The sequence below is a fragment of the Symsagittifera roscoffensis genome, chromosome 1 (genome assembly GCF_963678635.1).
Source record: "Symsagittifera roscoffensis chromosome 1, txSymRosc1.1, whole genome shotgun sequence".
Classification (NCBI taxonomy): Eukaryota; Metazoa; Xenacoelomorpha; order Acoela; family Convolutidae; genus Symsagittifera; species Symsagittifera roscoffensis.
The window spans coordinates 88,907,596-88,979,684 of NC_087062.1; the positions used below are offsets into that span (position 1 = coordinate 88,907,596).

Below are 72,089 nucleotides of genomic sequence, written 5' to 3' on the forward strand. Positions count from 1 at the left end.
TGGCAATCGGAATACAATTTCCAGACCTTACTATAGCGAAAAAGTTTTTATCAAATCAGGAGAGTACACTTTTATAGAACAATTGATTAATGAGATAAAAACAAAACTCAAAGACAAAATTCATTTTGATGCGAGTCCTCAAGAAATTACGAATAGCATGAGCATTTGGATGAACGCAAATGAAGGAATCTCATTCCCAAGTCCCCAAATACCCAGTCTGTTAGGCTACAATGCAAAGCTTGATGAGAACGATGAATATCACATTGGTTACAAAATGATACCCTCCTTCGATGCATCTTATGAGGGAAACGAACTGTACGAATCTCATTTCCCATATGACTTATCAAGTGGGACAAGTCTAATTTTTGTCTATATTGACATTATTTAATACCAAACTGTTGGTGATGCAAAGGCCCCATTGTTACGTGTCATTGATTCAAATAGACGCATCAAAAACGGTAGTGCCTGCAGCATTGAACCTAATCATCGAAAAAACTTCACTAATTTAGACTACAAAAAATTATTCACTTCATCTGTACAATCAATATCGGTACAGTTGCGCACAGAAACTGGAAGACTAGTGCCCTTTGCAGGAACTGGTAAAGTTGTGTTGACTCTAAAATTCAAGCGCTTTGATTGAAAACCAATGGAACAATATTATGCAAAGCAAGCTTCACTTCCTCATTTCTCTGGACACTACCGACAACGCGGCAGTGGATTTGGCGTTTTGGCTGCTGGTATTGGTCGTGTTGCTATACCGTTTGCACGACGGGTTATTCTACCGGCTGCGAAAAAACTGGGCAGAGAACTTTTGATGAGTGCAGCGCCAGAACTGATTGATGTCGCTATGAAAAAGAAGTCTCCTAAACAAGCATGGAAAAACACTGTCACAAAAACTGCAAGAAAACAACTCGGCAGTGGTAGACGTCGTCGAAAGACACCAATGAATGGATTACGAAGAAGAAGGTCAGTAGGGACTCGAAAAAGAAAAACAACCATTCGAAGAAAAACCAGACCAGTGAGAAGTCGAGCAGATTTTTTCTCAAACATAAAAAATGATCGCTAATTTGTTACCCAATGAAGCTACCCATAGCTCTTTGGATTTGTTTGAAAAACAACCTCTTTTGATTACTTTTGAAAACGCTTTTGATCAAAAAATTGGACCTGTCTATTCACCTAATGGACCAATGCTTGAATTTGAAATCACCGGTGACCGTAATAATTTTGTTGACCTGCAAAAAATTTATTTGGAAATACGATGCAAAGTAACGCAATCAAATGGAGCTGATCTGCGATACGACAACACTGATCCTACTTTGTCTGATTCACCGTTCCTCGTAAACAACTCCCTTTATTCCCTTTTCTCTGATTGTACCCTCTCTGCTAATGGACTCAAAATCTCAAATGCCAATAGTAATTTTGCGCATAAAAGCTTTATTGGAACAGAATTTTCTAACAGCAAAGGAGCCAAGGACTCATGGCTTAAGTGTCAGGGATATCGTTTTGAAAACAATCCCGCTGCAATAGATGCAGCTGATTTCACATCTCAACGAGAACTGGTCCGTGAATCGAGGGAAATTTGGTTCTATGGACCCGCTGGAGTTGATTTTTTCACATGTGACAAGCATTTGTTGAGCGGTGTCACCCTCAGACTTTCCTACAGACGTTCGCATGAAGACTTTCTCATCATATCTGAAGATGCTGCCAAGCATTACAAGCTGCAAATACTCGAAGCGAACCTCTATGTTAGAAAAATGACTGTGACCGACCATGTTCTCTCTGCCATTGAATCAACTTTGCTCAAAACTCCTGCGAACTACCCATATCAAGAAGAAATTACAAAAACATTTCTTGGAGCAGCTGGTCAGCGCAGCTGGCAACAGGAAGATATTTTTGCTCGTTAACCGGTTAGACAAATTATAATAGCATTGAACACAAATAATGCATTTCTAGGAACAAACCGAACGAATCCTTTTCATTATCAAAAGTTTGGATTGGAGCAAGTTACCTTGAGACGGAACGGTTTACCAATAGCTAGTACACCAATCAGTACACAAGATCATAAACGTCTCTTCTTCAACACACTATCAGCGCTGGGTTTGTTGCACTGCGGGCTGGGAATCACTCTGGATTACTACCAACAGCACTTTATTATGTGTTTCGATCTCACTAGCACACAGCAGGCAGCTCATGACTTCTTGCATCCAGAACTTACTAACTGCTCAGTTTCACTCGATCTTCAATTCTCAAACGCTTTGACAGCAAACCTGGAAATTTTTGTTTGGGGTATACGCTCATCGAATGTATTTATTACATCTGACCGTAAAGTTACAAAGAACGTCCTTCCAATTTCGACTGTCTGAAAATGGATGATATCCAGTTACAGGATCTCATTCAGAACTGTAAACATCTGAAATATAAGTTTCTTGGAGTATTTGCAGCGGATAATTTTCCACCTCACATCCCAAACAACATCTTTATGATTGTGAACACTTCAAAATCAGATTCTCCGGGGACACATTGGATTGTGATTTGCAACAGAAGAAATATTTTATATTTTGCTGATCCTCTCGGTCTTCCTCTTTGGCAGTACACCAATCTATTTAAACGACTGAGCGAGAAATTTCATCAGGTCACTGAAGTAATGACAAATTATCCCATGCAAGACTCAAACTCTACCATGTGCGGTTCTTTTTGTATTTATATTGCACATTTGATTTATGATAAAAACTTTAATGGTGATGCTTCTGATTTTGTTTACATAAATGATCATGTTTTGAAACGTTTTCTAACTCACATGCTTTCTCATTAACTAACTATTTTATATGGCTGTTTTGTACACTTTTCAATTTCATTTTAAACATTACATTTTTTAGTAATTGACATTTTTACTCAATTGTTAAATTAATAGCAATAATCTGAGAAGTTAGCTTACTATCAAAAAAAATACAAAATCGATCTATGGGGGGATATCACCATACCAGCAACTGTTGCCTCCTTTCAGTACATTTTCCGGACGGGTTTCGAAACGCCGCCTTTCGGCTGAGAGTCGAGCGCCATGCGTTTTCCTCTACTCGGACCCCAGGAAATTTTGTTCCACTTCAATTTTATAGTAACAATTAGGTACAAGTTTAGACAATATTTCTACACAAAAACGGATCAAACATGCACAATACTCGAATCTTTCCTAACCCATATGCTTTTTCATTAATTATTATTTAGTTCTACATGACTGTTTTCGTATACATCTCAATCAACTTGTCAATGAAATTAAGCTTCTGATTTCCTTAACAATAATGATTTTATTTTGAAACGTTTCCTATTTCATATGCTTTCTCATTATTTAACAATTTTCTTTTTAACATTTGTATTTTTTATTCATTTACTTTAATTGATTTTTTTTTCCATTTTTTTTTGTTAATTAGAGTATTAATCAAGTATCGAATTACAATGTAGGCTCAAAACCATTTAGCCCACTTTGGATTTATCAAAACATTTTAGTTTGCTAAATAGAATACTTAAAAATATAGCACTATTCAAATTATTCGAATAAATTTCAAGCTGATTCTATACATATATTCCAAACATATTCGGTGCAGAAATCAAGCGTCTTTCATATACCATGCATGAAACTAATAGCTATAACCACTTTATATACCACTCCAATTTGGTGCATAAACAAAAGGAACGAAATACACCGTCTGGGCATTTGGACGATTTAGCTATCAACCTAACAAAAATTTACATTCAGGATCATTGGTTTAAAAAATTATACATTGGGATCAAACTTGTGGGATCATTATTTGGGATCATAACAAATTTTACATGGGATCAGTACTTTTACATGGGATCTCAAAAATTTACGTTGGGATCTCAATACCCAATGATCCCTGTAGGGATCACCCCCCCCCCCCCTCGATCCCAGTGTAAATTAGCTATACTACTCGTACTAGGTAAATGAGACGACTGGTCACTAAGATGAAAAGACGACGTTTTCTTTTCGACTTCTCGCTGTTAATTTTTTTGGGACACCCTTAGCTGTCATTCTTGTTTCTGCATGTTTGACGAAAGATAACTGAATTAGCTATGATAGTTATTTATCAATGATAACGATAACGATATAATTTGCCCTTTTCAGATAATATATAGCTCAGTAAGTGACTTCTGATCTATCTAATTGAAGAAGAAGCTGATATTCTATATTTAGTGGGATTATCCGATGCACCGCACCCGCGTCAATCGCAAACATCGTTACTTATCCGCTTCTTATTCTTCACCTTCACTTTTGACTTCAGTTTTCAGTTCTCATGATTTTAGCAGAGGTGACGACTTAGCAGTAAGCTCAGATAGAATAAAGAAGAAAATTTACAGACTGAGTTACTGATTTGCTGTGCGGTGAAGTAACTTAATTTAATTACAGCAAGTGCCGCACGAAGCAGTGTGTTTTGTTTAGTGGTCCTCCAGCACATCAAATTCAATAACAAACAGGTAAGGTTCATACTTTTTATGGTGGCAGGTCAATTACACAACAGGACATGGAACTACTATGTCCTGTCGTCTAGGTACAAGTGTGACAGGGGTCCCAAGACTGGGTACCTAATGTAAATACAGTGCCTCAAAGATGTTCAGTTTAGTGATTTGATGATGTCAATTAAAAATCGAATAAGTTTGCACAAATAAGACAGTTAATTACGTTCGAGAAAAAATTTGAAACGACCGACCGGTGCATATAGGTTTAGTTAATTGATATATTTGCTTTAAATTTGTGTGATTTTGGGACTCTGTATATTAACCGGGGGGCCCTCCATCACACTTGCAACCTATGATATATCTAATTTCTCTGTCTGAATTTTTCGAAGTTTTTTTCAGCCTCAGTTTTTTCAAAAAGCAATTAATTTGTCGAGGAAATAATTTTTTGTTATTATTTCTGTCCCGAAAAAGAATTCGTTTCTATTTTTTTAAAGCTCACGTTTTAAAAATGAAATTGATAGATTTCTGTTTAAAATAACTTGACACAGTGAAGACTCTGGGGGTTAGGAAATAAGACGATAAGCAAATTAGACGTGACCAACAAAATCGAATTTAGACGCGTAATTGTTTTTGCAAAGCTAGCATTTTAGGCGGAAAGCAAAGGGCTAACAAAACTTTTTGCTTAAAACAAGTTTTCATAATTACAAAAGTAGTATATGATCCCATTGCATATCAAAATATTTATCTCAATTGATTTATAAAAAGTTAATTTCAAGATTATAAAACATTTTTGATATGCATAAATTATACAATTGCGGCATGTGAAAAATGCGGAATGTGAAAATTGCGGCATGTGAAAAATTGATTTGCATTTAAGAAAGCTGAACAAAAGTTAAATGTAGTCGGTAAACAAATTTCAGACACGAACAATACAATTACGTCTAATTTCCCATATTAGTAATTTTGCATCGACGTCTAAATTCGTTTTTGATGGTCACGTCTAATTTGATTTTCGTCTAATTTCCTAGGCCCCGTGACTCTTATATACTGCAAAAAAACGCAAAATTAAAAACAAAAATTAAAAGAAAAGCCTCAGTGAACAAGCAATTAGTGGGTGAGTATTGTTTGTTTTGCACGTAGATTGCTACGTGCTATTTTTTTTCAAAAAAAATAGCTTGAACTCAAAAAAGAAGCTCATTGTATATAACTTCATTGGAAATTTTGTTGCAATTTTTTGGAAAATTTTTGAACAGCTTAAAGTGGTTTTAAATTGATACCTCTCGCAAATAGAAAAAATAATTAAGTAATAACTGGTACGTTTCACATCAAACATGAAAAAATTGGTTCCTGCAATAAAAAGGTCTCTATAGGGGCTAGGTCTTTAAATGACAACAGTCTTTGTTCCAATATTCAATTAAAACAATCGATTAAAACAATGTTATCTGGATTGGGAAACTATTAAAAACACAATCAGAACATAGTCCAGTATGCCCCCTCAAGTCCTTTCGTAAAGGGTGGAATAGTTCAACTGCAATGTTTCGAATAGTTCTGTTCTTACTTCATTGCAGATAATCAAAAGCACTCGTGGATAAGCATGTCGTCTAACTGACGACGAGTTGTCCGATTACCTGTGCTGTTTTCAATCACTTCCTCAACCAGTCCCGGTCTATTGTGAGGCTCCAGGCACCTGAGAGCACGGGGAACCTTACCTTGTGTGGACAACAGTGTAGTGGTTGCGTCCGACGACTCTGTCTGACTCACATGCTCCAAAGGCAAAACACCTGCCGTTGGGTTTTGTTGTTCGAAGAGATCTGGCTGATCAGGTTGCAGTGACGGCTCGCAGATGTCCAACGGATTCTTCTGTATACTCGGTTGAACCACTGATGATGGTTTGACCAAAGTTGTCAAAAGCTTTACCTGCGTCACCTGTGCCAAACTGACATCGGTTGGTCGAGGGTGCTCAGTTAGGCCTCTGTGGTCTCTGTGAACAACTGGAAGGAACTTACGCAGAAATTTCCTATTTCGCAGAGTTACACGACCTGAACCATCCACTCTAACTATGTACTGGTCGAACTGACGTACCTCAATAACAATACCTGTCTTATCCCAATTGGTCGGATTTGGACCGGTTTGGTTTTGTATCCGGACATTATCGCCTACCCGTAGCGGTGGCAGATGACTGGTATGTTCTTCAAGTCGTTCTGAAATCCGTGCCTGGCGGATACGAAGGGCATCTTCACGGGCAGCCAAGGTTTCTTGCCAAATTTTGTGTGGTTGGTTCTTACCAGGGTGAATGGGAAGGAAATCCCGAATTGTCCTGCCAAAAACGCACATCGACGGAGATAACTGCGTGGTTCGATCTGGCGTATTGCGATACTGAAGCATTGCTCGATTGAAGTTGTCAGTGCCCAGGCATCCGTTCCTATCGGTATTATCAGCTATGAGTCGTTTAATAGTTTTCACGCCAATTTCTGCACGCGAGTTGCTGTGCGGGAAAGCCACGGACGAAACGCGGTGCGAAACGCCCCGACTTTTGAGGAATGTTTGAGTTTCATGTGACATGAATTACGTTCCTCCGTCTGACGACAACTCGTCGCTTATACCGAATGTCACAAAAAGCTGCCTCAAACAAGTAATTAATCCTTTAGAACCATCTTTGGAACGCTCTACCACAGGCCAATTACTGTATCGGTCTACGACTACAAGGTAACGTTGCCCACCGTATCGGAAGTAATCCGCGACTACACATTGAAAGGGGTACAGCGGTTGGAAGGGTGGCGTTGGCGGTTGGCTCGGTTGGGATGGCGCATTTCTATTGCACGTGGCGCATCTCTCTCTCCACGCTGTAATTGCCGGAATCATTCCAGGCCAGAAGACGGAGGACTCAGCTCTTGATATCATCTGGGAAACACCTTGGTGCGCGGAATGCAAGACGGCGAGTGCTTTCTGCCGAAGCGATGGCGGTATTACCACACGATCTTTATAAAGGATAACTCCGTCGTAGGTAGAAAGATGTTCACGGTATTGAAAGAATCCTTGTATGGCAGTTGGCACCCGTTGTCGCGATTTCGCGAAACCCGCTTCAATATGTTGTAGAAGGAGTTGACACGATGAGTCGCTAGCTGTGCTAAGACGCACAGATTCCCAGGTAATCTTACTAAGGACATCTCTGCTTTTGTTATCGAAGGAAGAGCAAATCTCGGTTTCTTTATTGTCGTGTACACGAATAGAAGCCAGGCACATAGTTTCTGGTGCGCCGATTGACTCAGTGGGTTGGTCGTCAGGCAATTGCATTTCTTCGGAAACCCCCACAGGATTACGTGAAACACTGTCAGCAGCTGCATTTCTAGCTCCAGGAACGTGGACTATACGAAATCGGAACCGCAGTGTCTTCCCTTTGAGGTTTCGAAGGCGTGGGTTCTCTATATCATGTAGCGATCTGTCCCCGAACACCTTGACGAGAGGTTTATGATCCACAGCGATAATTAAGTTATCGCAACCAAGGACGAAGTGACGCGATTTTTCGAGTGCGTCGACCACGGCTAGCGCTTCACCTTCGATTGGAGCATATCTTGACTCTGCACTGCTCGTGAACCGGCTGCCAACGAGGGTCACACGCCATCCGCTTGCGCAACATAAGGATTTGATGGGCGGCAGTCACAATGTTTTTGCGTTAGCCAAAAACCAATTCCAGACTTGCTCCAGTCAGTCGCAAGACAAGCAGGTCTCCCCTTATCAAAAATTTCCACACCTGAGCGAATCTCTTTGATAATGACATTCTTAGACGCTTGAAACGCATGCTCAAGATGATCTGTCCATTGGAACGGTGTACCAGGTTTTAAAAGTCTCCGAAACGGACTCATTTGAGGCGCTGCAGCAAAGGAAAACGAGATTTGATTAACAAGACTGAACCAGCTTCGGATGTCCGTGATGTTCTTGGGCGATGGAAAACTTTCAATGACTTCTAAGTATTGGGCACATGGACCAACGGTGCTATTGCTGATCTCAAATCCTGCAAAATCGACAGTTTCTTTCGCAAAAACAAACTTTGAAGGGTTTAGAACAATGCCATTGCTGCCACTTAGGTGAAGCCATTCTGCGGCTTGTGAAAATGCCTCTGCGATGTCACTCGACCACAATAAAGTATCATCAATGCATTTTGTCTTGTTAGGTACCTGTGAAACAATTTCATCAAACCTGCGTGTATAGCCGTCTCCTGATGCGATGTACCCCTGAGGTGCAACACAGTACCAATACCTTCCCCGCGGTGTGATGAAAGTGGTGTAGTGACGATCATCTCTGTGAAGGCATCGAAAACCGTTTTGAGAGTGTTGCGTGGAACCGATCGCGCCTGATGGAAAGGCGACTGCGTATGATGCGTTTCGCGAGAGGCGTGCTGATTCAGTGGTTGCAAGTCAACGGTTCGTCTGGGCTTTCCAGATTTTTTGGCACATATCACCATCCTGTGACACCACCTTGTTGGTTCACCAACGGCAACTGGTTCAATTACTCCCAGACGAACATCTTCGTCGAGCGCTGCTTTCACTTGATCCTGCCAGTGTAGTGGAACTGGTATTGGTGTGTGGACGCACGATGGAGTCGCTTCCGGGTTGACGTGAAGGCGTAGGGGTGGACCAGACATGGTTGGAAGAAGTTGATGGGTGCACACGTTAAATGTACTACTACTATACCTGTCTTTCAGCCAGGTTTCTAGTTTTTGCCGGTTCGCTGCAACTGGCGCAAATGGGATCTCAGAAGGGACCGGTGGCGGTGGTTTGCGCGTTGGGCATTGGCATGCACGGTCACTGGTCACTTGACATACCGAGGAGTGGGTTTCACCTACTGTAGGAAAGTTCTTAGATATAAGCCCAAGGGCAATGCATGCCTGTTTAGACAAGAACAGTCTTTTAGTGTCATCGGTCAGGTATATGATCTGACGAGTTTCGGCACTGCCGGCTGCTGATTTTCCACCAACTCGCGCGACAATTGCACCGGATATCTTGATACCTTGGTTTGTGGCGGCCGACATCTGCATTGTCACAGGAATGAGATCAGATTGCTGCAAGCCTAGGAGGCGGAGGATGTTCGTACCGGCAAGACAAGATTGACAACCAGTGTATGCAAGAGCTTGCATCTCACAATGCTTGACTTTGTGATTCCTGTCAGAGAAACCGAGTGCTGCAGAATCGTCGGGATGCACCACTACTCTGACTTCGATTACCGGTTGAGGGTGTGATGACTTACGTTTCCAAGAATTGCACAACTCGTCGTAGATATGATGATCCAGAACAAGATGACTGATTTTACCTGATGTGCTGATGCTGTGGACGGCGTCGAGAACTCCCAGCATTCCAGAATTATCGACGGGTGCTGCGGTTGAGCGTTGAGTTGTTTGTCGACAGACTTCCGTGAGGTGATGATATTTTCCGCAGTTGACGCACTACTTGCCATATGCCGGACATTTGTTGATTCGGTCCTGTCTGTTCTGACTGTGACCAGGTTGCCCGCAATAACCGCATGTGACACCACTCCGTGGAGTGGTAACTCGAAGCTTGTCTTTTCGTTTGTAAGTTGATAACGCGGCCTGCACAGACGATCCGTTCAGCTGAAGGGCTGATCTCTTACCACTCTCCCTGGCCTCAATAAATTGCGGGGCCTCGTCAAGAGTAAGGTCTTGCTTTGCTTGACCGAGAATGTCTAGCCGTATTTCTTCGTCTTCTATGCCTCTGATGAGCGCATCTCGAACCATGTAGTCAGAGTAACTTACCACTGCGGGCGGGTTGCAACCACACTCAACCGTGAAAGCACACACGCTTGCTTGACCTCGTAGACGGGCAGCAAAGGCGCGCACTGGTTCATCTCTGTCTTGTCTGATCTGACCGAGTTGAACTCTTGCCACAAGTATGTTCTCTGCGCGAACGGCAAGTGACTTGATAGAGTTTAAAACTACCTGTTCGGTGCTGCTATTGAGCGTACCATACGTGCGTGTGAGGTCCTTCCTGAGAGACTTCGCAGCACTCGAGTAGTTGATAGATGACGTCAGGGCCGGATAATCGTGTTGCGGATTTGTACTCCGACCACCGCTGATTGAAATACTGCCAGTCCTCGTTGGTTCCCCCGGAGTCGATAGTGGGCCGCTTCACCTTCTCTAGCTTCGATGTGGATGTTGTGCCTGCATCAGCTGGGTGGGCAGTTCGTGCGTGCAATTGGATGAGGTTGGTGAGTACATCTGAAGCGAGTGTGGCGTCCCATGTGGTTGGGCACTCGGGTGCTGGGCATTCAATCACGTTCATTGTTGGATACTCCAATTAGGTAGATAACATAAATGACAACAGTCTTTGTTCCAATATTCAATTAAAACAATCGATTAAAACAATGTTATCTGAAATAGGAAACTATTATAAACACAATCAGAATATAGTCCAGTAGTCTTTCACCAGAGCGACCTTTTATCAGACCACAATGCAATAATTCAATTAAGATAAATTTAAAATAATGAATGATTCAAAAATGAAGCGGTTACAACAAACAAAACTTCGTTCAGAAACTGTGAAATTATACGGTGTCATTACATCTGTCAATCAAATTTGTTTATCGAGTCTGGTAAAAGGTCCGTTATAAATTTTCTGGTAAAAGGTCGGTCTGATAAAAGGTCGGTCCCCGTCTCTATAATAGTTTCAAATTTTTTGCTGTATTAATTGAGTCAGTAAAAAAATGCTCAAAACGTGTTGTTTTTACACGAAAAATTATGATCAAGGTCTTGTAGAGTTTTTGAAAATAATTTGGTTGCAGTACTTTTTCTGTAGTAAATATGTCGTGATGATTTTTCTGTTTTCTTAATAAAAAAGTCTTAAAGTCTGTACACAATCAAATTTGATTTTTTTCGGTTTGCATTTAGATTTATTTTTCATCAAACAGAAAAATTGTAACGATCACAAAAAACACGAGTGGCTTCTTTTTCGAAAGTGTTTTTTATTTTCAGATTTCCCAGTGGAACCAAAAGTTTGCTTCAGTTTTCTCAAATTGGGATAAATTTATCAAAAAAAGTGTCACTCATTAAATCTTCTGGAAACTGTAAAAGCGCTAAGGCCATGTAAGTTATTTTAGAAATTCGAAAGTTTGTTTTTTTTTTAAAAAAACAAGTCAGTATTTTTTTGTTTCCCTGCGGTGCTAGGGATTTTAGCAGACCAATCTTTTAGCAGATTGGCGATTAGCTACCGCTTGCTCCGCTGCGCTTTAATTCAACACGAGTGTTATTGTGCGAGCAAATCTTTGTTTGGCCGCTAATTTAGACTGCGGTGTTTTCAAAGGAGTGCGGTCTTTATTTAGACAACCGCGTATTCATATTCGTCACTAAGCAGACAAATACCATATTAACCAATCAGATTTGAGATGAGAAAGCAAATTTTCGAAATAAATAATTATTAATCATTTATTTCTTCCTTGTCTCGATTCTGATTGGTTAATACAATTAGTTTTCAAAAATTGCAAGTTCGGCTCTGCGAAACATTCGCATGCAATTAGACCCTGCCAATTGAATATTCATTTAACCGTTGGTTTCAGAAACCTATTTGCGTATTATGAAACAGAATTCGTTTCCGTTAAATGAAGTTCATGTTTGAAAAATTTAAATGGGTCCTTCTATTCATCAATTTTTCCTGCTTTGCTATTCTGCCTTATTAAAGCAAGCGATCAGCCTAGCTTAATGGAACTATTTTTAACTAAAGCTGGCTCTCAGGTTTTTATCTCAAAAGTGAAGATTTTCCGCAAATAACAAAATAGGCTGCAATAGTTGTTTAAGTGGCAATGAACGTGGTGGAGACTTATTTAGTCGTATTGATTTTCTGTCTTTTTTTCAGGAAAAATTTTTTAGTAACTATTTAAGCGCATTCATACATTTTAATGCACTTAAGAAATTGTTTATCTGTACCAGTATACCCCTTTTTTAAGTTCATTCAAATTCGTTTAGTTGAAAGAAGAAGGCAAATAGGAAACTACTTAAGTCTCCTTGAGTTCTTTGCCACCTTCTCCACGGTCTGTTGCCTATGCTCTAAACGTGCTTAAATGAAACAATTAAAACGAACAGTAAAATATGCCTTAAGACTAGTGTAAGCTCCAGGTGTAGCAAACAGCTAACTAGTAGTCCAGTCCATATTAGTTGTCACTGGAATCAACTATCCAGAAAAAAAATCTTAAAAAAGATTTCAGAGAAAAGTTAGTGCAGAAGGATGAAAAAATGCCCAACCTTTTGAAATGTTATTTTTTTCAAAAATGGTCTTCAACTTTGATCACTCAAGTTTAAACTTAATCAAATCAACTTCTAGTTACCACTGGAGCTCAGATTGCGATCTATGACAAAAAAGCAAGTAGGACAAAAAATTAATCGGTAAATTGCTCAAAATGGTTCAAGAACTGAATAGCGAGAGGTGAACTTAAATTTAGGCTCGGTTAAGTAATCTTGCCTCAAATTATGACCCTTCAAAAATATGTCTGTCATTGGCCTTGTTTTTAATTATGTCTATTTTGGTAATGTAATGGGTGCCGAATTTTAAGCCAACGAATGTTCAGGCCGAAAAGAAAAAAGATACTCAAAACTTGCCGAACAAGTGCAGAAGAGCGACTTGATTTTCACGTATGTACACGGTTAACACTGTGTTTAAACGCTGTATACTTTAGTGTTTAAATTAACTTCTCCTGTTCGGGTGATTTTCTTGTGTGCTTTGACTAACTGAGCAAGTCCTCCATTGGTTTCGTGAACGACGTATCGAGCGACGCGAATGGCTCTAAAGTGCCGAGAAGCAGTAAAATTATTTTATTTCGGATTTTTGGTTTGCTGCGTTTTTTGTGTCCGGCTTTTTCGAAGTCGGCCTTACTAAAAATAAATGAAAAGAGCACTCAACAGGTAAAAGTACTGCACACAGACTGCATATAATTTCGTCGTTTTTCTTGTCGTAAAGCTACATTGCATCGAGAATACGAGTGAACAATTTGAGACACGGCGTGTAGAGATGTGAACAAAATTCGAGATGCAATATAGGCTGTTGCTTATCTGGTATGAAACATGCGAATAGTTAGTTTGAACAAAATACCCACATTTGAGAAAAGTTTCACGCTCACGTTATTTCTACCTTCAAATTTGTTTTAGTTAATTGTTCTAGGGAAAATATAGCACTAATGTTTTACTTTTATATTTGAAAACTAGTGCTTTATTTGAAATACTAGTGCAATATTTCAATATTGCACAAGTATTTCAAAACTTGCAATAATTTTTCAGATATTGCACTAGTGGTTTAAATGTTGCACTAGTTCTTCAAGTACGGCACGGACACATGCTGAACACGTGCGTGTTTTTTTTTATTATTAAATTGAATTAAACGTTAAAATGTGCTTTTTTTAAACTCGAAACTTTTTTTTATAACAATCATATTTCAAAAATTATAAAGGCATTTTTGAAATTCGAAAGTTAGAGTTTTTCAAAAAAAACGAGTAGTTTTTTTTTCAGTTTTTTTCCTTGTTTCCTTACAATCATTAGTTCTTCTTGGCAATGTTTTTTTAACAATTTTACAACCTTCTGTTTGTTTTTGAAACTTTTTTTTGGAATTGTCCTTCCTCTGAAAATCTATCTTTATACACTTGTTTATATTTATCTAAGCCTAAGGTCAGTGCAAGATGGCGTGATTGTGATTGCCATGTGTTTCTTGATACTGTGCTGTACTGTATTTAAGATAAAACTTAGTGACGTGTAGATAAGTGTTGGTGGTTTTTTCCTGTGTCGTTCAACTTCAATGGCGGGTGCTTTGATCTATCGGTTCCTTCTAATAATAAGTTGATTTTGTTAGTCAAAGTGTCACGTGATATGATAGCTGATAAATGTTTGTTCAAACCATTTGAACATTTTGTGTGGTTGGTACTTACCAGGGTGAATGGGAAGGAAATCGACGGAGATAACTGCGTGGTTCGATCTGGCGTATTGCGATACTGAAGCATTGCTCGATTGAAGTTGTCAGTGTCCAGGCATCCGTTCCTATCGGTATTATCAGCTATGAGTCGTTTAATAGTTTTCACGCCAATTTCTGCACGCGAGTTGCTGTGCGGGAAAGCCACGGAAGAAACGCGGTGCGAAACGCCCCAACTTTTGAGGAATGTTTGAGTTTCATGTGACATGAATTCCGTTCCTCCGTCTGACGACAACTCGTCGCTTATACCGAATGTCACAAAAAGCTGCCTCAAACAAGTAATTAATCCTTTAGAACCATCTTTGGAACGCTCTACCACAGGCCAATTACTGTATCGGTCTACGACTACAAGGTAACGTTGCCCACCGTATCGGAAGTAATCCGCGACTACACATTGAAAGGGGTACAGCGGTTGGAAGGGTGGCGTTGGCGGTTGGCTCGGTTGGGATGGCGCATTTCTATTGCACGTGGCGCATCTCTCTCTCCACGCTGTAATTGCCGGAATCATTCCAGGCCAGAAGACGGAGGACTCAGCTCTTGATATCATCTGGGAAACACCTTGGTGCGCGGAATGCAAGACGGCGAGTGCTTTCTGCCGAAGCGATGGCAGTATTACCACACGATCTTTATAAAGGATAACTCCGTCGTAGGTAGAAAGATGTTCACGGTATTGAAAGAATCCTTGTATCGCAGTTGGCACCCGTTGTCGCGATTTCGCGAAACCCGCTTCAATATGTTGTAGAAGGAGTTGACACGATGAGTCGCTAGCTGTGCTAAGACGCACAGATTCCCAGGTAATCTTACTAAGGACATCTCTGCTTTTGTTATCGAAGGAAGAGCAAATCTCGGTTTCTTTATTGTCGTGTACACGAATAGAAGCCAGGCACATAGTTTCTGGTGCGCCGATTGACTCAGTGGGTTGGTCGTCAGGCAATTGCATTTCTTCGGAAACCCCCACAGGATTACGTGAAACACTGTCAGCAGCTGCGTTTCTAGCTCCAGGAACGTGGACTATAGCTGCGTTTCTAGCTCCAGGAACGTGGACTATACGAAATCGGAACCGCAGTGTCTTCCCTTTGAGGTTTCGAAGGCGTGGGTTCTCTATATCATGTAGCGATCTGTCCCCGAACACCTTGACGAGAGGTTTATGATCCACAGCGATAATTAGGTTATCGCAACCAAGGACGAAGTGACGCCATTTTTCGAGTGCGTCGACCACGGCTAGCGCTTCACCTTCGATTGGAGCATATCTTGACTCTGCACTGCTCGTGAACCGGCTGCCAACGAGGGTCACACGCCATCCGCTTGCGCAACATAAGGATTTGATGGGCGGCAGTCACAATGTTTTTGCGTTAGCCAAAAACCAATTCCAGACTTGCTCCAGTCAGTCGCAAGACAAGTAGGTCTCCCCTTATCAAAAATTTCCACACCTGAGCGAATCTCGTTGATAATGACATTCTTAGACGCTTGAAACGCATGCTCAAGATGATCTGTCCATTGGAACGGTGTACCAGGTTTTAAAAGGCTCCGAAACGGACTCATTTGAGGCGCTGCAGCAAAGGAATACGAGATTTGATTAACAAGACCGAACCAGCTTCGGATGTCCGTGATGTTCTTGGGCGATGGAAAACTTTCAATGGCTTCTAAGTATTGGGCACATGGACCAACGGTGCTATTGCTGATCTCAAATCCTGCAAAATCGACAGTTTCTTTCGCAAAAACAAACTTTGAAGGGTTTAGAACAATGCCATTGCTGCCACTTAGGTGAAGCCATTCTGCGGCTTGTGAAAATGCCTCTGCGATGTCACTCGACCACAATAAAGTATCATCAATGCATTTTGTCTTGTTAGGTACCTGTGAAACAATTTCATCAAACCTGCGTGTATAGCCGTCTCCTGATGCGATGTACCCCTGAGGTGCAACACAGTACCAATACCTTCCCCGCGGTGTGATGAAAGTGGTGTAGTGACGATCATCTCTGTGAAGGGAGTTGCTGTGATATCCATTCCATGCATCGAAAACCGTTTTGAGAGTGTTGCGTGGAACCTATCGCGCCTGATGGAAAGGCGACTGCGTATGATGCGTTTCGCGAGAGGCGTGCTGATTCAGTGGTTGCAAGTCAACGGTTCGTCTGGGCTTTCCAGATTTTTTGGCACATATCACCATCCTGTGACACCACCTTGTTGGTTCACCAACGGCAACTGGTTCAATTACTCCCAGACGAACATCTTCGTCGAGCGCTACTTTCACTTGATCCTGCCAGTGTAGTGGAACTGGTATTGGTGTGTGGACGCACGATGGAGTCGCTTCCGGGTTGACGTGAAGGCGTAGGGTGGACCAGACATGGTTGGAAGAAGTTGATGGGTGCACACGTTAAATGCACTACTACTATACCTGTCTTTCAGCCAGGTTTCTAGTTTTTGCCGGTTCGCTGCAACTGGCGCAAATGGGATCTCAGAAGGGACCGGTGGCGGTGGTTTGCGCGTTGGGCATTGGCATGCACGGTCACTGGTCACTTGACATACCGAGGAGTGGGTTTCACCTACTGTAGGAAAGTTCTTAGATATAAGCCCAAGGGCAATGCATGCCTGTTTAGACAAGAACAGTCTTTTAGTGTCATCGGTCAGGTATATGATCTGACGAGTTTCGGCACTGCCGGCTGCTGATTTTCCACCAACTCGCGCGACAATTGCACCGGATATCTTGATACCTTGGTTTGTGGCGGCCGACATCTGCATTGTCACAGGAATGATATCAGATTGCTGCAAGCCTAGGAGGCGGAGGATGTTCGTACCGGCAAGACAAGATTGACAACCAGTGTATGCAAGAGCTTGCATCTCACAATGCTTGACTTTGTGATTCCTGTCAGAGAAACCGAGTGCTGCAGAATCGTCGGGATGCACCACTACTCTGACTTCGATTACCGGTTGAGGGTGTGATGACTTACGTTTCCAAGAATTGCACAACTCGTCGTAGATATGATGATCCAGAACAAGATGACTGATTTTACCTGATGTGCTGATACTGTGGACGGCGTCGAGAACTCCCAGCATTCCAGAATTATCGACGGGTGCTGCGGTTGAGCGTTGAGTTGTTTGTCGACAGACTTCCGTGAGGTGATGATATTTTCCGCAGTTGACGCACTACTTGCCATATGCCGGACATTTGTTGATTCGGTCCTGTCTGTTCTGACTGTGACCAGGTTGCCCGCAATAACCGCATGTGGCACCACTCCGTGGAGTGCTAACTCGAATCTTGTCTTTTCGTTTGTAAATTGATAACGCGGCCTGCACAGACGATCCGTTCAGCTGAAGGGCTGATCTCTTACCACTCTCCCTGGCCTCAATAAATTGCAGGGCCTCGTCAAGAGTAAGGTCTTGCTTTGCTTGACCGAGAATGTCTAGCCGTATTTCTTCGTCTTCTATGCCTCTGATGAGCGCATCTTGAACCATGTAGTCAGAGTAACTTACCACTGCGGGCGGGTTGCAACCACACTCAACCGTGAAAGCACACACGCTTGCTTGACCTTGTAGACGGGCAGCAAAGGCGCGCACTGGTTCATCTCTGTCTTGTCTGATCTGACCGAGTTGAACTCTTGCCACAAGTATGTTCTCTGCGCGAACGGCAAGTGACTTGATAGAGTTTAAAACTACCTGTTCGGTGCTGCTATTGAGCGTACCATACGTGCGTGTGAGGTCCTTCCTGAGAGACTTCGCAGCACTCGAGTAGTTGATAGATGACGTCAGGGCCGGATAATCGTGTTGCGGATTTGTACTCCGACCACCGCTGATTGAAATACTGCCAGTCCTCGTTGGTTCCCCCGGAGTCGATAGTGGGCCGCTTCACCTTCTCTAGCTTCGATGTGGATGTTGTGCCTGCATCAGCTGGGTGGGCAGTTCGTGCGTGCAATTGGATGAGGTTGGTGAGTACATCTGAAGCGAGTGTGGCGTCCCATGTGGTTGGGCACTCGGGTGCTGGGCATTCAATCACGTTCATTGTTGGATACTCCAATTAGGTAGATAACATAAATGACAACAGTCTTTGTTCCAATATTCAATTAAAACAATCGATTAAAACAATGTTATCTGAAATAGGAAACTATTATAAACACAATCAGAACATAGTCCAGTAGTCTTTCACCAGAGCGACCTTTTATCAGACCACAATGCAATAATTCAATTAAGATAAATTTAAATTAATGAATGATTCAAAAATGAAGCGGTTACAACAAACAAAACTTCGTTCAGAAACCGTGAAATTATACGGTGTCATTACATCTGTCAATCAAATTTGTTTATCGAGTCTGGTAAAAGGTCCGTTATAAATTTTCTGGTAAAAGGTCGGTCTGATAAAAGGTCGGTCCCCGTCTCTATAATAGTTTCAAATTTTTTGCTGTATTAATTGAGTCTTTTAGCACATTGGGGATTCGCGACCGCTTGCTCCGCTGCGCTTTAATTCAACACGAGTGTTATTGTGCGAGCAAATCTTTGTTTGGCCGCTAATTTAGACTGCGGTGTTTTCAAAGGAGTGCGGTCTGTATTTAGACAACCGCGTATTCATAATCGTCACTAAGCAGACAAATACCATATTAACCAATCAGATTTGAGATGAGAAAAAAAAATTTTTGAAATAAATAATTATTAATCATTTATTTCTTCCTTGTCTCGATTCTGATTGGTTAATACAATTAGTTTTCAAAAATTGCAAGTTCGGCTCTGCGAAACATTCGAATGCAAGTAGACACTGCCTATTGAATATTCATTTAACCGTTGGTTTCAGAAACCTATTTGCGTATTATGAAACAGAATTCGTTTCCGTTAAATGAAATTCAGGTTTGAAAAGTTTAAGTGGATCCTACTATTCATGAATTTTTCCTGAATTGCTATTCTGCCTTATTAAAACAAGCGATCAGCCTAGCTTAATGGAACTATTTTAAACTAAAGCTGGCTCTCAGATTTTTATCTCAAAAGTGAAGATTTTCCGCAAATAACAAAATAGGCTGCAATAGTTGTTTAAGTGGCAATGAACGTAGTGGAGACTTATTTAGTCGTATTGATTTTCTGTCTTTTTTTCAGGATGAAAAATGCCCAACCTTTTGAAATGTTTTTTTTTTCAAAAATGGTCTTCAACTTTGATCACTCAAGTTTAAACTTAATCAAATCAACTTCTAGTTACCACTGGAGCTCAGATTGCGATCTATGACAAAAAAGCAAGTAGGACAAAAAATTAATCGGTAAATTGCTCAAAATGATTCAAGAACTGAATAGCGAGAGGTGAACTTAAATTTAGGCTCGGTTAAGTAATCTTGCCTCAAATTATGACCCTTCAAAAATATGTCTGTCGTTGGCCTTGTTTTTAATTATGTCTATTTTGGTAATGTAATGGGTGCCGAATTTTAAGCCAACGGGTGTTCAGGCCGAAAAGAAAAAAGATACTCAAAACTTGCCCAACAAGTGCAGAAGAGCGACGTGATTTTCACATATGTACACGGTTAACACTGTGTTTAAACGCTGTATACTTTAGTGTTTAAATTATTTTCTCCTGTTCGGGTGATTTTCTTGTGTGCTTTGACTAACTGAGCAAGTCCTCCATTGGTTTCGTGAACGAGGTATCGAGCGACGCGAATGGCTCTAAAGTGCCGAGAAGCAGTAAAATTCTTTTATTTCGGATTTTTGGTTTGCTGCGTTTTTTGTGTCCGGCTTTTTTGAAGTCGGCCTAACTAAAAATAAATGAAAATAGCACTCAACAGGTAAAAGTACTGCACACAGACTGCATATAATTTCGTCGTTTTTCTTGTCGTAAAGCTACATTGCATCGAGAATACGAGTGAACAATTTGAGACACGGCGTGTAGAGATGTGAACAAAATTCGAAATGCAATATAGGCTGTTGCTTATCTGGTATGAAACATGCGAATAGTTAGTTTGAACAAATACCCACATTTGAGAAAAGTTTCACGCTCACGTTATTTCTACCTTCAAATTTGTTTTAGTTAATTGTTCTACGGAAAACATAGCACTAATATTTTACTTTCATATTTGAAAACTAGTGCTTTATTTGAAATACTAGTGCAATATTTCAATATTGCACAAGTATTTCAAAACTTGCAATAATTTTTCAGATATTGCACTAGTGGTTTAAATGTTGCACTAGTTCTTCAAGTACGGCACGGACACATGCTGAACACGTGCGTGTTTTTTTTTAAAAAAAAACATGTATTAAACGTTAAAATGTGCTTTTTTTAAACTCGAAACATTTTTTTATAACAATCATATATTTTTTTGAAATTCAAAAATTATAAAGGCATTTTTGAAATTCGAAAGTTAGAGTTTTTCAAAAAAACGAGTAGTTTTTTTTCAGTTTTTTCCTTGTTTCCTTACAATCAATAGTTCTTCTTGGCAATGTTTTTTAACAATTTTACAACCTTCTGTTTGTTTTTGAAACTTTTTTTTGGAATTGTCCTTACTCTGAAAATCTATCTTTATACACTTGTTTATATTTATCTAAGCCTAAGGTCAGTGCAAGATGGCGTGATTGTGATTGCCATGTGTTTCTTGATACTGTGCTGTACTGTATTTAAGATAAAACTTAGTGACGTGTAGATAAGTGTTGGTGGTTTTTTCCTGTGTCGTTCAACTTCAATGGCGGGTGCATTGATCTATCGGTTCCTTCTAATAATAAGTTGATTTTGTTAGTCAAAGTGTCACGTGATATGATAGCAGATAAATGTTTGTTCAAACCATTTGACCATTTTGTGTGGTTGGTACTTACCAGGGTGAATGGGAAGGAAATCCCGAATTGGCCTGCCAAAAACGCACATCGACGGAGATAACTGCGTGGTTCGATCTGGCGTATTGCGATACTGAAGCATTGCTCGATTGAAGTTGTCAGTGTCCAGGCATCCGTTCCTATCGGTATTATCAGCTATGAGTCGTTTAATAGTTTTCACGCCAATTTCTGCACGCGAGTTGCTGTGCGGGAAAGCCACGGACGAAACGCGGTGCGAAACGCCCCAACTTTTGAGGAATGTTTGAGTTTCATGTGACATGAATTCCGTTCCTCCGTCTGACGACAACTCGTCGCTTATACCGAATGTCACAAAAAGCTGCCTCAAACAAGTAATTAATCCTTTAGAACCATCGTTGGAACGCTCTACCACAGGCCAATTACTGTATCGGTCTACCACTACAAGGTAACGTTGCCCACCGTATCGGAAGTAATCCGCGACTACACATTGAAAGGGGTACAGCGGTTGGAAGGGTGGCGTTGACGGTTGGCTCGGTTGGGATGGCGCATTTCTATTGCACGTGGCGCATCTCTCTCTCCACGCTGTAATTGCCGGAATCATTCCAGGCCAGAAGACGGAGGACTCAGCTCTTGATATCATCTGGGAAACACCTTGGTGCGCGGAACGCAAGACGGCGAGTGCTTTCTGCCGAAGCGATGGCGGTATTACCACACGATCTTTATAAAGGATAACTGCGTCGTAGGTAGAAAGATGTTCACGGTATTGAAAGAATCCTTGTATGGCAGTTGGCACCCGTTGTCGCGATTTCGCGAAACCCGCTTCAATATGTTGTAGAAGGAGTTGACACGATGAGTCGCTAGCTGTGCTAAGACGCACAGATTCCCAGGTAATCTTATTTTATTCAGAATCAAGAACCTGTGACTGATTATGTCTTTGTCGTACCACCTGAAGAAAGAGCGTATCTGAAGGGGATTGGTTAAAACAAGCAACTGATGGGGACTATCTCTGACGGTAGTCTTGTCTTGAGCTCGTGACGAGATACCAGCAGATTGATAATACAACCACTTTTATCGGAGTACTTTATATCTGATTCTGCTGAAAACCAACGCACACACACGCGCGTGTGCTCAGTCAACATAAGCTCGAGTGTTCTGTAGGTCACTACAAATTCTACCAACTCGATACGATACTGAGAGTCTATTCAAAATACCATTTGAATCCCAGGAAATAGAATCTAGAAGCGCACAAGTGTTCTCACTTGTCTGTTCGCGGAAATCCAACTGTGAAAGTGTCCTGTTCTCGTCTGCGTGCACGCCTTGTGAAATTTTCTGTGCTATTTTGTTATTCTTCTTTGAACAATTAACACTGTTGATTTGTGGACCAGACTTATAGTGTGTTGTATTGAATATGAACGTATTCAAAGCTGTCCGCAAACGTCTCTCCCTTTCCATGTCAGGCGGCGCCGGTGCAACGTCTGGCAATGCCCAAGAGGCCCATTTGGTGTCTAAGTCAATGGAGGACTTGCGTCTGGCGTCATATGAGGAAAACGACGGCAATGACATGGTGTTCTACTGCAAACTCCTCGGATCCGAGTATGTCCAGGACAAAAACGGAAGTGAGTTGGCCCGGTGATCCAGAGTTACACTGGCAAGGAGGGTGCGGGGTTGGGCACTGGGTTGGCGATAAATGACGAGTCTGGCGGAGCTGCGGCATCTGCGGCAAACTCGAAGAGGGTTCTTGGCAAGAACAAAACGATGATCAGAGTCAATTCAGATGGCCTGGAGTTGTCTACTGACGGATCAACAGAAAAGAATAGGCAAGTTTTTTATTGTGATCGAATTGAAACTTGGAAATCATTTAAATACCATGAGTATCCGATCGCTGTTCCAAGTAGACCATCTTTCGTGTTTTTTCGCTATTGGTAGATGATAGAAATGCAGATTATAAACAGCTTCTAACAGTTGATTTACGACGATAAACAGCTTTCGAAGCATTAAAATCGTATCGTATGCTTAGGGTTTACACTACGTAACACGTAACACTTGGCAGTTTAACGCGGGTCTAGGACAACAAGCCGACGGGACTTCAAGCCGAAGGGACTTCAAGCCGAAATTAAAACTTTACAAGCACCCCAAAACGCTATTTTATCATCTGAAAAATGTTGCTTTTCTAAAATTTTGGCAAGTTTAGTCCATAATAAGCGTTATTCATGACAATGCACCACTTGTGATTCGCATCCGTTAATAACATCAGCCGGTTTTTGAAATGCATAAATTATAAACATGAAAAATGCCTTCAACCATGTTTTACTTTTCAACTTTCCGGAACATCATTTGGAGGCTTAAATTATATCCAAACGCCAATAACTAGTAAAGAAAGATCATGAAATTCAAAAATTCTTCAAAAAAGTTTTCAAATTGTTTATATTTTACGACTTTATAAGGAATTATTCGGCTTGAAGTCCCTAATTTTACAATTCGGCTTGAAGTCCCGTCGGCTTGATGTCCGGCACCCGTTTAACGCAACATTTTAACTTCAATGTGCTGAGTTGAGTGAACTTTTTTTGCCAATCATTTCGACTAATTGATGATAGACAGTTCAACGCGCTTCAAAACAACCCGCTAAATCTTCAATATTTTAAAGAGTAATGAACGTAGTGACTACTTTTATATACGTCTTGCTGATTTTTTTGCTTTTTTTTCAGGAAAAAGCAAATAAATATGTTTACGCTCAGTTTTGATTTTTCGCGTTTTGAGTTGTTATTTCTTTTCAAGTTCGGTTCATTTCCATTGTCAAAAGGAAAGCAAACTCTACTATCGAACAGCAGAAGTTAAAGGTCACGAAAAACGTGATCGACTTCAAAATTGGAAATTAATTATCAGGTTTCGTAGTGAAATAAAAATTTTGCCTACTGATCCAGTTTTCTCAAATAGGGTTAGCTTTAACAAAAAAGTGTCCATCACAAATAGTTCTACAAACTCAAAGAGTTTTGAGGCCATCTGTTTTTTTTTTCTTCAAAATTAAAAGTTGAAGGTTTTTGAAAAAATAAGTCAGCTTTTTTTTTCAGTTTTCTTGCGTTCATTACTCTTTTCCAGCCGTCAATTGGCTTTATTATATATTTCAATAAATCGGGAATATGAATAACACTTGATAATCTAAAGCTCAAATATAAGAAAGAGAAAGAAATAAAAACGGATCAAACTCTATACAAAAAAGAATTCGCTGATCATTGCACATTTATTCATAAAAATCAGGAATCACTAGAACCAACATAAGCTGTTCAGCTCTTCGCGGAGAATTACTGTTGTGCCCCTGCTTTAAAACTGCATGAATTCTTTTTGGCTATTTTTCTGGACTGGATAATGTTGCCTCACCCTCAAGCAACGAGCTCGGATCATGGTGGCCCCCATATTTGCGATTGAGAGGCGGAGAAGTAACCAATTCACCGCTCACCGTTTTAGGAAAAATTTTAAGCTTGATTGGTAAAAAATGGATAATTTAAAATAGCAATAATAAAATACGAGTAGCAACTGAAAGGTCTTCAATTCGATTGAATATTCGATCCCATTGGCGCTTTCTTAGAATTAATTGAAATACAGTGATAAAGTTCAAGCTTTGAACCGACAATCTTTGAAAAATTGTTTAAAATTTTTTCAAAGGGCTTTCGGTGCCTATAAAATATACATATTTTAATGTTCAAAAAACGAAATTTTCAGTTCGTTTCTTAAACAATTTGCCTTCTTTTTCCGTGGAAATGTTTGGCAGAATAGGGTCTTTGTGTTTTATGATGGCTTGGAAAATCACTTGCGTTGAGCTATAAAAAAAAAAAATTTGGTTGTTTTTCATTAAGTTTCCAGGTTATGAGCAAATATTAAAATTGTAATTAAACTGCCAGTTTTTTAAAGCTTGATATTGTTGTTGTGGCCTTGTCTTCAACATCAGAAAGCAGGTTTTTTTTTAAAACTTGATCACTGCATTTATCGAGGCTTAATTTTTGTGTCTAAATAGCGGTAGTTTGTTGAGGTTTAAACTGTGCCACGTGAGTTTTGTGAGTGCAGCCTTCACCTACTCTCACTGTGCTGCCATCATCTGCCAAAGTGTCTCCTCCCCCACCAAGTGGAGAGCCTATCTGTTGCTCTTCTCCAAGCCCAAATACGCCAAACGATTCGCAGTCTTCATGGCCAGACAATTCGACGTCGGCTACGAGAAGTGGCAGAGCGAACAAGCAGCGGGAACCTTGGATTTGGCAGTGGAACAGGAAGCACTCAAGCTCAAATCACGTCTGAAGCAAGGGTTGACAAACAAGACGTTTGTTCTGGATGACGAGGACGATCTTGTCATTACGCCCAAGACCTCGACAAGTACACCGGGTGTCCAACATGCAAAAACATTCTCGGATACAGGAAACGAGGCGGGAGACAAAACCGAACATTCATCGGAACACAACTGTCCCACGACGAACAACTCAGGTCAGATTTCCCACGTGACATCATCTTCATCCTCGGTCAACGAGGTTTTCGCTGAAACTCATAATGAAGACCGAGCAATTGCAGATCAGCCTCGTGATTCTCGTGATCAGTCCCAAATGTCGCGGAGAATAGTAGGAACCCGTCCGCAATCTGTAAAAACCCCGACTGGATTCCCATCTCAAAGCGTCCCTCAACATCTTCTAGATTCGCGAGAAGGTTACAATGAGTTTGCCAATGCCGAGCGAGAACTATGTTCCCTGATGAAGGGAAGTCACGTGCAGAAAGACCACTCCTCGTCTCCCATTTTGGACGACCCTTTTGCCTCGAGAACCGCAGCGTCATGGGCTCCTCATCAAGACCCATTTATGTCCTTTTTCGAAATGCGTAATTCAAACATGGACCCATCCGATACCTCTTTCTCTTCGACTTCTTTGTTCTCAACTCAGATGTCAAATGGAGGCGTGTCAGGATTCACCCCCTTTGAAAACATTGAAGAACACAAAGTTGGCGAGCAAGAAGAAAATCAAAACCAAAACTTCTTACTCGAATTGTGATTTCAAGTCGAGTAATTCTTACTCGAATTGCAAACGAGCGAGTCGCAAAATGTCCTCGTCATCTAGTTGCTGACAAACCCGTCCACCTCTTATTTATTCCTCGGACTTATGTGACATTATATCCAATTTGGCTTTCATTTTCCGTTTAATTTTCAAATGCCTATTTTTCTGATTCCTCATTGATGCAATTCTGAATAATTAATTCAAATTCGTTTTCGTACTTTCTCTTTGAACCTAAAGCTGAACTCGTCCTGTTGGCTGTGGTGTAGAATGGACCTTTTTGAATCTACAATTAAAATCATTTAATTATTTGCACTGAAAGTAGCACAAAAAGTTCAGACATCATTGATAAAATCTATCCAAAGAAAATTATTTTTCTCCAAATTTGCGTCGTTTTTTGGCGTAGTGTGACAAGACGAACGAAAACTTGAAAGTTATCAAGTTTGGCATAATAGACCACAGTTGTTTTGAATAAATAAAGGAATAACAAATCAATGAAGAAAAAAATCAAATTTTAGCAGAGGTTTTTTATGATTTGTCAAACAAAAAAGCGCCCAAAATTGAAGCTTCAAAAACTAGCCTTTGCGGAAAAAAATTAAGTTTGGAGTAAAATGAGTAAGAATGAAACTAAAAGCAAAGATTTCTAAATGGTTTTTGTCGACACTAAATTTTTTGTCGTTCTAATTACGACTGAAAGAGTTTTAATGTGATATACTACTCGACTTATTTTAATGATTGTTTTTGTCCCTAATTTGAGTGAAAAAAACTTAAGAAAAATTACAAAACACACCCCAAGACAAAATTCCTCACTTTCAGTAGTTTCTCAAGCAGTCTATTCTGCACTTTTGCTTGAAATGAACATTTTATACGAAATCAATTTTCAAGATTAATACGTGGCTGGGGGGAGAGGATCTACTTAACAATCTAATACCCCCCCCCCTCCATTGTATCTACTAAAGAATCTCTTGAAAGGGGGTGGGGAGAGATTGTTAAGTAGATCCGGGGGAGATTCTACGGTAGGACACTTAAGGGTGAGATTGTACGACCTACTTAACAATCTCATCCCCCTCCCCCCCCCCCCCCCCCTACGGTACCTACTTAAGAATCTCCACCCCTATAAATAAATACAGTTAATTAGCACTGAGCTTTCTATTATAAATTCTATTTTTGCTGCATTCTGATTGGTCGAAAAATCGCACACTTTCATCTACTGAACAATCTCCCCCCCTTTCTTGAAAGGGGTGGAGATTGTTAAGTAGATCCTAAAAAAATCCGTCAAAAACTGCTGTTAATAAATTGGAAACAAACTAACATCCTCCCCCATAAAGCGGTTTAAGGAGAGTATGTGTTAAGTTGGTCCAAAAGTAGAAAAATGCCAAAGAAAATTAACGAGCACAAACATAGCATCGTTTTTTCGTGAACCTAATCTTTTAACACCATTGAACCCAACCGACTTATGGCTTCTGCGGTTTTTATAGCATTCCACAGACATACTTACATGTACGCAAGCAGCTCTGAAAGTGGAATTTTCTTTTCGACCAAATTTATTCTCTTTTTATACAATCACACACTCGTGTTGGTTTAGGTTGAGTCGCATATTAAATTAGAACATGAACATAGAAAATAGTTGTTAGTTGCTATCTGATTACGTGAAATCCGCGCACGAGCGGCCGGCATTTCCGTTTTGCATTCTTCCCTACCACGTGACTTTTTGGTCCAGACATATCACGTGCGACTAGACAATATCCTTTTTCTTTACAATTAGTTGGTGATTTTGCGCAATTGTTACTCTTAACATACTTACCTTCAGCAATGGCGGCTCTTTGTGGAATATTCTGATTTGCGTCAATGAGATTCAGATTCCATAAAAGAACAGCATTTGTTTTTGTTCACATGCTTTCAATATTTTCATTCACTCCCTTTGTGAAATACGGTATTTTGTTTGAGCGCACAGCCGACTAATTAAAATAGCAGATCTAATACATTTATTTAAATTGCTCTATCATAGCAATAATTCTTAAGTTATACCTGGTTAAATTGGTTGATTTTCTCAAGAACGTTTTTCAAACGTTTTTTAAACGATAGATACAAAAGAAAATACAGCAAAACTATAGTACAAAACCAGTCTGCTATCAGATTGTTCTACTGATCATATACGACAATTGCTTTTGGCGAGACTTTAAGACGCTACACGCAAGTTCTGCAATTCTATTTCAGAGAAATATAATTGGCTTAAATTCGAACAATTTAATTTTCATGTTATTACTTTCATTGTCGTCTTAATGACATGTCTACTTAATGCTTTGTCGTCTTATTTACCTAGCATCATTTTTATATGTTATAATCTTCCCACGCACATTGAACTTCACTTTCATTCATACTTTTTAGTCGGCGCGCCGAGAAACTTCAGTTCGTTTCGTACCTTTTAAATATAGTAATAATATTGACCAAATAGTACCAACGTCAGCACAGCCAGTGTGAGTTCATAGTGCTCTTCATAATATTACAACTAGAAATGAGCTTGATTAGCCGGATGAGTTTTGTGCCGATATTAAAAGGAGGATATGGAAATTTATTATGATTCTTATCTTTAACAATTTCAAATGAGTTCTTGAAAAGCTTGGTGTATTATAACTTTCTGCTAATTGCACGGCAGAGAACGCTTGCATTGTTACTGTTACCTTGTTATATGCTCCCATATAAGGCATTTGCAAAGGAGAAAGAGCGCTAAAAAATACGTTAATACAAATATACTTTTACACGATACTTTATTTTATTTTTCAATCAATAAAAAAACTTGCTCGCTCGTAAAGCAACGGATTGTTCCAATTTTTTTACGCTGTATTACGTAACATACATACGTACGCGTTTTCATTTTAAATTGAGTCGTATTTTTATTATTGTAGTTTTTTCATTCCACGAGAAAACACCAGACTGATTGTTGATGATCAAATTGACCTGTAGTAACTCGTTCGATTCAGTGCTTCGGCGTTGTCTTGTGGTTTGTCTTGTATCTTTTAAAAACGCTTATTTCCATTCATATAGTCTTTCATCTTTTTTTAAATTCAAGCTTACACTTTACACTGTTTAAATATTCCGCTTTGTAACAGAATGAAAATCTATTTAGAGCGTGGGAAAAGAAAATTGAACATTTATTTTCTGTTACATTCGCTGTTCTCCCTGCTTTTCTTATCATCATCAGCTCATGGATAAAAAACTAAAACATGATTGGCGACTGCTTTATTAATTCGAAATTCTATACTTCTAGTTCGTGTTCGTAAACTTTCACTTTAGAACCTTTGTTTATTTTTAAATTACGGGCCGAAGTCAAGTATTTATGTACTTTTGCGTTTCCTTTGTGTACCCCAGTTTTAGTTCATTTTTGCTTTTATATTACGAGACCTTTGATCGTTCTGCTGATTTTAAGCATCATTTTTCTAAAGATGAAATCGATATAAAATGAAGCTGCTGAATTTGCACCAAATTATACAAAACGCGTTTGTTTGCAAATCTGTAAATTTGGGCGTTAGTTCTAGTACGTTTTTTCTCCGCAACTATATCCCTCGCGGGTAGCTAACCTAGTTACGAATAACCCCCCCCCCCCCCCCCCCCCCAATACAGACATAAGGAATAAGGCTCTTTTCCAGTTGCCCCCTTTCAAATTCAATTTTCAAAAACTTACTTAACGTTGTCGTAATGCAATGAAAGTTCGCGTGGTGAGCAAATCGACAACTGTGAACAGATTTGTTCTTCTTATTTTACAGCGTAACATCACTCGGTATTTTGAAAGAGGGGGGGGGGGGGAGCATATCAGAATTTTATACCTAGTTACGGATACAGTTAAAGAGATCCGTTTTTTCAACTCTCTTTAACTATCCCCCTCCCCTCCCCAATGCTACCTAGCATGCCCCAAAGATTTCTGCTGCTGTATAGAGCAAATTCTACTGCTTCATAGAAAAAAATCGCTTTTTTCTGATTTTTCTGATCTAAGGAAATTCTGATTATTCATGGGTTTATTACAAAAGAATTAGTGTTTTATCGCTTTTCGAAATAGTAGATTAGTAGAGTCGCGGAGAGATATTTTTTTGTGTTTCTGAGAAATAGAGCGCGCCAAAAAATGCGCGCGCCAAAAAAGTGCGCGCGCCAAAAAAATGCAATTTTTGGTCAAAATTTGCCACGAAGTGCACATAAACGGCATTTCTGACCTGTTTTTTTTTTCAAAAAAAGGGTCAGTTAACAAAATTTAGGAAGTTTTTTGAAAATACAAGCCCCCCCCCCCCCCCGCCTCGAGAAAATCCTAGATCCACCTCTGCCTTAAATTCCCTTCCCCACGAAAATCCTAGATCCGACCAATCTTTCATACTTGTTTTTAGGGACCCAACTATCATTCTTGTACCGACAATGCCCACTTATCAGTTGTGTTTCGGACCATGGAAACTTCGTGATTACAAATACTGGATTAAAAAATTTTGGAAAATGAGATTTTTTGCTGGAGTTGAATGTCCCCTGATTATTTAAGTCATTCTCCTCTTTTATTTGAGAGATCCATTTATGTATCCTTTACACTTTGCACTTTAACTCCCAGTTCATTGACTGTTACGTAGTCTCATTTTATATAGATATATAGACATTTATTTTAAAAATGCGCAACAGCTTTCGACCGTCCAATTTTAATTTCAGTCGCACAAATTGTGCCTTATTTGTCCAAAGGAGATGACGTGAAATTCCATCTTCTCTTTTTCTCAAATTAAATAGTGCCAATAGATAAAGCCTATGATTAAACGCTGTTCTTAAATTTTTATTTCAGAGACTGTCAAATTGTCAATCAAGATACATGTAAATGAAAATTCCTTTCAACACATGCATGAAAATTACAATCCATAGCCAGTCATCGTCCTTTTTCTTTTTAGAGAAAGAGAGGAAGCCAAATAAATACTTGAATTCAAAGAAAAGGCATGCTTAAAATAATTGCATTTTTGACCAAAATTTTTCAAATTACCCAAAAACAGCTGGTGAATTTTTGCGAGCTAATGGCCAAGTGTTATTGATGCGTTGATTATTCAATGACACTTGGCCAGTAGTTGTTCAATTACACTTGGACTAAGTTGAAGACTTGATCTTCGGAAATAGCGAAGGCAAAACTACAAGAGTGATGTTTTATGATTGTTGATCACTAGAGGTAGATTTAAGGGGGCTCCATTTGCGCAGACAGTTTAGTTGAAGTTGTCTCGTTTTCAGACCAATGACCTAAAAACGTAGACACCTATTACAACTTAAAAGGACGTTCTATTGCATCATCTTGTCTAGACTGGCGGAAGCGCGAATGCGTGAAAACAATGAAAAGTTACTTAAAAGGAAGCTTTCAACCGATTATACATGAAAAACATTTTTCACAGAATACATTTATGGTGTCGGCAAATAGGACGAAAGCTGTTAAGACGACAAAATTTCTTTCCGTACTAGGTAAATGAGACGACTGGTCACTAAGATGAAAAGACAACGTTTTCTTTTCGACTTCTCGCTGTTAATTTTTTTGGGACACCCTTAGCTGTCATTCTTGTTACTGCATGTTTGACGAAAGATAACTGAATTAGCTATGATAGTTATTTATCAATGATAACGATAACGATATAATTTGCCCTTTTCAGATAATATATAGCTCAGTAAGTGACTTCTGATCTATCTAATTGAAGAAGAAGCTGATATTCTATATTTAGTGGGATTATCCGATGCACCGCACCCGCGTCAATCTCAAACATCGTTACTTACTCGCTTCTTATTCTTCACCTTCACTTTTGACTTCACTTTTCAGTTCTCATGATTTTAGCAGAGGTCACGAATGAGCAGTTCGCGCAGATACAATAAAGAAGAAAATTTACAGACTGAGTTACTGATTTGCTGTGCGGTGAAGTAACTTAATTTAATAACAGCAAGTGCCGCACGAAGCAGTGTGTTTTGTTTAGTGGTCCTCCAACACATCAATTTCAATAACAAACAGGTAAGGTTTATACTTTTTATGGTGGCAGGTCAATTAGACAACAGGGCATGGAACTACTATGTCCTGTCGTCTAGGTACAAGTGTGACAGGGGTCCCGAGACTGGGTACCTAATGTAAATACAGTGCCTCAAAGATGTTCAATTTAGTGATTTGATGATGTCAATTAAAAATCGAATAAGTTTGCACGAATCAGACAGTTAATTACGTTCGAGAAAAAATTTGAAACGACCGACCGGTGCATATAGGTTTAGTTAATTGATATATTTGCTTTAAATTTGTGTGATTTTGGCACTCTGTATATTAACCGGGGGGCCCTCCATCACACTTGCAACCTATGATATATCTAATTTCTCTGTCTGACTTTTTCGAAGTTTTTTCAGCCTCAGTTTTTTCAAAAAGCAATTAATTTGTCGAGGAAATAATTTTTTGTTATTAGTTCTGTCTCGAAAAAGAATTCGTTTCTATTTTTTTATAGCTCACGTTTTAAAAATGAAATTGATAGATTTCTGTTTAAAATAACTTGACACAGTGAAGACCAGGGATGCGTAAAAATATATTGCGGTCACAATATATTGCAATATAATGTATTACAATAATTGATTGTCAGCTTTCACACAATACAATAATTGATTGTCCTGTCGACAATATAGTGTAACAATATGATCAAAGCGTGCAAACACCGCAACTGCCAGTGATTGGCCGGAAGTGTTGCTGACGCAAATTGGACTCATTTCAGCCATCACTTGGTTTCAGAGCACAGCCATGCCTAAAGCCTTTGACTGCACTTCTCATACGAGCAAACAAGTTCGCTTGTCTCCTGGGAGCCTCGAAGAAAATCTTTTTCTCTATGTTAACAAGCGTTTTTGGGACATTTCTGTTGTGGATAAAATAATTACGCGTGGATGATTGTTTTAATTCACAGTGTTACCCAAAAAAAATTTCTCAAAGCATCCGGCAATTAATTGCAATTATTGCAATAATTGATTGGCAAGGGTAGAACCAATACAATATATTGGGTAACGGGTACACAATAGTATTGCAATATATTATTACGCATCCCTGGTGAAGACTCTGGGGGTTAGGAAATAAGACGATAAGCAAATTAGACGGGACCAACAAAAACGAATTTAGACGCGTAATTGTTTTTGCAAAGCTAGCATTTAAGACGGAAAGCAAAGGGCTAACAAAACTTATTGCTTAAAACAAGTTTTCATAATTACAAAAATAGTATATGATCCCATTGCATATCAAAATATTTATCTCAATTGATTTATAAAATGTTAATTTCAAGATTATAAAACATTTTTGAAATGCATAAATTATACAATTGCGGCATGTGAAAAATGCGGAATGTGAAAATTGCGGCATGTGAAAAGTTGATTTGCATTTAAGAAAGCTGAACGAAAGTTAAATGTAGTCGGTAAACAAATTTCAGACACGAACAATACAATTACGTCTAATTTCCCATATTAGTAATTTTGCATCGACGTCTAAATTTGTTTTTGTTGGTCACGTCTAATTTGCTTTTCGTCTAATTTCCTAGGCCCCGAAGACTCTTATATACTGCAAAAAAAACGCAAAATTAAAAACAAAAATTAAAAGAAAAGCCTCAGTGAACAAGCAGTTAGTGGGTGAGTATTGTTTGTTTTGCGCGCAGATTGCTACGTGCTATTTTTTTTTCAAAAAAGTAGCTTGAAAACAAAAAAGAAGCTCATTTTTGTAACTTCATTGGAAATTTTGTTGCAATTTTTTGCAAAATTTTTTTGAACAGCTTAAAGTGGTTTTAAGGTGATACCTCTCGCAAATAGAAGAAAAAAATTAAGTAATAACTGGTACGTTTCACATCAAACATAAAAAAATTGGTTCCTGCAATGTAAAGGTCTCTATAGTGGCTAGGTCTTTTATCAGAGCGACCTTTTACCAGACCACAATGCAATAATTCAATTAAGATAAATTTAAATTAATGAACGATTCAAAAATGAAGCGGTTACAACAAACAAAACTTCGTTCAGAAACCGTGAAATCATACGGTGTCATTACATCTGTCAATCAAATTTGTTTATCGAGTCTGGTAAAAGGTCCGTTATAAATTTTCTGGTAAAAGGTCGGTCTGATAAAAGGTCGGTCCCCGTCTCTATAATAGTTTCAAATTTTTTGCTGTATTAATTGAGTCAGTAAAAAAATGCTCAAAACGTGTTGTTTTTACACGAAAAATTATGATCAAGGTCTTGTAGAGTTTTTGAAAATAATTTGGTTGCAGTACTTTTTCTCTAGTAAATATGTCGTGATGATTTTTCTGTTTTCTTAATAAAAAAGTCTTAAAGTCTGTACACAATCAAATTTGATTTTTCTCGGTTTGCATTTAGATTTATTTTTCATCAAACAGAAAAATTGTAACGATCACAAAAAACACGAGTGGCTTCTTTTTCGGAAGTGTTTTTCATTTTCAGATTTCCCAGTGGAACCAAAAGTTTGCTTCAGTTTTCTCAAATTGGGGTAAATTTATCAAAAAAAGTGTCACTCATTAAATCTTCTGGAAACTGTAAAAGCGCTAAGGCCATGTAAGTTATTTTAGAAATTCGAAAGTTTGTTTTTTTTTTCAAAAAAAACAAGTCAGTATTTTTTTGTTTCCCTGCGGTGCTAGGGATTTTAGCAGACCAATCTTTTAGCAGATTGGCGATTAGCTACCGCTTGCTCCGCTGCGCTTTAATTCAACACGAGTGTTATTGTGCGAGCAAATCTTTGTTTGGCCGCTAATTTAGACTGCGGTGTTTTCAAAGGAGTGCGGTCTGTATTTAGACAACCGCGTATTCATAATCGTCACTAAGCAGACAAATACCATATTAACCAATCAGATTTGAGATGAGAAAGCAAATTTTCGAAATAAATAATTATTAATCATTTATTTCTTCCTTGTCTCGATTCTGATTGGTTAATACAATTAGTTTTCAAAAATTGCAAGTTCGGCTCTGCGAAACATTCGAATGCAAGTAGACCCTGCCTATTGAATATTCATTTAACCGTTGGTTTCAGAAACCTATTTGCGTATTATGAAACAGAATTCGTTTCCGTTAAATGAAGTTCATGTTTGAAAAATTTAAGTGGATCCTTCTATTCATGAATTTTTCCTGAATTGCTATTCTGCCTTATTAAAACAAGCGATCAGCCTAGCTTAATGGAACAATTTTAAACTAAAGCTGGCTCTCACGTTTTTATCTCAAAGTGAAGATTTTCCGCAAATAACAAAATAGGCTGCAATAGTTGTTTAAGTGGCAATGAACGTAGTGGAGACTTATTTAGTCGTATTGATTTTCTGTCTTTTTTTCAGGAAAAATTTTTTAGTAACTATTTAAGCGCATTCATACATTTTAATGCACTTAAGAAATTGTTTATCTATACCAGTATACCCCTTTTTTAAGTTCATTCAAATTCATTTAGTTGAAAGAAGAAGGCAAATAGGAAACTACTTAAGTCTCCTTGAGTTCTTTTCTTTGCCACCTTCTCCACGGTCTGTTGCCTATGCTCTAAACGTGCTTAAATGAAACAATTAAAATGAACAGTAAAATATGCCTTAAGACTAGTGTAAGCTTCAGGTGTAGCAAACAGCTAACTAGTAGTCCAGTCCATTTTAGTTGTCACTGGAATCAACTATCCAGAAAAAAAATCTTAAAAAAGATTTCAGAGAAAAGTTAGTGCAGAAGGATGAAAAAATGCCCAACCTTTTGAAATGTTTTTTTTCTTCAAAAATGGTCTTTAACTTTGATCAGTCTCAAGTTTAAATTTAATCAAATCAACTTGTAGTTACCACTAGAGCTCAGATTGCGATCTATGACAAAACAAGTAGGACAAAAAATTAATCGGTAAATTGCTCAAAATGATTCAAGAACTGAATAGCGAGAGGTGAACTTAAATTTAGGCTCGGTTAAGTAATCTTGCCTCAAATTATGACCCTTCAAAAATATGTCTGTCGTTGGCCTTGTTTTTAATTATGTCTATTTTGGTAATGTAATGGGTGCCGAATTTTAAGCCAACGGGTGTTCAGGCCGAAAAGAAAAAAGATACTCAAAACTTGCCGAACAAGTGCAGAAGAGCGAAGTGATTTTCACGTATGTACACGGTTAACGCTGTGTTTAAACGCTGTATACTTTAGTGTTTAAATTAACTTTTCCTGTTCGGGTGATTTTCTTGTGTGCTTTGACTAACTGAGCAAGTCCTCCATTGGTTTCGTGAACGAGGTATCGAGCGACGCGAATGGCTCGAACGTGTCGAGAAGCAGTAAAATTCTTCTATTTCGGATTTTTGGTTTGCTGCGTTTTTTGTGTCCGGCTTTTTCGAAGTTGGCCTTAATAAAAATAAATGAAAAGAGCACTCAACAGGTAAATGTACTGCACACAGACTGCATATAATTTCGTCGTTTTTCTTGTAAAGCTACATTGCATCGAGAATACGAGTGATCATTTTGAGACACGGCGTGTAGAGATGTGAACAAAATTCGAGATCCAATATAGGCTGTTGCTTATCTGGTATGAAACATGCGAATAGTTAGTTTGAACAAAATACCCACATTTGAGAAAAGTTTCACGCTCACGTTATTTCTACCTTCAAATTTGTTTTAGTTAATTGTTCTACGGAAAACATAGCACTAATGTTTTACTTTCATATTTGAAAACTAGTGCTTTATTTGAAATACTAGTGCAATATTTCAATATTGCACAAGTATTTCAAAACTTGCAATAATTTTTCAGATATTGCACTAGTGGTTTAAATGTTGCACTAGTTCAAGTACGGCACGGACACATGCTGAACACGTGCGTGTTTTTTTTTTAAAAAAAAAAACATGTATTAAACGTTAAAATGTGCTTTTTTTAAACTCGAAACTTTTTTTTGCAACAATCATATTTTTTTTGAAATTCAAAAATTATAAAGGCATTTTTGAAATTCGAAAGTTAGAGTTTTTCAAAAAAACTAGTAGTTTTTTTTCAGTTTTTTTCCTTGTTTCCTTACATTCATTAGTTCTTCTTGGCAATGTTTTTTTAACATTTTTACAACCTTCTGTTTGTTTTTGAAACGTTTTTTTGGAATTGTCCTTACTCTGAAAATCTATCTTTATACACTTGTTTATATTTATCTAAGCCTAAGGTCAGTGCAAGATGGCGTGATTGTGATTGCCATGTGTTTCTTGATACTGTGCTGTACTGTATTTAAGATAAAACTTAGTGACGTGTAGATAAGTGTTGGTGGTTTTTTCCTGTGTCGTTCAACTTCAATGGCGGGTGCATTGATCTATCGGTTCCTTCTAATAATAAGTTGATTTTGTTAGTCAAAGTGTCACGTGATATGATAGCAGATTAATGTTTGTTCAAACCATTTGACCATTTTGCAAATAGCAGCATAATAATGATTTGATCTCAGACATGTGACTTGAAAAGTTTCATTATTTTGATAGTGAATTTAGAACGCTCGAAAATTGAATAATGCCATTTTATGTCAGACCATATATTTGATTTTGTATAGTAAAATTGTTAGTAGAAAGAGGCGAAGTTGTAATTGAGCTATTTAGTCAGTATTTTATTCAACTGAATTATTTTATTCAGAATCAAGAACCTGTGACTGATTATGTCTTTGTCGTACCACCTGAAGAAAGAGCGTATCTGAAGGGGATTGGTTAAAACAAGCAACTGATCGGGACTATCTCTGACGGTAGTCTTGTCTTGAGCTCGTGACGAGATACCAGCAGATTGATAATACGACCACTTTTATCGGAGTACTTTATATCTGATTCTGCTGAAAACCAACGCACACACACACGCGTGTGCTCAGTCAACATAAGCTCGAGTGTTCTATAGGTCACTACAAATTCTACCAACTGTACGATACTGAGAGTCTATTCAAAATACCATTTGAATCCCAGCAAATAGAATCTAGAAGCGCACAAGTGTTCTGACTTGTCTGTTCGCGGAAATCCAACTGTGAAAGTGTCGTGTTCTCGTCTGCGTGCACGCCTTGTGAAATTTTCTGTGCTGTTTTGTTATTCTTCTTTGAACAATTAACACTGTTATTTGTGGACCAGACTTATAGTGTGTTGTATTGAATATGAACGTATTCAAAGCTGTCCGCAAACGTCTCTCCCTTTCCATGTCAGGCGGCGCCGGTGCAACGTCTGGCAATGCCCAAGAGGCCCATTTGGTGTCTAAGTCAATGGAGGACTTGCGTCTGGCGCCATACGAGGAAAACGACGGTAACGACATGGTGTTCTACTGCAAACTCCTCGGATCCGAGTATGTCCAGGACAAAAACGGAAGTGAGTTGGCCCGGTTTGCAGAGCGTGTGATCCAGAGTTACACTGGCAAGGAGGGTGCGGGGTTGGGCACTGGGTCGGCGATAAATGACGAGTCTGGCGGAGCTGCGGCATCTGCGGCAAACTCGAAGAGGGTTCTTGGCAAGAACAAAACGATGATCAGAGTCAATTCAGATGGCCTGGAGTTGTCTACTGACGGATCAACAGAAAAGAATAGGCAAGTATTTTATTGTGATCGAATTGAAATTTGGAAATATTTAAATACCACGAGTATCCGATCGCTGTTCCAAGTAGACCATCTTTCGAGTTTTTTCGCTATTGGGAGATGATAGAAATGCAGATTTTAAACAGCTTCTAACTGTTGATTTAAGATGATGAATAGCTTTCGAAGCATTAAATTCAAATTCGTATGCTTAGGGTTTACACTATGTAACACTTCGCAGTTTAACGCAGCATTTTATATTCAATGTGCTGAGTTGAGTGAACTTTTTTTGCCAATCATTTCGACTTATTGATGATAGACAGTTCAACGCGCTTCAAAACAAACCGCTAAATCTTCAATACTTTTAAAGAGTAATGAACGTAGTGAGTACTCTTATATACGTCTTGCTGATTTTTTTGTGTTTTTTTCAGGCAAAAGTCAATAAATTTGTTCACGCTCGATTTTGATTTTTCGCGGTTTGAGTTGTGATTTCTTTTCAAGTTTGGTGCATTTCCATTATTAAAAGGAAGGCAAACTCCACTATCGAACAGCAGAAGTTAAAGGTCACGAAAAACGTGATCGACTTTGAAATTGGAAAATAATTATCAGATTTCCCAGCGAAATAACAATTTTGCCTCTTGATCCAGTTTACTCAAATTCAGTTAATTTTAACTAAAAAGTGTTCATCATAAATTATTCTACAAACTCAAAGAGCTTTGAGGCCATCTGTTTTTTTCTTCGAAATTCAAAAGTTGAAGGTTTTTGAAAAAATAAGTCGGAATTTTTTTCAGTTTTCTTGCATTCATTACTCTTTGCCAACTGTCAGTTGGCTATGTTTTATATTTCAATAAATCGGGAATATAAAAACCCTTGATAATCTGAAGCTCAAATATACGAAAGAGAAGTCATTAAAAACGGATAAAATTTTATGCAAAAATAATTCGCTGATCATTTGAGGTTTATTCATAAAAATCAGGAATCACTCGAACCAGCACGAGCTGTTCAGCTCTTCGCGGAGAATCGCTATTGTGCCCCTGCTTTAAAACTGCATGCATTCTGTTTGGTTATTTTTCTGGACTGGGTAATGTTGCCTCACCCTCAAGCAACGAGCTCGGATTATGGTGGGCCCCCACATTTTGGATTGAGAGGCGGAGACGTAACCAATTCACCACCGCTCACCGTTTTAGGAAAAATTTAAAGGTTGATTGGCAAAAAAAATGATAATTTAAAATAGCACTAATAAAATACGAGTAGCAACTGAAAGGTCTTCAATGCGATATCATATTCGATCCCATTGGCCCTTTCTTAGAATTGATTGAAATACTGTGATAAAATTCAAGCTTTGAACCGACTGATATTTAAAAATTGTTAAAGTTTTTTTTTCAAATGGCTTTCTGTTTTTTTTTTTCGAAATTTTTGGTGCGAAATTTTTCGGTACATTCTTGAACAATTTGCCTTCTCGTAGAATTATTTGGCAGAATTGGGTATTAGTTGTGTTTTATGATGGCTTGGAACATTACTTGCGTTGAGCTAAAAAAAAAGTAAAAATTTGGTTGTTTTTCATTGATTTTCCAGGTTATGAGCAAACATTAAAATTGTAATTAAACTGCCGGTTTTTTAAAGCTTGATATTGTTGTTGTGGCCTTGTCTTCAACATCAGAAAGCAGGTTTTTTTAAAAACTTGAACACTGCATTTATCGAGGCTTAATTTTTGTGTCTAAATAGCGGTAGTTTGTTCAGGTTTAAACTGTGCCACGTGAGTTTTGTGAGTGCAGCCTTCACCTACTCTCACTGTGCTGCCATCATCTGCCAAAGTGTCTCCTCCCCCACCAAGTGGAGAGCCTATCTGTTGCTCTTCTCCAAGCCCAAATACGCCAAACGATTCGCAGTCTTTATGGCCAGACAATTCGACGTCGGCTACGAGAAGTGGCAGAGCGAACAAGCAGTGGGAACCCTGGATTTGGCAGTGGAACAGGAAGCACTCAAGCTCAAATCACGTCTGAAGCAAGGGTTGACAAACAAGACGTTTGTTCTGGATGACGAGGACGATCTTGTCATTACGCCCAAGACCTCGACAACTACACCGGGTGTCCAACATGCAAAAACATCCTCGGATACAGGAAACGAGGCGGGAGACAAAACCGAACATTCATCGGAACACAACTGTCCCACGACGAACAACTCAGGTCAGATTTCGCACGTGACATCATCTTCATCCTCGGTCAACGAGGTTTTCGCTGAAGCTCATAATGAAGACCAAGCAATTGCAGATCAGCCTCGTGATCCTCGTGATCAGTCCCAAATGTCGCGGAGAATAGTAGGAACCCGTCCGCAATCTGTAACAACCCCGACTGGATTCCCATCTCAAAGCGTCCCTCAACATCTTCTAGATTCGCGAGAAGGTTACAATGAGTTTGCCAATGCCGAGCGAGAACTATGTTCCCTGATGAAGGGAAGTCACGTGCAGAAAGACCACTCCTCGTCTCCCATTTTGGACGACCCTTTTGCCTCGAGAACTGCAGCGTCATGGGCTCCTCATCAAGACCCGTTCATGTCCTTTTTCGAAATGCGTAATTCAAACATGGACCCATCCGATACCTCTTTCTCTTCGACTTCTTTGTTCTCAACTCAGATGTCAAATGGAGGCGTGTCAGGATTCACCCCTTTTGAAAACATTGAAGAACACAAAGTTGGCGAGCAAGAAGAAAATCAAAACCAAAACTTCTTACTCGAATTGTGATTTCAAGTCGAGTAATTCTTTTCGAATTGCAAACGAGCGAGTCGTAAAATGTCCTCGTCATCTAGTTGCTGACAAACCCGTCCACCTCTTATTTATTCCTCTGACTTAGGTGACATTATAACCAATTTGGCTTTCATTTTCCGTTTAATTTTCAAATGCCTATTTTTCTGATTCCTCATTGATGCAATTCTGAATAATTAATTCAAATTCGTTTTCGTACTTTCTCTTTGAACCTAAAGCTGAACTCGTCCTGTGTGGCTATAGTGTAGAATGCATCTTTTTGCATCTATATTAAAATCATTGTAGTTGTTTGCTCTGAAAATAGCACAAAAAGTTCCGACATCATTGATAAAAGCTATCTAAATAAAATTATTTTTCTCCAAATTTGCGTCGTTTTTTGGCGTAGTGTGACAAGACGAACGAAAAATTAGAAAAATATCAAATTTGGCATAATAGACCACAGTTGTTTTGAATAAATAAATGAATAACAAATCAATTAGCAGACTTTTATGATTTGTCAACCAAAAAAGCGCCCAAAATTGAAGCTTCAAAAACTAGCCTTTGCGGAAAAAAATTAAGTTTGGAGTAAAATGAGTAAAAATAAGATTAAAAGCAAATATTTCCAAATGGTTTTTGTCGACAATGAATTTTTGTCGTTCTAATTGCGACTGAAAGAGCTTTAATGTGATATACTACTCTACTTATTTTGATGATTGTTTTTGGTCCCTAATTTGAGTGAAAAAAACTTAAGAAAATTACAAAACACACCCCAAGACAAAACTCCTCACTTTCAGTAGTTGAAACAACAATACTGCTGGTATCACGGTCGCAAATTATTTGTAACGGCTTCTCTTCAATCTGTCTGAAAATTTTTTGTAGTATCAAATATCTCATTTTTTGAAAATGTGATCACGAGCAATGTCAAGTACGAAGTGACATAAATTGCGCCTTAATGATATACAATTGGGCAATAAATATCAGCGGAAAATAAGTGCTTATAAAGGTTTGCCATTTTTATGTGTTCGCCACTTGTATCACAGCGCTGCGGAAGTCAACAAAAACTAAACTAACTATGATTGTGTTCGATCAAACCCAAGAGTGTTCAGGTATGCCGTTGTTGGTTCATTCAAGATTTCAGAAAATCATTTTTTATCAAATTATTAAGAAAACAGATATAGCTGTTTGAGGTGCAAGTGGCTCAGAATTTTCAAATCACAATAGTTTAAAATGGTTGTCATCAAAATTGAGTACAGTTTCGTCAAAACGCAAAGAATGGAGCTGTAGCTGGAACAAAGCTGCAAAGAGAATTGTTGAGCCATGATTCTGTGTACACAAGCAAACGTGCTCAGATTTTAACAAATTTATCGGACTTTTTAGATCTTTGAAATCATTCCGACCTTCAAGTTTAAGCTCAAGTCAAATAGCTCTTTTAAGTTTTGCGTTTGCTTTTTTTTTCGGCGTGTTCTTTCTTCTCTGAAAAATTGCATGGCTTTTTTAAAAAGGTTTGCCATGAAATAAGGCAAAAAATTGACGTCTTCGAAAAAGTACAATCGTGTTGTATTGATCTTTTGACAGTTCAAGGCAGTTTTGACCATTCGATTGCTATTTCAACGCCCTTTCACTGTCTGAATATCAGAAATATTTCAGAAATTTATACTTCTGTAACTTTTCACGTTGAAGTCTACGGACCATATCAAGTGATGCTAAAAGTGGATCGAATTAGTATTTATACCATGACCTACGTCACGACAGACAATGACCAAAAAAGACAGATATATTTGGGCCAGGATGAGCTGAAAGTCCGTAGAATTGGTCTTGACGCCATGATGGAACAAGATGCAGTACACATTGGATACGAAGCAGATGTGACTGCACATCTCTTGGACCTCGATGGAAAGAAAATCGGAGTTACAGGACTCCTAGATATAGGAGCAGTAGTCAGTGTAATGCCGATAAAGACATGGGAAAGGATGGGTTTCACCAGGGAGGACCCGATACCGACGAACATAAGATTGGCAGCTGCCAACCGCGGAGCCATCTACGTGGTCGGGAGAAATCCGGTAACAGTCCTTCATATGGGAGGACGGAACCTCTGGATGAGTTTTCTCGTGGTGAAGAACCTGGTAGATTCGGATCAGTTCATCCTGGAGCGTGACTTCGTCAGAAATTTTGACGTGATGATCGACCCTAATAATGGACTGATAAGGATTAGGAACCCAGACAGGAAAAGTGTTAAGCGAACAGTAAATAGAATAAGAACTGATGAGAATAAGATACCAATTTTTTTATACAGAAAAGTAAAAGATTAGAGCACAGGCAGGCAGTTGTAGCAATTTTTAGGATGAGAATTTTAAACCCATTGTGTGATAGTAAACAGGTTTGCCTGGTACTGAACCCAAACAGTCAAAATTCAGTGGTTTTAGGCCGGAGTTTTTCCGTCACACGAAACGGGCTGTGTGTGAGTGTATTTATGAACGGTTTCAATCCAGCGTGGAAGGAAACTTGGATACGCTTTGCCAATGAGGACGCACTATGAAGAAACGCCGAACCTGAAAAAGCACCGAGTAAAAGACTTTCCAATTCATGCAAATAAGGTTTTGGTTCTAGAAAAGATTATTGATATGAAATTTTTAAATAAAGTGTTTTCAATGAGATCTGAAACAAATGACGGCTTATCGACCTACTCGAGTTTTCCGGAACGCCCCTCGTCATATGAACAAGAGCCGAAGAAACCGGTTTTGCGGAAAATAGTGCATCTAAGAGGTAAGATAGGGGAAGATCGGTAAGATCGGTTTAGAAAAAATCAGTCTTAAATCGGATTGCAGACGTTTTTTCTAAACATAAAGCCGATATTAGTTGTTGTAATTTCTCTATTGATATTGGAAGGCGCCGTTCTCAACACAGGGAGGGAGGGAGGCGTATGAAACCTCATAAATCGGAGGCGTGCAGAGCGCAAATAGAAATGCTGCTCGAATACGACATGATAGAATTCTCGAAGTCACCTTTGGCTTGTGGTGTTTTCATGGCCAAGAAGAAAAGAGGACAGCTAAGATTCTGCTGCGACTTTCGCTACCTGAACCCGGTTGACTACAAAGGACGCTTACCCAATAGCGCGCACAGACGAGAGCCTCTCGAAGCTTGGCGATGCCAAGTTTTTCACCACACTGGACGTGGGTTCTGCCTTCTAGCAGGTACCCCTGCGAAAAAAGGATAGAGAAAAACCGGATTTGCATGTACCAGTGGAAGAGGATGCCGTTTGGCTTATGCAATGCGACGGCGACCTTTCAAAGACTGATGGCTCAGGCTTTGACCAGCATAACAAAGAGGTATGATAATCTCGTGATGTGCTATGTGGATGTTGTAGTGATAGCTACACCCACCTTGGAGGACCACATTGACAGACTCGATGAGGTCTTTGACTGCACGAAGAGAGCTGACTTGAAATGCAAACCCTCGAAGTAAGAGATTCTTAAAGACTCATTTAAGTACCTGGGAAAAATGGTAGACAAGCATGACGTGAGGCCGGATCTGGATGCGTTAACATGGCTGTGTTAACATGGAAGGCCCCCAAAACGGACACGCAGTTGATGAGCTTCGTAGGAATTGCGAATTATCATCGAGATCATAAAAGGATACGCAGACAAAGTCTATCCGATGCAGCAGCTGATGCGCAACAAAAGAAAGAATTTCGAATGGAATGAAAGGGCACAGGATGCTTTCGAGAACATAAAGCGGGAGCTGTGCGAAGCGCTAGTGCTAGGCATGCCTACGGAGAAAGCCATGTTTGTTCTCGACACTGATGCTTCAGTGGTAGCTATCTCCGGAAAACTGCATCGAGAGCAGGACTGGAATGGGAGAACAGTTCTCCGTCCCATTGCATACGGCAGTAAGGTGTTGAGCGACACTGAGATGAGATACGGTGCGCCAAAAGCAGAAATGTTTGCGCTAGTCACGCTTATGGAGAAGTATCGCGCCTACTTGGGGAGTGCTCCCTTTAATTTGCGAGTGGACAACCGAGCCTTATCCTGCGTGAAAACTTACCCGATGGACCACAGCTACATTGGTCGATGGATAGTCAAGTTGAATGGCTACCACATGATAATCGAGCACAGGGTGTGTGACAAGCACCAGAATGCTGACTTCTTCCTTCTGCGGTAATAGGCTCAACGAACGTTTTGACACCGCTATCATCTTCAAGTCATCTGCCGCGTTATCAAAGACTCAGCATAAAAAATGAGTTTTTTGAAAGATTCATTCAGAAGCAGGCCAATCAGGCGGAAATCAAGGAAGGGTTCTCGTTTTTGGACAAGGAGACTTACGAAGCGCTTCCCTTGACGAGATGGCCAGACAAGTCAGGACATCCTATGCCAGGCGATCTCGAATTACCAGTGGAGAAAGCGGCAGTGATTAAGATCTTATCCAAAAAGGAGTCAGTGCTCTTGGATCTGTTTCTACGTTTAAAGCAGTTTCAACAGGAATTCTCTCGCTTGAACATTAACAGCCTCTCGTTGCTGGACAAAACGATGCAGGCCACACCAGAAGTGATGCGGATACTGGGTGGGTTGTCGGAGAGAGAAGTGACTAGAGATGACCCTGAATGGGCAGCAGCCATAGCTTCGCTGACAGTCAGTGAGAAAGTACTGATAAAACTATCAAGACGCCAGCACAAAGAAATTGATAGGGTTTGTAAGACAGTAGTTCAGCAACTAGTATCCTCAATTCTTCAAAGCGTACAAGAAAAAGGAATAGGAGGTCGGGACTCAGAAGAAGTCTTTTTCGGGGCGCCCGATCAAGGTCTGATAAAAGCCGAGTCGAAAAACTTGGAGCAAGAAAATTTGTCCGGGTAGTCGGAAACTGAATGAAGTGGATACGTAGATGGACAAGACCAGTTGGATAAAGTTTTGTCCGGGGAGTTTAGATGGACGAGTAGAACATGCACATCAGAATGTGCCGCGGAGACATGCTCTACGACAGACTCAATTGTCGAGGACACCTCGAATAAACCGGAGGTTGACACGTACTCGGACAGAAACTCGAGTACGGGATCAGAGTTTTCAGAGTTGGCGATCCGCACATTACTGATGGAGACTCGAGCAAGAGACTCGGACATGGAGGTGTATCAAGACCCTGATAATGATTGCTACCTGTTCTCGAGTGAGAAAGTCTTTGATAACGCGGCAGATGACCTGGAGATTAAAGCGGTGTCAAAACGTTCGATGAGCCTATTACCGCAGAAGGAAGCAGTCAGAATTGACCTAGAACCATTTAAACAGGAGAAAATGCCATTGGCACAGATTTGGTGAGCTAAGATGGAAGATGACCCGAGAGTCATGAAGGCATACTTGAAGGCGAGATACAGACTCTTGGATTTACTAAGAGCGCAGAGAAATAACCGCATGACAAGTAGCTTGAAAAAATGGATTGAAAATGGGGCACGAGACAAAGGAGATTTAGAAGAAGATAGTCACCGGATCTTGAGACAGTGCTATATGTAGAAAGAGGGACGGTTATATCTGAACAAGAATGGAGTGTGGCTTGCAAAAGCAGAGAAGAGGACAAAATATAATTGTACAAATACAACGCAATAGTGTTGCCGCAACTCTAATCAAACGGAACTTTTATTCAGGTCACATGATCAGATTGGCAATCAAGGAATAGATGAAGTATACCAGAGGTCTTTGAAACGCTTCGAGTGGCCTGGGAAAAAGAAGGCATGCGAGAAGTTATTTACGGCATGTCTGTCATACCAACAGGTGAAAGATCCTAGGAAGTTGCGATTCCCATTACAGTCAATCGAGTCATACGAGTTGAATGAAGTGGTGCAGATCAATCACCAAAAGATATGTATGACAGACAAGGGCTATGATCAGGTCTTGGTGATACTCGATGACTTCACAAAGTATGCAAAGGCCGTGCCATGCATAACAGCCTCAGCCGATCAATACATGGATAGCAAGACATAGATGCCCGATGACATTCCAATCAGACAATGGGACTGCTTTTGTAGGAGAGCTTACTAAGGAGCTCATGAGACCTTCTCAAGTAGCTCAGGCTCATTCTACGACGTACCATCACCAAACGAACGGCTTGGTTTCAAGAAAAAATCTACTGTGGTGTCGATGTTAAGGGTGTATTGTTCCCGATACATGACTAATGGGGATAGGTATTTGCCACAATTCATGGGAGCTTACAACAGTTCGCAACATTTCATCGCAGCAATTAGTCCGCACATGATGTTGACGACATGAACAGGCCTTGATTTTGACTTTCTTTTATCCGGAGTATGAAGAAAAGAAGACATCGCCACAAGTCTGTGTAAGGGATGTGATCAAACGTCAGCAGGAACTAAACGATTTATTTAGACGCAACAAGCTCAGGCGAGGCAGAGGGAAAAGTTTGATAGAAAAAAAACAGCTGGTGCAAAAGCTTACTCAGTAGGAGACTACGTGTGGGTTTTTCTGAACGTTACTCCTGAAGAAATGGAGGGGACCGTTCATGATAACGGAAGTGCATCAGGAGGGACGTTTTCACAGACTGAGTACCAGCCGAGCTGCGCACTTTTAAGACATTAAACCACATAACCCATCCATATAAGACTAATGTATACCTAAATGGTGACGGACCCTGCCTGCGAAGTTAATGAGAAAGGCACCAGGGAAAAGAACGATGGGAATGAGGCACTGGAAGAAGGAACAAGCCCGCCGCTGGACCTGGATCTTAAAGAAACATTTGAGGCGGATGAAGAAACCTTACCTTATGCAGACAAGGATTGGGACAATCCCGAACAGATAGAGGTTCCCAAGAACTTGGAATCGGATCTACCCTTTTCGACGCCGACACAACAAATTGACAGGGCAAGACCCACAAAGAAGTATAATCCTCACGGAGACGACTTTGTACTGGACAAAATAGACCTGAAAAAGATAATAGAAAATCTGGTGGGTCTGGAGGAGATAAACGTGTCACAGGTAGACATTGTCGACGATCAAGACAAAGAATGGATCGTTGATCGGTCTAAACCCGAGATGGAGTTTGACGACGAACAGCAGCAGTCTTACGAACAAGAATTGACAACACATGCGCGTTTTGGAGTGGTTGAACGAGATGACGTCAGACCCAAAGGAAACCAGTGTCACGATTCAAGACATGGACCGCGAGAGCATGGAAAAAATAAAGAATCACAAACATGATCCTTCCTGGGCAGCCCAGGAAGGGCCATTGTTCCTTTCTGCGTCTAACCTCAACTTTATATCCGGCATGTGATCGAAGGGAACGACGGGGAAATATTTGTCCGGGGAGTGGGGGTATGACTTTCATTAAAAATTGCAATAGAAACAAGTGATTTAGAGGCAGAAACAGATGAAGGCCCTAAGGAACCACACATAGGGAGAATAGAGGAGTCGTATTTTAAATTGTCAAATGAATACTCAAGTAGCATAACACTAACGGACAGCGATTTTATTCTTACAGATAGCTCCTGTGCGATAGCTATTACCGCCGATATGAGTTTTGGAACAGCATTAACAGCAGACTTAGGAGATAGTACAAAAACATTGAGTTTTTGTGGAAGCAAAGACCGGGAATAGGGGGTGTAGCAGCTCTGCCACCGACGGCTTCACAGACACCAGGGAAGTGCTTATACTTCTTACTGACGAAGGGGACGGAGAAGCAGCATGTGGACCCTGATGATCTAGTTTTGTCCCTGACGAGACTTAGAGACTTCCTACTGGAGAGGGGAGTGAAAGAACTCTCGCTTCCGGTGTGCGACCCGAACAGAGGACGACTGCATCCTTGGGAGCTATACGCGCTGAAAATTGTAATTTTTCGGATGGCAACAGAAGTGTATTTACATAAGAAATATTGTTTGAGTATAGGTTGAGTGTAGGTTGAGTACAGAATGTGTAATGTTATTATGTTATTGGGATCTTTGGTTTGAAAGGGTTAGTGACCACGAATGCTCAAGTAATAATTCTAGGAATAGATCGAAAATTGTGTAGTGTCCACTCTTAGATCAGATTCCGAGATTTTAGACTGAATTGAATTTTAATTTGTCTTATGATCAGAATTTTTTAATTTGAATATTTTTAAACACGTTTTAAAATGAATTCGAAGCAATAATGACAGTCGTGACTTTGTTTCTAGATCCTGGTTGATCAATTTAATCTTTGAATTTCGACCTATTGCGAAAACAATTTATTGAAATCATACAACTGAATCGAATCAGAATGGACAACTTTGTTGAACTGATTGATTTCGCCGAGGTCTACGTGAGGCCAGTCATAGACGAGCTCTTTCGTAGACAACTGGAGATATACTATGCCCAGGATGAGCCAGAGGTGGCCTGACGGACAAAATTGACGGCTGCTCTGACGAACATTCTGGGGCATGATAACCGTGGGTCAGCCCCACGGAGGTTTTGCTGATGGCGGCTTGGGGCGAGCAAGAAGTGTTGGACCGCCAAGTTTGCCTGTCATGAGATTGAGAAATGGAGCTCTCTCGGTTTAGCTATTTGGCGCACGAACCCGGGGTGGGTATTACGAGGACGTACCAACCCGGAGAGATGCCTCTACCAACTAGGCCTAGGCCCGGCTTGAGGAGTAGGTATCAAGCTTTCCACCAAGAATTGAGTAGCGAGGCTGCCTCGTCTAGCTCACAGTTGAAAGCTGCGGTGCCTGCCAAGAAAGCAAAAGTAGAAGAAGAAGTACAGATGAATGAAACCATGGATTATCTGAACCAGACGAGAGACGAGCTGGAGCGAGTGAGAAAAACCTTGGCCAGAAGTGAAGAAGATAGAGATATGTAGAAGAGACTGTTTGAAGACCTAAACAAAAAGCAAGGAGAGGAGATAGAATGCTTGAGGCAGGAATATTATGAGCGATCTGAACGGTTGAGAATAGCTAAAATGGAACGACCGTTACCCGCAGGGAGCGTTCCCCGTGGGATGTTGCCGATGGAGCTTCAGACGCCTCGCGAACTAAGTCAAACAACGGAAGTGCAAGTCCCAACAGGACCCGTTAGAGTGACAATCCCTGAATCAAGTGACAACCTGGGTGATCCAGTCGGGGAAAGAACCGTGTAGCAGCCAGTGGAAGCCGCTGGCCGACTCGTGGCCAATAGGACTTCCAGGTTCCGGGGTGACTGCACCCAATGGAACAATTGATGATACCGGCAGAGTAGAGTTCTCCTCAGAAGTAGGAAAGAAGACAGGAGCTGCTACAGCAACAAAGTCAGTAAAAACCTCCAACAGCAACATCAAAAGATTCCAATGAAGAAATTGTCGCGTGTGCTAGACATACATAAGAACAATCAGATGAAAAAAAAGCTTCACGGGAGTCCCGGAGACAAATATGCGAGCATGCTTCAACAGATCGACTTGGATTCCAGCGATAAACATGCAGCAGCCGCCCTTCGGAGCGTCACTTATGATATTGGGCGATAGTCTAGCGAGAGTGTTGCAGAATTTGAGAACCTCATGGATCACCACTGTGATGGCAATCGGAGGAGCCACAGTAGCCTATCTTTATCGAATGGTTGAATTGATGAACCCGGAATGAATCGTGGTTGTGATGATTCTAAAAGGCACCAAAAACGTGTCAAGAAGATCGGATTCGGAAAAAGCTCAAGGGGAAGCAATTATGATGTGTTTATTTTCTGCGGTGTTGCAAAAGTTTCATGGCGCGGTACTGACAGTCTGCACTATACCAATGAAAGCAAGGACACAGTCAAGCACGGCTAGAAGACACAATGAAAAAGTCGGGAAGTGGAACAACATAATGCGTAATCTGGCAAGTCGGAATGCTGGACAAATGATCCTGATGGACTTGGAGCATGAGCTTAGAGCTCTGGATCAAGCCAGATTCACCACTGAGGGAATACACTTCGACAGTCTAGAAGGACAAGCCTGGACGAACTGTGTCTTCCAGGAACAATTAGATGAATTGGAGGTCAAACTGTTTGACACTGGAGCCCTATGAACGGAGAAAGCGACTATTGTGCAGGCAATTTCAACCTTTGTGCACTCTAATCGGGATCAGTCCCAGCCGCCGCCGTGCCTCAGTTGATACAGAGCTCGAGGGAGCAAGAAACGAGGTCGGGCGTATTGAATCGACTGGGTGAAGTACCAACGAGGAGTACCATTCATCCCCGACGAAGGCTGGGACCAGTCAACCAGACGACAGATAGAACCTACGGCACCTCCGCATCCGAGACGACGACGATGACTACGAGTAGGGAAGAGAGGCGTGCTGATAGGAGTTCCCTAATGTGTTCCGTAACTTTACCGTCCCTTTGGCACATTTGCTATCAAGGTTTACTAAAATTGAACCTTCAAACAGTAAGATTTGCAGCTGATGCAATGAGAATGCTGAATGGCGCGAGACTGTCAGTAAATGGACTGTACACGATCGTAGGAGTGGACTGACTGATAGCACGAAGTATCAACTTCAGCTCTACGTCAGCATTACGGTTGGCTGACCTTGAGGGACTGCGCTCAAACAACACCATGGGTCCTGTGAATGCCAGACGATTAAGAAAAAATCACAGTCAGTAAGCCAGAGAGGAGAGACCGGGAAAATTCTTGACAAGAAGAGCACCCACCGGGCAACATGTCAAGATTTTTAAACAGATGCGAGCGCCTTCAGCTCAAGTGAAGGAGAGAGCTTATCCGAAGCAAGTAGCACAAGAAGGTGATGTAGAAAGATATGGTGAATTGCAGTTCAAAATTCACGAAACCTTCTTCGCTGCCTACTACAAAGCAGAGATGAGAAAGGCGAAAATACTAGTAATTGCAAGCTCGGTTTTTGTGAACACCTCCAAGTCCCTGTTCTGGCCTGACGTGATAGTTTTGGCGGGAACCGACTTGGATGGGATGCAATCCATATCATGGGCAATTGGGATTCAACGACAAGCTGAAATGAATCCGATAACGATCGTTTTTGCCGCCATCAATGATCACTTGCACAGCAGAGGACTCCTGAGCAGACTCAAAGAGCCAGCAACGGCAGAAACCGCGGTGTGGCCCGCAATCAAAGACGTTCTGGAAGCCATGGGTGAGATCATGGATGTGTTAAGAGAATGCTGATTCTGGAAGATAACTCCGAAGCCAGTGTTTGTGTCATCTCCAGGATATGCACACCTCCCGGACCGACTGAAGTTTGTGTATTTTCTGATAGCGCTCCTCTCAGAAGGGAAGTATGATGTGATCATACCTGCCCCAAATCGCGAAGTGGAAGCGATGAATCTGAGACTTCTTCGGTCAGAATTGCCTGCAGTATGGTCAGATATGTCAAACGCCATGGGAGGATTGAAAGATCCTTTATTACACATGCTTGTGTTAGACGAAGTATTAGGATTTGATCTGTCCAATTTCAGCAGGCAGCTCAACATGAAGCCAGAAATCGATGATGGTCATCAAAAGATAGTGGAGATGTCTAATGACCTGTGGTTCAGAAGAATGGAGTTAGATGAAGAAGAAAAGCCAAAGATGCAGAGCGCCAAAGAAACGAAAGCTCACTTAGAAGCAATGGTTTTGCAAACGAAACCGTAGGCAAAAAAGTGGCTGCACTTGAATTCTCGGATAGCAGCATTGGGCATAGAAGTTTTTGAACGGGGCCCACCGATGATCGAGAAGATACATGCTTACCTGGTGAGAGAATTGAAATTGGCGGACAACGAAGGAGAGAAGTCAGCGAAATTCATAGACAAGATGTTCCAGACGACACTTGAGGCATTCTGGACAGGGAACGTGCGTGGAGAAGAAGGTTTTGAGACGACGGATAGCATGTTGGAAGGGTTGGGAGCAGGATGGACCGCGTCCTTCATGGCAAAAGTTTACCCCGGGCTCTCTCGCTATCTAATACGGTAAGTCCTCAAGGCTATTACGGGTTTATCTATCGTAGTGTTCCTGGGACTGTTCGTGACCTTCGGAGCATAAAGTTTCAGAAAAGGGCCACCAGTGCTGTTGACTGAAGGAATACGAAATCTCCGACTGGACGGACTCCTCACATTGATTGCGAGGGAGATTGTGAAAAAGTTCGACATGAAAAGATCTACGGCCTCTTGGACTAAAATGCGGGATCTAAGACATACTCTGTTCCAATACCTGTTACAGCAGAACCGCTTCGGCACCGGAGAAAGCAAGACAATAGAAAAAGAGGAGGACGTGCGACGTTATGCGGACGGTATGCCCCTACTTACCGATATATACCTGACTATGGGGACAGATCCCTTAGCACTGATCAGGGGCGTCAGTGAGTTTGTGACGCTGATATACGGTCAAGCAGTGACGTTCACGTTCCCTGACGCGAAAGTGGGATCCTACAGGATGTCGGTGTTGCACCTGATTCTCTTTTCAGTATTGGACGGGAGCACACTCAAATGGTGCGAGCAGAAGGTTCAACCCGAATTGATGAGCAAGGGTTCGCTGTTTGCGAAAGTAGCAGAGCCAGATATGACGGCAGTAAATTTCAACAACCACTTCCGCAATTGAATGGGCGAAGTGGACAGAGGGAAAACCGAGGTGTTCCCAAAGTTCTGGAATTTGAGACCTTAAGACAAAACGAATGGAGAAATAACCAGAATTCCACGACTAATAGACTCATACTAGAAAATGAGAAAAGAAATCGAAGGCTGGGGTGATTACAAAAGGCTACCAGAAGAAAGGACGAAGTTTCCTTAGTTGAGAGCCTTTGAGAAAAACGAGAGAAGGATGGCAAATTTCACTGAATCGATGGACCCGTGCTTCGTAGACAGAAATGCTGCCGCGCTTACGCAGTTTGTGGATGAGTCGACGAGGAGATGGATGAGCAACGCAGCCACTCCGAAACCTGGGAGATTCGAGGCAGAATGGGCCAAGTTGGATCTGGCGCCAACTGCAATGGGAGGCAAAGCAGACTTGCAAGAAGCTGCACTGATAGTAAGGAATGTTAGACCAGAGTTGGCACAGCAATGGAAACAATGGAACAGGATCCCGACCAAGTGGGAAGGGACGACGATAAAGCCTTAGTAGATGGTGCTTCTAGCCTGGACTTCAACATCTGGGACGAAGAAGAAGGAACAGAAACGTTAGCAGGGACGACTGATTCAACAGAAGATGGAACTTCCTCGCTGGAGCCTTCCTGAGCCTTTATGAATGTAGCCTATAACTTGCCGGAGAGAGGCTCTCCTGGCAAGATTGAAACTACCGCAAAAAAACTTTCAACAGACTGTCCGCGAAGGAAAAAAATCGTAGCGCAATCTGAGTAACTTTCTTGGGAACCCTGCCACAAGAAGAGTGGGAAGTTCACCACAGAGATTATTAAAACAAAACAGGATGTAGAATGGACAAAGTTGCTTTATGGAAGAGGTTTGGACAGTGGTGCAGTGTTAGGGGACACCGTCGATACTGAAAACATGTCTCAACAAGCCTCTGTTGCGGGAAATCCTTGACAGACTGGACGAAGGCGAAGCGAGAATGAGTGAATTGCTAATTGATTCGTCCACTGATGAAAGTGAGACAAACTCTCCGATCAAGATGACGCACCAAGAAAGCAACTAGGAAGTGATTTACCTGCCCAGGACTTGAAAAGGAACAATCCAGTCGAAGATGGTCAATGACAAGATCAATGACATGAAGATGAAGTTGGGCAGCAAAGAAACATTAAAAAAATTGGAAAAACAAAGGTAGATTCTGAACCTCCAACAAAAGCTGGCAACTCAGGTTAACGAAAGCTAGTTCAAGATGCCATCGACATGGGGCATGGCGATGACAGATTGCCTGGCCTATCAAAAACGATGACTGATGAAGCGATGGCGCCACCCATACTCATGGCAGGATTAAGATCAGCCAGTTATAAGACCAAGAGGAGTGAGTGCACTCTTACTGGAGCCACGCTAGAACTGGGAATACTCAGCCAATGTGATGAGAGTACCCTGAAGGACTTCAAACCATAGGATAGCTGACCCCAGTGGGGTACAACCGATTGACAGTATCGGACATAGCTCGATAGACGAACCCGCCGGCGGATACATAGAAATGATACAATACAGGAACTTAGCTAGAGGACACGTAATTGTATAGAAATTAAAAGTGCCATGAATGTTACCTGGAACAAAATGATCCAGGACAGAACGATGAAGCAGAAGGCATATGGAACGTTAGCCTCTTCCGAGATGCACACTGAAACGGTGGAATAATTGATGACCTTACCGTAGAGGGCAGTAGTACTACGTCATTTCGAAGAAGAGAAGCGAACTGCTCCGAAAAAACTTGCTCTTATAGCGATACCGTATGTCAGAACTGAACTGCAACTCAGATTCGCTTGGTGTTTGACGGGACTGACGATGGGAGAGTATGAATCGGAAGAAAGTAGAAGGTGGAAAAAAAAGAAGGTACTCTTGATGACGAGTTTGCAAGAGCTTATGATTTGGGAAGGAGCGGCAGTAGATTGCGAGAACCGGAGACCCATTCTTTGTTTCGTCCGGTTCATTTTGGAACAAATCTCGGTACCAGCGCTGAATATCTGTGCCAAGATGCTGAGAGAAAGCAGTGAACTAGCAAACACTTTGCTTTTACAAGCGCGGTTAAACATTCATCAAGGCAAGCCAATGCGAGTGAACATGAAAGAATCTACGGAACTGGAACCCTTGAAGAAGGTAGACAGAATCCGAAGATTCTCTAATAAAGAGCTTAGTCTCACGAAAGAATCGATGGGGACATTGCTGAAGTACAGTGTATACTGTGGACTGATCAGAAAAAAGTCATACCACTATGTGTCGGGAATTGTTGGAATGGCATATAATCCTTTCATCAATGAGGACCAACGTGATTGTTACTTCAATTACAAGCTGTGTTGCTGAGATTCGGGTTGTCAAGAATATTGACAATAAGACAGCAGAGTGGAATTTGGGTTGGGATGCTCAAATGAGTTACTGAAACAAACCTGATGGCAGTGTGGGTATTGATGAAGCCATCATGGTGCCCAATTCCAACTGCTGACTCAATATTGCGAGCGACGCAGGATGTGCCATGAAAATTTAATGCGTTTTGCAATATGCGCGACCTCAATATCATCTACAACTTGATGACAGCCAAGCATATCATCTACACAGCCTCTCGGAGCAACCTAGAGAAAAGTGTAGAAATGCCTGGCTGGGGACCAGAAGACTGGGTCAAACCTGGTAGCTGTCTGGCGAAAGTCTGTGGATAAGAAGGTGATATTTGAGGAGGTCTTGACTGCGTAAAAACACTTGCGAGACAACATAAACAACTGACGATACTGTTTGGAATTGTAGTGTTGAAAACGAGAAGGGAAACAGAACTAATCGCAGATTGTCATGGAGGAACCGAAGTGAATCTAGTGACTGCATTAGAATTCTAGAGCATGTTTGGTTCTTTAGAGTCACTGTTGAATCTAGTACAGAAACATGAGATGGTCACGGCCATCGGTGTAGAAGTTTTCGGGAATGTTACAAACTGACCAGAAGCATACGGGAAGATGGAGATGGGCGATATTAGTGGAAATGAAGATCAGACAGAGTGGAACTTATCGCAGATCGTCTGGAGCTCGATAACTTGTGGGCTGGACAATGGCTCCAATGTGCAAAAGGCGATATCCAGTACACGTCGTGGCAGTGTTTGTAAAGAGCAAAGGACGATAATGGACCAAGCCTTTTCACTGCCGAAATGTGTAAAACTTGCGAGAGTGTCGGAAATTTGTTTATCAGTTATTCTGTAAGATCTTTGCCGCAGTTCCAGGAAGAACCAAGGACGAAATAGAATCGATCCTTGGGAAGAAGTTCATGGGACATGCTAGTTGGAGTTTTTAGCGATTTTGGGAGGTTCTGGAAATAAATGTGACGTTGTGCCTCCACAACAGCTTCTGCAAAAATAGGGAAACTATTGTAGACCCTCTACCTTGTTGCAAACAAATGGTAGAAGAGCAGAGGTGTTGGATGAAGGCCAAAAACAGCGTCCGAACGGCCACCGATGTGCTACAATACACAGAGACCGAGAGTGCACAGGAGGAGGAGATGGAGCAGTGACAATAGCCGAATGACAAGATGCAAAGGAAAAATAGGAAAATTTTAGAAATTTTAGAACTTCTGAACGACGAAAATGAAGAGAAAGAATTGAACAAAGGTGTCACAAAGAAGAGGAAATACAATTCAAAGTTGTTTTGTGCGAGAAAAACTCGAATGAGAAACCAAGTCAACCAAAAGTGAAATTGAAAATTGATGAAGAGAAAAAATTTTGTTTAATTGAAATTTAAAGTTTGTTGCATTTATGAATTTGCATTTTGATTTTAGTTAATATTTTTGGAGATAGTTACTATTTGTTTAGAAAGGCTTGAGTGGAGAGTATATTTAAAGTGTTCCAGCCTGCATGATTGTTTTAATCAGCTATGTTGACTGTTCACTTTGTGGTCATGAAGAGAGAGATTACTTCATTGTTCCTTCTAACCACCAAATTTCATAATTTAATTATTCAGGACCAATAACAACTAAATTTCCAAAGGGAAGAAGCATAGAAGGATAATTTTTTTTTGTTGGTTGGCAGGACTGTCCTGCGTACCAACACTTTTCAAACCCCAGGAGAAAAAGTTGTAAATTAAAACCATGACTCTAAAAGACAGAAAAGATGTTTTATCTTAAGTCATATCCTAAGAGCGAAGATTAATGAAAATATAAGATGGCTAAGTAGTAGAAAGCTATTTTTAGCACGTATTGAGTCGATGTGAAGCGGATAAAATTCTTTTCATGCATTTTTGTAAATGGTTTTCGAAGTCATTGTACCATCCTGATTAGTTACTTGGCTGGGACAGCCCGGAATAGACATTGACCGGGCTGTCCCGGGAGTATGTGACATTCGACGAGAATGGCCTGAAAAGCATGGCAAAAACGAAGTTTTTATTTGGAGCAGGTTAGTGAGAGAATTGGTTGTTTCGAGGAATTAACAGTGTTAATTGTTCAATTGAGCGAATTGGGAGAGGTCGGTTTTGACTGACATGTGAAGTTCTAAAAATTCGTTTGTTTGTAAAAACATGTGACGGCTTTAATTTTCGCGAAAACTGATAAACCGCGAAAAACAGAACAACGATTTTCGCTGATAGAAAACAGACAGAACGCTGAATTAAGCAGATAGAAATTTAAAGTCGGAGATATCAGCGGAAGAGCATTCCGAATTGGAACAATTGTACAGCTACAATCGTTACGGAGCAATTCGCGAGAACCAGGAGGGCTATTGGTAGGATTTTGCTACCCTTCCTGGTCGACAACAAGACAGCTCATCGACCGGATACAAGAATCCGGAATGGTCTTGGTATAAGACTAGAAACTGGTTCGTGAACAACTGTTAGCTTCCCGCAATGTCCTGAATTGAAATAAATAACATCAAGTTCGTTTCCACATAATGAGAAGATATGAGTTGAGAGAAGGGGTTGATCCATCTCCGATGGATATGATGATTCTTGTCTACCGAACGAAAACAATAGTAAATTGATAATTAAGTAATAGTGCTGTTTTTTGTAGTGACAGAGAACATGATTTTTATGAAATGAAGTTCAATTATTTTTCAATTGGTTTCATAGTTAGATCAAATGCACAAAAATCTTGTCAAGCGGCAGTTTATTCCGACATCAGAAAGCCTTTTGATTCTTTACCACAGAAATTGTTAATAACAAAAGGTCAACTAAAATGGGCCCTTTCGTCATGAGACCGTACGTGCACAGGTTGGATAGGGCCGTACCAACGCTATATAAATACACCGGTGAAATTTTATGGAATCATGTCGATTTTAAGGCATCCAGAGAAATTTCAATTCAAGCCTACCCTTCTCGATTGTAGCACAAATAGAATTGTCTATGTTGGATGATTTTTTAGGTTTTTGCACCCCCTGAGGAAAAGAATTGCACTCCTAAGAAGTGCAAAAATTATTTTTTGTTCTTATAAAGTTCATTGTGTTCGAGTATGATTCGTTCCGTTTTCGTTTAGTTTTTCTGCTAGTTTCTGGACGGCTTTTGCAAAACCTGTTGCTGCTCCTCAGGTACACGCAAAAATTAGCGGAACAAAGCTGCTGTGTTCCGCATCTAGACTTCTTTAGTGGTATTTTAATGTTTTGAAAATCTCATCATATATGTAGGCATCAGATATCGTTTTAGGGCAGGATTTAACGTGGGGGTTGAAAATTTTTACGTCGAAAAAGTTTCGGCTGAATTGGCCTCCCAGAGTCCATTTGCCTTGATGTCAAGTCGAGTGTCATCTTCAGTAGTGGTTGTTTTGTTGTGAAAGCTTTTGCCTTCCAACGTTTGAAGTTTCAGCTCTATAGGTGAGTGTTTGAAGTTTTCAGCTCTTTGGGACAAGGTAGAGAGTGGATCAGTGTAAACGGTTGTCCACATGAGCATGCATGTGGAGTGTTTGATGGTTCCCATCCACATCTCAGATGTAAAACATCTTTAAACTCTGATTTGTTGAGGGAAAAATTGTATTTTTCTAAAGATAGCACGCTTAGCCAATTCGACGCTCCTTTCTGCGATGCTAGACTTATTGTCAGCTTTTTTTTAATGAGCAATTTTCCTTAATTTTTTTTTGAGAGTGTGATGTTCTGTCTCTCGATTTTGATTATACAAATTGCTAATTAGCAAACTTCGACAGCTAGGAATCAATAAGATGATTATAAATTTTCTTTCTACATGTTTATAGACAAGAACCCAAATTGTCAGAATCAACGCTGTGTTATCAGATCCAGTATGCGTTTCTGGTTTGGTGCCTCAGGGCAGCGTTCTGGCCCCCTTCTTTTCTTTGTGTTTTTAAATTACCTATTCATTCAAACGTTTTTTGTTTTGCTGAAGACAATAAGCTGCCATTTTACAGGAGGATATCAACCTTTTCTACGCTTGGAATAATCAAGCTGGATGGTTTGATTGTAAGCCCGGGTAAAAGCAAAGTTTTGATTTCTGACAGGTGTCATTTTTTCAACTCTCACACTCGGTGAAGAAATAAACCCCGTAGCAGATTGCATCAAAGATTTGTGCTTGATTGTATCGTCAGAACTGAAATGGGCTTCACATTTCAAGAATGCAGCTAAAATAGCTTATGGTGTGTTTTTATTTTTTGCCGGAACGTCCCTTCTCAGATTTCAGTTTTCACAGAAATTCATTTGCATAAATCATATGAAGAAAAATATTTAAAAAAACGTGAATTTCAACGTTTTTAGAATTATGTCCATCATCAGGTAAAGAAAATTGATTTTAAATAAACTACAAACGCTCAAACAACTAAGATAATTGAGTGGTTCTAAACCGAAAATAAAATCTTTCCACCAATCAAATTTAAGCATCATTACGTAAGATTATAATCATAATTTTTAATCTTAAATTTCTGAGATTTTAAATCTTACTTAGCATTTCTTCATATTACTCTTTCGATTTTACAATTTTTCTTATTGACATGTTTGACATTTTATGCCAAAAATATGTTTGGAGTAAAATTTAAGTGTTAGCTTTCTACTCCTGAACTCATCCCGCCTGTTTATCCCTGGCCTCAGCCTCCTAATGTGCAGCGCTTCCAATGTTAAGAGCTTCAATACATTGTTTGACTGGTCTAATATCTATCAACAGTGCTTTTGTTGCTTCCTCCCCACACTTTTGTTGTATTCCTCAATCCTTGTGACCAAATGTCGAACAGTTTGTCCACCATAGTTTGTCCACCATGTAGAACAAATTGGATTTCAGATCTTGGGAGACTGATAACATAGATGAGGGAAGAGCGGTTTTCAGTTTCCGGATCAAAAACATGATTTGTGCGTTGGTGGTGCTGAGCACCTTCTTTGCAAACAGTTGACTTTGATATCTTCGGTATTGAAGCATGAGCATTGTAGGTTTCTCGTATCGCTTGTCAATTCTTGCCCGTGTTTCCGTCTTAGTTGTTAATTATTCTGCACTAAGAATTTTGCTTAGTGTTTCCGACTCAACTTTGAATGACCACACGTCTAAGTTCGTAGACTTGTGTCCAAGTGTGGAGGTCGCTGATTCTACAGTGACCTTTGGCACGCTCCAGTTTGGTTTTGGCATGCCAGAGGCGCTGAGGCCGCCGTCCACGCTATGCGGTGTTTCAAAGACGCCGACAAGAAGTCCGTCAATATAGTTCTCCTCAAAATTGATTTCAAGAATGTATTCAACAGCCTTTCTAGAGACAAGTTCTCGAAACGATACGTGAGAAATGTCCTGGTCTCTATCCCTACTCAGTAAGCGCATATGGTGATAAATCTCACCTTTTCTACGGACAAGCAATCATGTCATCAGACGAGGGAGTCCAGAAGTGGGATCCCGAAGGTCCGCCCATTTTTTGCGACAGCGTCAATAATAACGTTCAAAAAGTAAAGTCAGAGTTAAATTTCTGGTTCCCTGACGACGGTAATCTAGGCGGAGACTACGGTTCCGTGTTGAAAGATTTCGCTATGATCATCTTGGAAGCTGCAGCTATTGGATTGGAAGTCCGTCCTAATAAATGAGAGCTATTTTTCTTGGGTGACACTTCGGAAGAACAAAAATCCGTTATAAAAGACGAGTTTCAGTTACTTTCACCTGCTATTAAGACGCCTCGCCTCGAAGACCTCATCGTTCTAGGAGCGCCCGTTGAGGAAGATGCCCTCACTACTGCTTTGGTCGAGAATATTTCTGATTTGAAAAGAATGTGTTTGCGTTTGGAAAATATCGACGCTCATCACGCTCTTCCTGCTTAAGAATTCTTTTCCACTACCGAAACTTCTCTATACCTTTCGTACTTCGCCCTGCTTCAAACGCCAATACCTGTTCGCCGAATACGACGACACTCTTTATTCTGGTCTTGAGAAAATTTGCAATGTCCGCCTGGACTCTACCGCGCATCTACAAGCCTCTCTTCCGCCTTAGATGGCCTGTCTAGGTCTTTGTTCCGCAGTTAGATTAGCTGTTTCGGGTTACTTAGCGTCTGTGAGTAGTTGTAAGTCTCAGTGCAACGGTATCCTCGAAGAAGCGGTAGACCTTTGGTTCAGCATCTCAGGGCTTAAACGAACACCAAACTATTTTCATTTTTAGAATTCTTGGTCTGATCCTATCAATAAATCCCTATACGACACGCTAGTTAATGAATCTGATGACACTAACAAATTATGTATCATCTCAGCAAAATCTCAGTATCATCTCGTTCGCTTGGTCTCAAAATGACGGATGTGCATCTAAGAATTTCTATAGCTCTGCGGTTGGGTCTGCCGATATGTGAAACCCATACCTGTAAATGCGGTCATCCAATTGACAAGTTCCGTACCCATGTTTGTCGTGTAGAAGAAGTTCGGGCCGGATTCAGCGTCATGCCATGAAAAACTATATAATTAAAAGTGCTTTAGGTTCGGCGAATATCCCGTCTGTCTTAGAACCCCCAGGGCTGGCTACGTTAGACAACAATGGACCAGATGGATTAACTTGGATGCCATGGGAAAAAGGCATGTGTCTTATCTGGGACGAGACGGTTGTGAACGCGCTCGCCCCGACAAGGATTTCTAACAACACTTGCCAGTTATCTGCAGCTACCGAAGCAGAATTGAGAAAAAGCTCTAAAAACTCGGAAATCCTTAACAGAGGTGATATCTTTGCTCCGGTGGCCTTTGAAGTCCAAGGTGGTTGTGGGCACGTCACGTACAGTTTCCTACGCGCACTTGTAAACGTCTATCGCTTGCTACGCAAGAACCTAAGTCGGCACTTTACCTTAAGCAGCTTATTTCTGTGGCTGTACAGGTTGAAAACAGTGCTTCTGTTCTGGGCACAATATAAGCTAGTGACGGGCGTGACGGAATTTTTTATTTGTTGAGATAATTCAAGCTTTACGTTATGTTTTCAACACCTTCCTTCTCCAAGAACAGATCATTTTTATAATTTTGTAAAGTTTTTGTTCGAAATAATGAATGGGCTTCTCTGTACTGATTTTCCTTCTTTTGCTGTCTATTGATCATCATTGCTTCTTGTTAAAGTTCCCATGTAGATGCGCTCCTAAAAGCCCTGTGCACCATACCCTATATTATAATTCTCTTGTACTGCAGTGGTGCGCAACTTCTGAAGTTTAGAAGCATGCCAGTATCTGTTGGTTTTTGTTACCATCCACATTTAACTTGCTTGTTGCTTTCAACATTTTTTTTAATGTCTAAAAAAGCCAGGTCACCGTTCTCCTTAGGTGTTCCAAGTGGGAACTGTATGTTAGGGTGCAAATTTTTGTCAGCTTGCAATACCAAGCTCGGCTTGCCTTTAACAGTCCTCACAATATCGTCTATATATCGTATGAAAAGCTTCGCACCTGTCTGGTCAGCTCACATTCACGCCTCTCACTGCACAATTTGCAGAACTGAACTTTTTCTGATATGCCTTGGAATCCTCATCCCAAATGCCACCACAAAATTTATGATACTAATTCAAACAATTTTCACATTCCACTGCCTTTGTTCTTGTATTTGGGCGTTTTCCGTTCATGTCCTCTAGGTTATAAATCTTCTGAGGGATGTCCATAGCCAGAACACTCTCATAAACTTTCAACCAACGTTTTGCCAGAATTATTGGCAGGGATGCACCCATGGCCAACCCATCCTTCTGTACATACCACGTGTCGTTGCACTTAAAGTGGACAATAATAACAGCCATGTACAAAAGGCGTTTCATTGTACGTCTTGACAAGTCAGGTGGCTCACTCTGGCAGTTTAATGTTCTAAGAGCGATGTCAATGGCATCTTTGAGTGGAACATTTGTGTACACGCTTTTCATATCCAATGAACATTTTCGTACTGGCTTTTCACATCCAATAAGTCATTTGTGTTATCAGTTTTATTATATGGCTGTCAGTGCTGGTTTCCCGATATCTCCTCAAAATGTACAGAAAACAGCTTCACGATAGAAGTTTGAGTCGACATCAAGTGCAAAGTACTTTATTTTGCTATCAGAACTTGGAGTTTTGCCTATCTCACTCCGTCTCCAAGTAAAGAGCTAGTGTATCTGAGCAAACTAGTGCATTATGAAAGAAATTTATGTATTTGGGATTATATTCATTTGGAAAATCCTTAACCTAGTCTCCGAAAAATCCAATTGTTTGCCACGAAGCAATTAAAGAAGGTTTTAACTAGTAAATCATAACTTCCGAGCCACTAAGCTTGCCAGTGAGTTGCATCTTAAAGCCCTTAATTTGTTACAGAACCCAAAAACTCTGCGTGCTGAGAGAATTTTTGTTCAAGAAAATTGTCTATACTAAATATGATGATAGAATATCATGTACTTGGTACTTCAAGTGTTACTAGAAACTGCTTATCGTAAGTTTTAGGTTCGTTGAATGCCACCATTTGAAGGTAATAAAGCCTTTTCTCATCCATCATTCGTGATCTCAATTGTGACATAAGCGAACGACTGTTACAAAGCTTGCTATGCTTTTTTGTGGTATCGCAAGTGATGCGAAGCTCCGCTTTACCTCTGTGCTTAACATTCATTTTTCAAATTACTTCTTGGCATTATTTGATGCAAGGATTTTTTATTCAAGAGTGTAACTTTCGCCCAGAAGATACATATCGACGGAAAATAAAGCTAGGTTCTAAGACGACTGACCAACGTCTAAACAGAGCTCTACATGCTTTTCACCGTCTCTACCAAGCCAGTTTTTTTTGTGGTCTTTTCAACATCGGGTCGACAAAACGTTACTGTTCTCCGGCTTCGACCAGAACGCTCAAATTAACTTAATTACATGCAGAAATAGTGAGCTCATGGCTGAGTCTCAGTATCCCCAGACCACGAGGTCACTCCTAAAAACAGGTCTACTACTATTTATTGAATGATTATTGTTTTTGCTCTGTAGAAAAAAATCATCATCTCCATCGAAGATGGATCAACCCTTTCCCCCAACTCCCAGCTTCTCATCCTTGCAAAATGAATTCAGATGTTAATTAAATTCAATTCAGGGCATAGTAGGGAAGCTAAAAGTTTGTATAAAACAGTTTCAGTCCAAATCCCGATACCCCTCCGGATTCTTGCATCCGGCGAAATAAGACTCCTGTTCTCCTTCCGGAAGGCTGCCTCACACCCTTCACCGTTGTTCGCAACGGCCTTGCAACTATTGTAGCGGCACAATAGTTGCAACTCGGAGTGGTTTCTGCTACTTCTGTTTTTCTCTGATTCCGATTCTCAGTTTTTTCGTTGTTGTCGTTGTCGCAACTATCGTTGATGTGTCTATATTTTGGTTTTTTTCCAAAATAGCTGTTTTTGACGTTTCTTAGAATTATTACGTCATCAATTCGAATTTTTAAAATTTAGGAATTTCCGAATCCTTCAGCCTGCACGATTTGTGCAATCGTCCGAATAACGCTCTTATTCCTTCAAAACCGCCAGGTTTGCTGCTAAAATTTCGAAACTGCTGAATCTGCAATTTTGTACATTCTGATCGAATGTCACATACTCCCCGGACAGCCCGGTCAATGTCCCCATTGAATCTCGCAATAATCGTAAAATTGGTACAGTGTCATCGAACATAATTTACAAAATGCACGAAATTACTTTTATCCACGTCATATCGACTCACTGCAGAATATAAATGGCATCATACTGCATTGCTATAGCCTCCTAAATTTTTTCACTAATCTGCACTTTAAGGATATGACTTAAGATAAAACATTTTTTCTGACTTCCAACGTCAATGCCTTGAATTAAAACTTTTTCTCCTAGGTTTTTAAAAGGTGTTAGTTTGCATGACATTCCTGCCAACCAACAAACTAAAATTATCCTACTATACTTCTTCCCTTCGGAAATTTTAGTTGTTATTGTCCTGAATATTAAAATTAAGAATCTCTGTGGTTAGAAAGAACAATGAAACAATATCCCTCTTCAAGAGATTACCCAAGCCTTTCATGTCACCACAAAGTGATCAGTTCTCCTAGTTGATTAAAAACAGTCATGCAGGCTGGAATATTTAAATATACTCTTTACTCAAGCCATTCTAAATATATAGTAAGTGTCTCTAAAGCCACTAACTAAAATCAAAATGCAAATTTATAAATGCAACAAATTCTTTAATGTTCAAAACTCAACTAAATGTTTCAGTCTTCAATTACAATTTGGTTGCTTAGTTTCTCACTTGAGTTTTTTCACACACATAAAACAATTCTGAGTTTTAACTTCTTCTCTTTTGTCACCTTTTTGTTTCTTCTTTATTCATCGTTTAGAAGTTCTAAAACTTCTAAATTCTTCTAATTTTGTCTCTTCTTGCGTCTTGTTTTTCGGCCATTTGTCAATGCTCCATCTCCTCCTCCTGTGACATTGACTCTGCACTTTCAGTTTATGTGTCTTGCAACACATCGTTAGCTATTCTGACGCTGTTGGAAGCAGTCCTCCAACACTTCTGCTCTTCTACCCTCTGTTTACAACAAGGTAGGGGATCCACATTAGATTCTCTGTTCCGGCAGAAGCTGTTGTGGAGACACAACGTCACGTTTCTCTCCAAATCTTCCTTCAACATCTCTTCTTTTTCCTTTCCACTACGTTCACTTGTCCTGGAATTTCTCTTCACCGCGGTGGTCACTGCATTCCGATGAGTCACGAAAGCTCGCTTGAAAGCTCCTGCCCCAATGTCCAGCTGATACCCACTGTACACTCTGCCGTGCTTCGACATATGCTTCTTTGCATACTCGTACAACCATGCAGTCATGTTGACTCGAAACCATGGCATCAGTCGTCTTCTTGCCCATATCTTTTTCACTTCCATAGAAATGTTCAGAATCTTGCAGGTTGTCTCAAAAAGATCTAAATCTTTTAGACAATCCAATTTCTGCAATTGTTCTCTCGTTGGTGCCTCCTGTCTATTGTTCTCCCTCACATGAGCTTCCAGCCATCGTATCGCCATGATAACTCCCACTATCACTATTGTTATGGACCGTGATGAGTCTGGTAAACCCATGGAGAGCAGCTCTCCAGATTCCCAGATCAACACCACATTACTACGCTCGGGATACCACCATGTTTGCAGCAAGCAATGGCAGGGAAACTCATCATGTGTCAACTTGATGCTCCTCCAATTACGCTTTCCCGAAGCTTCCAACAATGGTTCCACTTCCATCATCACCTGGTGGACTTCATCATTCTGGTCTACTGTATAGTAATCTGTAACGGTTGATCCTCTCTGTTTCTGTCTCTCAAAGTCACTGAAGTTCCCACTCACGTATCCCATGAACTTCTTTCCCAGTATCGATTCCAACTCCTCCTTTGTTCTCTCTGGAACGGCTGAGAACATTTTACACAGTAACTCGTAAGTATTTTCCGACATTCTCGCTAGTCTCACACACTTTGGCACTGAGAAGGCTTGATCCACGATCGTTCTCGTACTCTTTACATTCACAGCTACAAAATGCACCGGGTATCTGCTCTTACACGTTGGAGCTAATGTCGATCCCACCAAATATCGTGCTCCTGATGGTCTACGATAAGTTTCACTGTGTCGGATGTTCATTTCAGTCTCGATCGCTTCCCTCCAGTTTCCTATGTACTTTTGCTCAGTTTGCAGAACTCCTGGGAACACTTCTACACTGATGGCAGTGACCATCTCATGTTTCTGTTCTAGATTGAATAGTGACTCTAAAGAACCAAACACGCTGTAGAATCATAGTGCAGTCACTAGATTCACATCGGTTCCTCCATGGCAATCTGCTATCAGTTCCGTTTCTGTTCTAGCTTTCATCACTACATTTCCAAACAATATCGTCAACTGCTTGTGTTGTCTCTCTAGGGTTTTCACGCAATCCAGACTTCCACAAACATGACCTTCCAGTCCGCAGACTTCTGCCAGACAGCTACCATATTTGACCCAGTCTTCTGGTCCTCAGCCAGGCAACTCCACTTTGTCTTCCCCGTTGCTCCTAGAGGCTGTTGTCATCACATTATATATGATGTTCAGGTAACGCAGGTTACAGTCTGCTTTTAGTTCCCTCTGCACGTCTTGTGTCGCTCGTAGTATTGATTCAGCATTGGGACTAGGACACCATGATGGTCTCATCAGTTCCCACACTACCATCAAGCTCGTTCTCAGTAATTCATCTGAGAATACCAATCCAAACTCCACTCGTTTTTTGGATTTTGGCACGGAAGGTGCAGTCACCTTTTCTTCCAAGACTAGTCCCAACTTGGTCTGCGGATTAGTAGCGCTTTTAATCGTTGCAATTCTCGACGTCCAGAACCTTAGCAACACTGCTTGCTCGTAATCGAAGAAGCAATCGCGTATGTCTTCACTCAGGAAAGGGTTGTACGCTATCCCTATGACTCCGGACTCGTAGCTGTATGACTTCTTTCTGATCGGTCCGCAGTACTCACTGGACTTCGGCAGTGCCCCCATAGATTCTTTAGTGAGTCTCAGTTCCTTGTTTGAGAATCTCCTGATTTCATCTATTTTTCTTATGGGTTCCAGCTCCTCGGATTCTTTCATGTTCACCCTCATCGGCTTGCTCTGATGGATATCCAGCAAAGCTAGCAAGAGTAAGGCTTTTGTTCGTTCATCGCTCTCCCTCAGCATCTTGACACAGGTGTTCAATGCTGGCACTGACATCTGCTCTATGAGGAATCGAATGAAACAGAGAGCGTATCTCCGCTTCGCGCACACTACTGCCATTCCTTCCTGGATTATCAGATCCCTCAGGTTCGTCATCAGAAATACCTTTTTTTCTTTTGACCTTTTCCTTTCTTCTGAGTCATAAACCCCGCGAGTCAATTCCATCATGCACCAGGCGAACCCTAGTTGTAATTCGGTTCTCACGTAAGGTACTGCCATGAGAGCGTGTATTTTCGGCGTAGTCCTCATTTCCTCTTCAAAGTACCTCGACACCACTGCTTTCCATGGAAGGCTCACTAAATGCTCGATCGTTTCCGCCGGCATCTCAGACGACGCTAGAGTCCCGTACGCCTTCTGCTTGAGGGTGGTGCCTTGCAACATCGTTTTCAGATAACCTTCCATGGCACTCTTGTCTTCCAGAGCCATCACATATCCTCTAGCCCAGTTTCGGTATTCCAACATCTCCATGTATCCACCGGCGGGTTCATCTATCGACACAGTCTCCGGAACTGTCATTCGGTTATACTCCACTGGTACTAGTTGTCCTGCGACACTTCCCTTTCCGTGGTTCATTGGAGACGGTTTAAAGTCTTTCATGGTACTTTCTCCACATTGGCTGAGTATCTCCATTTCCAAGGTTGCTCCAGTCAGAGTGCGGTCACTCCTTTTGGATTTGTAACCTGTTGACTTTATCCCTACCATGAGAATGGGTGGTACCATCGCTACATCAGTTAACATTCTGTCCGTGCCAGGCAATTGATAATCACCTTGTCCCAAATCCATGGCCTCTTCGACTCGTTTCCTTTTCGCTGAATTGACAGCTCTTATCGATATCTCCAAATCCACCTTCGTCTTTCCTGCCCTCCTCGGTATCACTTTACTGCCTAATTTCATCTTCATCTCGTTAATCTTATCGATCACCAGATTCGATCGCATCGTTCCTTTCCTGGTCCTTGACAGATACACCACTTCTCATTTACCCTCCTTCTTGTCATCTTGATGGGAGAGTTCGCCTCACTTTTGTCAGTGGCTGAGTCAATCAACAACTCACTCAATCTCCCTTCACACTCATCAAATTTGTCGAGGACTTCCCGCATCAATGGTCGGTTGAGACCCACTTTCAAAATGGACTGGGTCCCGTAGCTCTGAACTACTGTCCAGACTTCTTCCATGAACGCCACTCTGTCCAATCTACATCCCGTCCTATTTTCATGGTCTAAGTGATGCACCTCCCCCTCTTCTTCGGGCAACGTTCCCAAGAAAGGTACTCTGGCAGCGCCTTCTATTCTTCTTCTCCTCGGTGATTCCATGAGGAGTCTTTGTTCGTTATCTTTTGAATTGATCGGAGAGCTGCTATAAAGGCCGACGGAGGTTCCAGTGTCGAAGTGCCTTCGTCTGCTGGCTCAGCCACTTCCAATGTATCCGCATTATTCCCAAAGTCACTGAGGCAATTGAAATCCAGGCTGGATATTCCTCCTGTCGAAGCCTTGTCGTCTTCCCTATCTGCTTGATCGTTACCTTGTTGCATGGGTTCCTCCGTTCGACGGCTTCCTCCCTGCCCATCATCTCCTTCTGATGCATCTTTTTTCGAGCTTGAGGGTCCTTGCTTTTCACTATCGGCCCATTCCGGAAACTTTAGTATGATCAGTATGCCAGCCGATTCATCTTCCTCCTCTCCATGGACCACTTTGATCTCCTCAAAGCCGACGGGTGCCAGGAAGGTTCTCGTCTGCAGCGTTCCTACTATCGTCAACTCCGGTTTCACACTAGTCAGGATCATGGAAGCCTCAGGCAGTTCGGCCCTGCCTCTCATCTTCATAGGTGCTAAGTCTAAGCTCGCCCATTCCTTATCAAATCCTCCAGGCTTTGGAGTCGCGGCGTTGCTTATTTTCCTTCTCGTTGCTTGATCCGTGTAGGCAAATTGTGTGTATTGCAACACGGCGGCATTCCTCCCCACAAAGTATGGATCCATCATTCCCACGAATTTCTCTATCCTCCTTTCATTGGTTTCAAATGGTCTTAGTCTAGGAGTTTGTACTACGGAGACTGCTCCGAGCAACATCCTTCTTATCAGAGGGAATTCAGGAATTTCTTCTGGCAGCCTCTCGTAATCACCCCAATCTTTCGTCTCTTTCTCACCCTGTGATATGCTGCAGTGAGACGAGGAACTCTTGTCATTTCACCATTCGTCTTATCATAGGGTCTTAGATTCCAGAGCTTCGGAAACACCTCGATGTGCCCTCTCTCTACTTCTCCCATTCGATCACGGAAGTGATCGTCAAAATTGATGACTCTCATTTCTGGCTCTGATATCTTCGCAAACAAAAGATCTTCGCTCATGAGCTCCCGCAACACATGCTGCTCACACCAGTTCAGCGCACTACCGTCCACTGCTGATATGAGGTTCAGGTGCAGCACCGACCTCCTGTATGCTTCCACCTTGACATCAGGGAACGCAAACGTGACTGCTGGCCCATAAATTACTGTCACAAACTCTGTGGCTCCCCTGATCAACGCTAAGGGGTCGGTCCTCACAGCCAAGCTTAGATCAGTTAGTAGGGGCATGCCCCCAACAAGTCGTCTCACGTCTTCCTCCCTCTCAATCGTCTCATCCTCTCCCGTTCCAAAGCGATTTTGCTGCAAGAGATACTGGATGAGAGTGTGTCTCAGATCTCTTATCTTATTCCACGAATCTGTGGCTTTCTTCACATCAAATTTCTTCACATCCCCTATCATCTGTTCCGGGTAACGTGTCAGTTTCATTAGTCCTCCCAAGTTTCCATGGGTAATCGCAATCAATGTTAGAAGCCCAACTAACCGCAAGTTCTGGATTACTTCGGTAGGTAGCATCACCGCTCCCTTCACGAAGCTCTCTACTCCAAACGTCACGAACAAGGCTAGTAGTTCAACGGTTGATACTTCCACTACTGCTTGGAGGAATTCTTTTATCAAGTATCGAGAGAGTTTTGGGTAGACTTTTGCCAAGAAGGACGCGGTCCATCCGGCTCCCAGCCCTTCCAGCATGCTATCAGTCCGTTCGAAGCCTTCTTCTCCCTTCACCTTCTCAGTCCAGAAAGTTTCCAGGGTA

General features: G+C 40.8%; 2 protein-coding genes across 2 annotated transcripts; both read left to right on the top strand.

The window, feature by feature from the left end:
* Positions 1 to 22,807: 22,807 nt before the first annotated feature.
* LOC134857187 (uncharacterized) lies at positions 22,808 to 26,376 on the top strand. The gene is made up of 2 exons (XM_063873563.1): positions 22,808 to 22,989; positions 25,197 to 26,376. Exons 1-2 carry the CDS (start codon positions 22,928 to 22,930, stop codon positions 26,194 to 26,196), a joined length of 1,062 nt encoding a protein of 353 aa, XP_063729633.1. The 5' UTR covers positions 22,808 to 22,927; the 3' UTR covers positions 26,197 to 26,376.
* A 5,445-nt stretch (positions 26,377 to 31,821) lies between these two features.
* LOC134851800 (uncharacterized) lies at positions 31,822 to 41,653 on the top strand. The gene is made up of 3 exons (XM_063868040.1): positions 31,822 to 32,194; positions 37,789 to 38,709; positions 40,435 to 41,653. Exons 2-3 carry the CDS (start codon positions 38,288 to 38,290, stop codon positions 41,432 to 41,434), a joined length of 1,422 nt encoding a protein of 473 aa, XP_063724110.1. The 5' UTR covers positions 31,822 to 32,194; positions 37,789 to 38,287; the 3' UTR covers positions 41,435 to 41,653.
* Positions 41,654 to 72,089: the final 30,436 nt, after the last annotated feature.

Coding starts and splice junctions, on each gene's coding strand:
- LOC134857187 (XM_063873563.1), top strand. CDS start 22,928: ATGATCAGAGTCAATTCAGATGGCCTGGAGTTGTCTACTGACGGATCA. Junction 22,990..25,196: donor GGATCAACAGAAAAGAATAG/GCAAGTTTTTTA, acceptor TAGTTTGTTGAG/GTTTAAACTGTGCCACGTGA.
- LOC134851800 (XM_063868040.1), top strand. CDS start 38,288: ATGAACGTATTCAAAGCTGTCCGCAAACGTCTCTCCCTTTCCATGTCA. Junction 38,710..40,434: donor GGATCAACAGAAAAGAATAG/GCAAGTATTTTA, acceptor TAGTTTGTTCAG/GTTTAAACTGTGCCACGTGA.